The sequence below is a fragment of the Pinus tabuliformis genome, chromosome 5_2 (genome assembly GCF_031772625.1).
Source record: "Pinus tabuliformis cultivar Carrire ecotype Pingquan chromosome 5_2, CPIR1, whole genome shotgun sequence".
NCBI classification, from domain to species: domain Eukaryota; kingdom Viridiplantae; phylum Streptophyta; class Pinopsida; order Pinales; family Pinaceae; genus Pinus; species Pinus tabuliformis.
In genome coordinates, this window is record NC_142306.1 from 916,643,558 (window position 1) to 916,715,646 (window position 72,089).

The following is a 72,089-nucleotide window of genomic DNA, read 5'->3' on the forward strand; positions in this document are numbered from 1 at the left end:
AGGAAAATGATATTTGAGAAGAAGTCACTCCGCATAGTCATTCCACTAGACCCGGCTGAAGGACCGCGTTACACTGAACCCATGCGTGACGAAGGAAGTGATGATGAACTAGATTGTATCTACAAGATTACTGCATGAAATCAAGATTGGGTCAATCCAACTACGGAAGGAAGAATATTGTGGGGGCATGCAGAGTCCTGCACCGAAGATTCAAATGAGGAAGATGAGTGGTGGCATAGTCGTTGGAATGGAGTAACCACGATAAACTACAATATGATGACTAGGTCACTGAATTGCGTCAGAGCTCAAGATCAAAAACTATGATGTATGATGGGCTGACAACAATAGATGAACTCCTGACCAAATTTGAAAGCGGGTACCAGTGCACCAACGGTTTGATGCGTTGAGATGGGCATTGTGCATGACACCTGCGCGTTGGTGGGGCACACATGAAGGAACCTTTGAAGATTGGCGTGGCTGCAGGCGCATGATGCAGATAAGATTTGGGAAGCCAGAATTGTTGGCATTATGATACAAGTGTTGTCCTTGATGGCAACTCACTCAGAGGTTGGTACAGGTGATGGCAACTTAATTAGAGGACAGATCTTAGTACAGCAGGCCAAGAAAGTTCATACACGCAGGTTCATTAAGCCCAAGTCGCGTATACACGCTAGTTCACTATATACCAAGTCGCGTGTACGCAGGTTCGCTATATACCAAGTAGGGTATACACGCAGTTTCATGAACGGAAAAGAGCGTACATGTCGGAAAGCTTACTTTTGGTCTGTGATGGTTATTCCTTGGAAGTTGTGTCAATGGTTTTGGTCCGTGGTGGTTGTGCCTATGGTTTTGGTCCGTGGCGGTTATTCCTTGGATGTTGTGCCTATGGTTTTGGACCATGGTGTCTCGACGGATGCGTTGATCCCTAGTTTTGAAGTTGATGGTATTGTGTTACTATGGTTTTGGACCGTGGTATTGTAAAGGGCCTAAGGCTATATAAGGAGAAGATCATTAGGCAAATGGAAGCAAGCAAGGTGTGTCTGATGAAGCGAGAAGATCTGGTATTGCTGGTTATCTGTTCGGGACGCTTGGCAAGGGTCGGATCTGACAGCGAAGGTATAAGTAATTATTTCTAGATCTGCACACGGGTTGCCTTTGGAGAAAGTGCGTATACACGCGGTTTTGGTACAGTGAAGTAGTGTATGCATAATAAGATTTGATATTTCAGGTTGCTATTGATTCTGGTGGTTGTTGCAAAGTTCTGGGCTCTGGTTTGTGTTCTGTGTTCTTGATGACAGGGTTTCAGTGATTCAGTATTGGGTGGTTTAGAGAATTATGATGCAAGTATAAGTTGATGATTGTATTGCAGTAATGTTTGTTTTGTACTCATGGATCCAGTCTGAAAATCAATGAAACGTGATCCCTGAAGGTTGTAACCGTCTGTAGGGTTGTAGCTCCCTTCCAGAAGTAACTGGAAAATGAGAGAGGGTTGTAGCCCTCTGCAGGTTGTAGCCTGTGTACTAGTAAAGAACTGCACCAGTACATTGTAAAAGAAGTTTCTCATTAAAGAAGAAAGAGACAAATTGCAGCAGGTGGTTTTCACCCACATTGGGTTTCCACCTTATATCATGGTGTTCATGTGTGTGGCTTTTGTGTGATGATCTGTTCTGTTATACTGCACTTGTTTACTGTTAATATGGTTAATAATGTTCTGATGCATTTACTGAAGATAAGCTAACTGAATCATAAGATCTCTGGATATACACTATTTGTTTTAGACACAGTAGCGTGTACACGCGTGTTCACTTAACTGAAGTAGCGTATATGTTTCTGAGTATGAAATTGGAAAGGTTTTACTAATCTGATAATACTGATTCACCCCCCCCCCCCTCTCAGTATTATTTCCAACAATTGGTATCAGAGCAGGTCCTTTAGAGCAAGCTTGATCGCTTGAAGGAAAAGATCCATCAGAATGGCTAATCTAGAAAGAGAGGCACACATCAGGCCACCAGTCTTTGGCGGGAACAATTTTACTCACCGGAAGATAAGAACCATTGCATATCTACAATCACTTGGAGCAGAATTTTGGGGAATCGTAGAAGGAGGATACAAATTCCCAACAGCAACTCCTACAGATCCAGCAGAGAAAAAGCAATATGAGCTCAATGCCAAAGCTGTTACTGTCCTATTGAGTAGTTTGAGACAATCAGAATTTATGAAGATCATGCATTTCAAATCAACTAAGGAAATATGGGACAAAATCGTTACAAGCTACGAAGGAGATGATCAGGTAAAAAGAGCAAAGCTTCAAACTCTCAGAATCCGGTATGAAACTCTTAAGATGCATAATAATGAAAGCATAGCTAATTATTTCCTGCGTATGGATGAGATTGTGAATTGTATGAGGGATCTGGGTGAAGAATTTGAGGAAGTTGTCTTAGTTGAAAAGGTTTTGAGATCTCTGTCTGCTAAATTTGATTCTAAAGTATCTGCCATAGAAGAAAAGGAGAATGTGCAGAAAATCACCATGTCACAGCTTCACGGGATCTTAACTGCTTTTGAAATGTGACAAGAGGTACCACCAGAAGTCGCATTCGAAGTGTCAGAGGAAGAAGATGAGGTAAATTTTGTCAAGAATCTTGAATGGGGAACTGGACGGTTCAAAGGTAAGCTACCTTTCAAATGTTTTCTATGTGGTAGAGTTGGTCACTATGCTGCTAGATGCCCTCATAACAAAGGAAAGATATCTGAAGAAGATGGTAGAAGCTATTATGCCCATATTAAAAGTTCATTCAATGATAGTGAAGATATTAGAAGTCTCATGGCACATGAAAAGAAGAATTCTTCATCCAATAATAGCGAAGATATTAAAAGTCTCATGGCACATGAAAAGAAGAATGCAGAAACTGAAGAAGTTGCCAAATTAAAAGAACAATTGGAGACAGAAACCAGGGTAAGGGAGCAATTGCAGGATATAGTAAAGGATTAGAGCACAACTATTCAGAGACTTGAATCAAAGATCCTCTCTCTAAAAGAAGATCTTAAAAAATCAAGAGAACAGAACAGAGAAGATCTTGAATATCAAGAACATGAAGTGATCAAACTAAAGCAACAAGTGGAAGAAGGAAGAAGAGCTGAAGAAGACCTAAGGAATCAGTATCTGAAAAAGGAAGAACAACATCAAGTTGAGGTAAATATCTTGAAAGGTAAAATAGAAGAAAAGGATAATCTTTTACGATTTCAAGATAGTACTAAAGTATTGGATGATATTCTTAATAGTCAAAGGTCTCCTGCTATCAAGACTTGTCTTGGTTTTCATGAATATGTTGAAGGTGAATCTAGTTCACAAGGTGAGGCAAGAAACTCTAATGAGAAATCTGAAATGCTCAACAAGGAACAACCAAGGAAAGAAATTCCTCAAGGAAGATCCTTTACTCCTAACTATGGACGTGATAGACGATCATTTTCTCCACTGAATAATGTTGAATGTTATGTATGTCATAATCTTGGACATGTTGCAGCCAGATGTAGAAGTAGAATGGTTCAAGACCATTACAAAAGATCATCGCATCCCAGGTATTTCAGAGGATATTGCTTTGCCTGCAATGCATATGGACACAAAGCAATTGATTGCGATAGAAGGAACATGAAATATGTAAGATGTTATACATGCAACAAATATGGACATATAGCAAGGGAATGCAGAAGCAGATTTCAAAATTCAAAACAAGAGGACCATACATCATCACAGTTCCAGGAATTGAAGAAGACAGAGACAGAAAAGTGTGGCATAACTCAGTCAGCTGACATAACAGACACAGGGGAATCTGAAAGTGATGAAATTCAGTATTCCATCTTGCATACGCTGATATAATGAAGACAAGTCGCGTATATACGCGAGTTACAGGCTGCAAAGTCACGTATATATAGAAAGGGCAGCAGAACAGACCCAGGAAATGGTTCAGTCATGGTTGACTCAGGCTCAGGGGGAGCATAAAGGGCAGCAGAACAGACTCAGGAAATGGTTCAGTCATGGTTGGCTCACACTCAGGGGGAGCATATTCTTCAAATAATTCATTGTTGGCATTATGGTTAGAAGTTGATGATGAAACTAAATGATACATCTTATTGTTTGATCAAAGGAATGGTTTTGCAGGCTTATGATAAATAGTTATTGCTGGTCTTAGAACCTGCATCTGCTCAGGGGGAGCATGGATGGATTGATACAATTTGGCATATACAAAGGGGGAGCCAAATCAGAAACTTCAGCATGTACTCAGGGGGAGTATGGACAGCAGTATGGACAGCAGAAGGTATACCAAAGAAGAGAATATCTTGGTCTGCCCTTTGCCCTTGATGTCAAAGGGGGAGAGTGACTTGGTGTGGTGGTTCCCATCAAGTCCAAAGGGGGAGATTGTTGGCATTATGATACAAGTGTTGTCCTTGATGGCAACTCACTCAGAGGTTGGTACAGGTGATGGCAACTTAATCAGAGGACAGATCTTAGTACAACAGGCCAAGAAAGTTCATACACGCAGGTTCATTAAGCCCAAGTCGCGTATACACGCTAGTTCACTATATACCAAGTCGCGTGTACGCAGGTTCGCTATATACCAAGTAGGGTATACACGCAGTTTCATGAACGGAAAAGAGCGTACATGTTGGAAATCTTACTTTTGGTCCGTGACGGTTATTCCTTGGAAGTTGTGCCTATGGTTTTGGTCTGTGGCGATTGTGCCTATGGTTTTGGTCCGTGGCGGTTATTCCTTGGAAGTTGTGCCTATGGTTTTGGACCATGGTGTCTCGACGGACACGTTGATCCCTAGTTTTGAAGTTGATGGTATTGTGTTACTATGGTTTTGGACCGTGGTATTGTAAAGGGCCTAAGGCTATATAAGGAGAAGATCATTAGGCAAATGGAAGCAAGCAAGGTGTGTCTGATGAAGTGAGAAGATCTGGTATTGCTGGTTATCTGTTCGGGACGCTTGGCAAGGGTCGGATCTGACAGCGAAGGTATAAGTAATTATTTCTAGATCTGCACGCGGGTTGCCTTTGGAGAAAGTGCGTATACACGTGGTTTTGGTACAGTGAAGTAGCGTATGCATAATAAGATTTGATATTTCAGGTTGTTGTTGATTCTGGTGGTTGTTGCAGAGTTCTGGGCTCTGGTTTGTGTTCTGTGTTCTTGATGACAGGGTTTCAGTGATTCAGTATTGGGTGGTTTAGAGAATTATGATGCAAGTATAAGTTGATGATTGTATTGCAGTAATGTTTGTTTTGTACTCATGGATCCAGTCTGAAAATTGATGAAACGTGATCCCTGAAGGTTGTAACCGTCTGTAGGGTCAGCACCTACGTACTAGCAAATGGATCGGCTAGTACAAGAGCTGAGGGGGTTGTAGCTCCCTTCCAGAAGTAGCTGGAAAACGAGAGAGGGTTGTAGCCCTCTGCAGGTTGTAGCCTGCGTACTGGTAAAGGACTGCACCAGTACATTGTAAAAGAAGTTTCTCATTAAAGAAGAAAGAGACAAATTGCAGCAGGTGGTTTTCACCCACATTGGGTTTCCACCTTATATCATGGTGTTCATGTGTGTGGCTTTTGTGTGATGATCTGTTTTGTTATACTGCACTTGTTTACTGTTAATATGGTTAATAATGTTCTGATGCATTTACTGAAGATAAGCTAACTGAATCATAAGATCTCTGGATATACGCTAGTTTCTTTAGACACAGTAGCGACATATATGTTTCTGAGTATGAAATTGGAAAGGTTTTACTGATCTGATAATACTGATTCACCCCCCCCCCCTCTCAGTATTATTTCCAAAAATTACGAATAACTAAAAAATACGATGGATGTGATGACCCTCGCATGCACCTCACTAGATGGGTCCAAGCCTATGGAGAAGAGCCTCAACCAGAGTGGGTATACTTGTTTTATCATACCCTCGATGTCATTCCAAGGAAATGGTACACTGAAATAGAGCTCCAACATGGTACAGGCAAATGGGATATCTTGTGCGAAGGATTTTTATTAATGTTATTATTCAAGGACAAATGGATGGACACTATTGATGATGCAATGCAAGTAGTAAAGGCTGCCATTTTCAAAGTACCATTGGAACTAGAAGAAATAGTGCAACCAGACTGGTTGCACTAGTTGAGCCGGGCCCTTGAATGTTACAACATATAGATTGAAGATGATGAGGATGATCCCAGAAACATAAATATTCCAGAAACAGGGGGGAGTCACGAGGTGCGCAGACCAGTGATCGAGGACCCCGACATCATCGCACCATTGAAAACAAAACACGTGAACATTGGCATAGAGGAGGAACTGAAGTATGCAACACTTGGGGACTATTGGGATAATGCAATGGTGGAAAAGGTTGTCAAGTTACTTCGTGAATATCAGGATTTATTCCCAACAAAAATCACGGATCTAAAAGGAATCCTCGATGACCTGGGGATGATGAAGATAACTCTAAAACTAGATGTGAAGCCAACCAAGTAGCGGCCCTATCGGTTGAATCCAAAATATAAAGCAAAGGTCCACGAAGAATTGGATAAAATTCTTGTAGCAGTGATAATTGAACCAGTAGAGGAATCTGACTGGGTAAGTCCTATGGTTGTACAGGAGAAAAAGCAGAAGAGAGAAATTCACATCTATGTGGATCTCAGGAAGCTCATCGATGCATGTGTTAATGATCCATTTCCAATGCCATTTACAGACAAAATCCTAGAAAATGTTGGGGGACAAGAAGCCTACTCCTTTACAGATGGTTTCTTGAGGTACCACCAGATCAAGATTGCGCCGGAGGATAGGAGTAAAACAATGTTTGCTACTGAATGGGGTTGTTTTTAGTATACGGTAATGCCTTTTGGACTAAATAACACAACGACAATATTCTCACGCATTGTGGTAGCTACATTCAAGGAATTTATACACAAGTTCTTAAAGGTATATCTTGATGATTGGACCGTATTTGGGCTGGTTAAGAAACATACCGTGACCTTACGGTTAATGTTGGATACTTGCCGACGACACCAGATTGTGCTAACTATAAAGAAGTGTACTTTCCTCGTCCCCTTCAGGAACTTGCTCGGCCATGTGGTCTGCAAGGAAGGCTTGATGGTAGACCTAGAAAAGATTGTTGTCATACTCAATCTGCAAGCACCGCGAAGTGTAAAGAAGCTGCGTGCCACATTAGGACACACTGGTTACTATCGAAATTTCATCAAGAGCTATGCACAGATCACGACACCAATGGAATAGTTGTTGAAAACGGACGCTACTTATTTCTGGAATGATGAATGTAACAAAAGTATAGAAACGCTCAAGGAAAATATGGCATCAACTCCTATATTGGTCTTTCCAAAATGGGACATCGAATTTCACATGCATGTTGACGTGTCGTGTATCACGATTAGCTTGGTACTCACTCAAGAAGGAGCGGAGGGAATTGATCACCCAATCGTGTTTGCAAGTAGACAATTGTCAAAAGCTGAGAAGAACCACTCCACTACTGAGCGCGAGGGATTGGCGATGGTATACGCGCTCCAGAAATACTGCAACTATCTACTCAGAGGACACTTTAAGATGTATACTAACCACTCTACGCTAAAATACCTAGTGAATAAGCTTGTGTTGGGGGGCTGCATTTGTTGGTGGTTGCTATTATTTCAAGAATATGACTTCGAAGTCGTCGTAAAGCCGAGATGTCTAAACGCAGGCCCAAACCACCTGTCCCGAATTGAGAACAGTGAAGAGCCCACAAATTTAGAGGAAGGACTACCAGATGCACAGTTGCATGCAGTGCGCGTCATGGATGACGATTTTGAGGATATATTCCACTTCTTAACCACAGGAACCACGCTGTAGGGATATTCTATTCAACAAAAGAAAGAATTGGTGATACACATAGCAGACTTTACTGTTATTGCAGGCCACCTCTACAAAATGGGCAATGATGAAATACTACGCAGATATGTACCTGAATTCGAGCGCGGACAGATCCTTGCTGAAGCACATGGGGGGGTCGCTGGAGGACATTATGCGGGCCATGCCACATCACAGAAGATTTTTCATGCCAGACTATGGTGGCCAACTCTACACCAAGACTCGAAAGCATACTGTTAGGCCTACGACGTATGTCAATAAACAAGGAAACCATCGCAGAGGGATGAAAAGCCACTCAAGCCAGAGATGGCGCTGCAACCATTTGAGAAATGGGTAATCACTTTTGTGGGGCCTATCACACCTCCAGGAAAGACGGGGGTGTGCTATATCATTACGGCAACAGAATACTTGACTCGATGGATGGAAGCGTAGCCGGTTAAAGACTACACGACTACTACAGCTACGAAATTCTTGTTCGAGAATGTGTTAACGCGATTTGGATGTCAAAAAATTCTAATGAGCGACCGTAGAATGCATTTCCTAAATGAGACTATCAGCTTGCTCACTTAGGAATTTCCGATATACCATTAACAGAGTACATTGTACCATTTGCAAGCAAATGGGACCATTGAAGCATTTAACAAAATTTTGGAGACAACATTGACCAAGGTATGTAATGCGCAGCGAAACAATTGGGATTTTCACATATCTGCTGTGCTATGGGCGTATTGAACAACATGCAAGAAGTCTATAGGCCAGACACCTTTCTGATTAGTCTATGGCAAGGAAGCCATCATGCCCATAGAATACATTGTACCTAGTTTACGAATAGCAGTGGCAACAGGCATGGCAGACTACGGAGCTTTGGAAGAAAGGATCGCGCAACTGGAGGAACTTGAGGAGGAGTGATTTATGGCAGGATTCCATCAGCACGTACAGAAGTAGCAATAAAAAGCTTGGCATGATCGCCATATCAAGATGCACATGTTTAAAGAAAATGATCTAGTATTACTATATGACATCAGGTTTGAAAAATTCCCTGGAAAACTCCGAATGCATTGGTTGGGACCTTATGTAGTCAAAGAAGACATAGATGGAGGTGCGGTCCAGCTTGCCAAGTTGAATGGTGAGCCTTTCCCAGGCAGAGTCAATGGTAGTCACCTAAAGCTCTACATAGGTGGGCAACCGCCTGACTAACCGACCGTAGGATAGTCTCACCGCTCCAGGCAGTTGAAAGAGAGTGCAGGACATTAAAGTAGTCTATGGGGAAGTTGCGCAACAATCAACGGACACTTAGAATTGGTATAAGGTTGTGGTTGCGCAGAAGGGGCTACATTGGTGCGTGTACAACCAGAAAGGTGACTGTTGCTGACACTATTCATGACAAGATATCTAAGTTATGGCAAAAGGGAGTAGGCGGTGGGAAATTAAGAGATAGGGTACGAGCCATATCTGGAACGATCTACCGCAGGCTTAATGTTACAACACCATGAAAGGAGGGAACCAGTGAATTTGAATTTGAAAACACTTATAAATCACAAGGGGGCATCCACTGAATGAGTTGCGCTTCTGAGAAAAGTAAGCTATTGTGCCTTCTTGCCGCTATGGAACTAGTCAGTATCTACGCTCAAGGAGTAAGCCCGAGGGTTGTGGTATGGCCAATGGAGATGCAAGACTTTTTGAATAGTATGGTGTTGACGGCTGTGGGAACCATGCAAAGCTCAGCATCGATGGTAGGGGATGTGCCATAAACTTTTAGACATAAAGCAGAATTGGTCTGGATGCCACTGCCTAACCCATGGGCTAGTTGGCGAACCATAAAAGCTCAGGGAAAGGCTGTAAAGATGGAGAAAAATGGTGGAATTGTGGTTAACAAGTCGTCTCTGATGCACCTTAAATATTGGGATATCACGGACAATAGCAATGGTCTTGCAAAATTGCAACATAAGCTACAACAGACAGTGCATACAAAAGATATGAAATTTGCAATTGGTTGCGTTGGCACGAAGAGGTCCCGTATGCAGCACCCGAGCTTGAGCTAAAATCCTATGAGGGGGTGCTCTGTGTTAACTGAGCAGAGTAGAATGAGCATCATCGGTTGTGTGAATTAGTGGAGGCAATGGAGCAGGAGTGAGAAGAAGAGTTGTAGGAGTCAAAGAGGGAGGAGCAGAACGAATTGCATCACTCATAGGGATGGTGGACCAAGAAGTTGAGGCAGCGCGCGCTGCTGCACCAACGAGTGACTCAGGAAGAGTCATGATGATTGTGTTGGGGGCCTGTTTGGTAGCGGAGGCCACGTGTAATGGTTTTTGGGCTTAAAGCCTATAAGTTAGGATAATAATATTGTAAATCTCCAAAATGCGTGGAGCGCGAAATGTAATAGGTCGAGTCAAAGGGTTGTCTGCCCAAAAATAATATAGAATAATAGGAAGTAAGTCAATCTTCCCATGGTCTGCGGACCATGGGAATGTATAAATAGAGCAAGGCTCTAAGGGTAGAAGTCAGTTTTTTTGGCTAGAGAATAGTGTTATGGGTTTTTGAAAGTAATTGTGCTCTGAGTGTGTACGTCTGGGTCGTGAAGTGTTAGTAGTAGGATAGAAGATCTGGAGATGTGTGCGCGAAGGCTGGATAGAGTCTGTAGCTATGTGCATAGGATAGGAAGTGAATTGTACTAATTAGAGACTATTAATAAAGATAAGTTGGTTCTAAAATACTTTGTGGACTCTAAAAAAAACTCATAAATAATAACTATTAAGGAAGTGCCTTGTTTCAGATCCATGCAGAAGCAGAGTGGCGCGAGGCTATAGAATGGTTCATGATCCCTCCAGACCTCATCAAGACATCCCAAGGGTATGGAAACCTGGTTCCAGCACCGTCCCCTGCTACCTCAGGTAAGACCTCAGTCCGCGCTCCGTGGGCCATTGCTGAAAGGGCCAGTAGCTGCGGGATTTGTTTGGCTGATAACTCTTCTAAACCTAGGTCAGGGCCCAATAAGCCAATAGAACCCAGTAACAAGGAAGGTTGTGTACAGTCGAGATGTGGTGTTCAGAGAGGTGAAATATGTTATTAAACATGAAGTCCAACCAAAGGAACCTAAGAAGATAGAGTTTGATCTAAAGGAGGAAGAATCAAACTCTACAGCAGAGGAGGAATTAGAAGATGAATCGCCACAACCGAGTGTGAGAAGATTAGTTCGAGAAAGAAGGCAGCCAGAAAGGCATAGTCCATCTACTTTTTGTTAAAAAATTTCTTTATCTATTACTGATGATGATTCCACAATGGTGAAGGAAGTAGTAGATTCAGAGGATGGAAAACTTTGGAAAGAGGCCATGGTTGATGAAATGGCATCTTTGCACAAGAATGAGGCTTGGGATCTCGTGGAGTTTTTGGCTAGAAGGAAACCCATTGGCAGAAAATGGGTGTTCAAGAAGAAGAGAAATGCAGAAGGAAAGGTGGAGAAATACAAAGCTTGGTTGGTAGCAAAAGGTTATTCCCAGGTGCCAGGATTGATTTTGGTGATATTTTTTCTCTTGTTGCCAAGGTAACTTCTATTAGATTACTTTTATCTGTTGTTGCTGCTTTTTATTTTGAGGTAGAACAGATGGATGTGAAGACAATATTTCTTCATGGGGATCTGGAAGAGGAAATCTACATGAAGCAACCTGAATGCTTTGCAATGAAGGGTAAGAAAGAACTGGTATGGAAGTTAAAGAAGTCTTTGTATGGGTTAAAAAAATCACCAAGGATGTGGTATCATAAATTTGATACATTTATACATGGACTTGGCTTCACCAGAAGCAAAGAAGATCACTGTGTGTATTTTAAATTAATTGGTGATCATGCTATTTATTTGGTCTTGTATGTGGATGATATGTTGCTGGTTGGAAATGACAAAGAAATTATCCAGGATTTGAAGACCCGATTGTCCTCCAAATTCAATGTGAAATATCTTGGTGCTGCAAACTATATTTTGGGCATGGAAATTAAAAGAGATCGGGCAAAGATGGAGCTCTTGTTAAACCAAAGGAAGTATGTCGAGACAATATTGCAGAGGTTTAATATGCAAGATAGTAAACCAGTGAAGGTTCCTATTCTTGTAGGTGTAAAGTTATCTGCTAAACAGTGTCCCAAGACATAAGAAGAGGAAGAGGACATGTCTCGTGCTCCATATGCAAGTGTAGTCAGTAGCCTGATGTATGTGATGGTCTATACTAGATCAGACATTGCACATACAGTGGGAGTATTGAGTAGGTTTATGTCAAAATTGGGGAAGGAGCACTGGACAACAGTGAAGAGGGTTTTCAGGTATTTACATGGAACTAGTGATTATGGTTTGTGCTACCAAGGAAGAGCAGGATTGGATAGATTTTTAGATATTCATGGCTTTGTTGATGCAGACTAGGCTAGAGATCTAGATCAGAGAATATCTACAAGTGGGTATGTGTTTAACCTATTTGGAGGTGCAGTCAGTTGGATGAGTAAGAAGTAATCTGTAGTGGCACTATCAACTACAGAGGTAGAATACATGGCAGCCACTCATGCAAGCAAGGAAGCAGTTTGGTTGCAGAGATTGTGTTCAAATATGAGGTTAGTAAAGGGAGCTATAAGGATAGACTATGATAGCCAAAATGAAATTTTCCTGGCAAAGAACCTTGCATATCATTCAAAGACAAAGCACATTGATGTTCAGTATCACTTTGTGAGGGATATGATAGAAGACAAAAAGGTGTTGCTGGTAAAGGTGGACACTTTGAAGAATACTGCAGATCCATTGACATAATATGAGAGCTTTGAGAAGTTCTCTTGGTGTAGAGAAACAATGGGCATTGCAGGGTTGGATAAATGACTACGCTCTCTTGTGATGCCCTATGGAAAGAAAACAACAAGTGTTAGAATGTTGGGTTGTGTTATATTCTTTCCACGACTAGCCCACGTAGTTAACTGGGGGGTTAGGAGGGGGGTGGAGCCCCCCCTTCGTTGTGCTGATTACATAATAGGGGGAGTCATAGGGGGTTTGATGGCTGCAGGTAACCCCACTCTATGGGGTCCGGGGCAGCACCCCAAAAAATTTTGGTTTTGGAACCTATGTTAGGTTGGGCGGACCCACCTATGGTTTTGTGCATGATTTTTCGCACATGATATTGGACGTGATGGTTTTTGGTCCATGGTTTTGGATGCAATGGTTTTTCGGTCCATGGTATTGGATGCTTCAACATGTATAAATATGTATTATAACATTGAAAGGAACTCAATGAAAATTCAAGTTGGTAGTCCTGGTTTTTGAATCTAGGGGAAAATCTCTGTGTATGTGTTTTATCTGTTATTATCTCGCATTATTTATTTTCTGTGTTTTAGAATTCGTATTAGGGAAATTGCTTTAGATTTTTCTCTTTTCTCTTTGATAGAAATAAATTTGATTGCTCTATCCCCATTAGCTAAGATTTTCATTGTTAAACTGAATGGAAAGAATGCTTATCATAATAGTTTCATTCCTAGGAATTTCATAATACATCACGTGGTGAACTTGAAAGGAAAATTCCTAAGCAAGATCAACTTATAATTAACATCAATTTACCTAATGGAGAATTGTCACCTAATAAAAAACATTTATTGGTTCTAGGCTAGAGACGTGTTCTGGCGTCGTAAAACAAAGCAGTTGTCGCTAACTTTTCTGCAATACATTCTGAGTGTGATACCTCATTCCACATATGTGAGTATATCGTAGCTCACCCACGTACCTTCAGGTATATAGGGCGGTGTTACAATACGTAAAGTATATGGGAATTCTCTCACTTTGCGGTTTTGCATTAGGCAGTGCTTATACGGATTGGGCCTCCATGTACTTTCGGGTATATATGGGAGGACAAAACTAGGTTGTTATCCATCCTTAGGTAACCGAGTCAGCCACCTTGTACACTGTGATACACCAAACAAAGAATTCGAGGAGATTGCCTGCCCGTACTTCTTGGTTCGCTAGGAGGTACTCTGCAGTTCACAGTTGCTTGGTAAACCTTTGGCCTAGCTTACCCCTTTTTGTTTATTTCCTTTTTGTAATAAAATTAATCAGCAATTGTGGAGGAACACCAACCCTTACCCCATTGTTCATGGAGAACAGCAAGAAAACCACCTTTACCACCCAAAACTACATATATTATGTCAAAGCAGTCTCGCTTAACTGAGTCAAGTACATCAAGAACTCCTGGTTCTTCATTTGAATTACCATAATCATCTATTTCGGTAACTACTGAGACACTAGTTACTCCAACTTTTTATGGTACATCCATTACTAAAGAAGAAGTTTCACAATTACCTCAGGAAACTATAACTGATACTAATGAAACAATAACCGAAGTTGTTCAACAACAAGTTGATCCTCAACTTGAAGTTCCTCAACAAGAAATTACTGCTGAACTTGAATCAGTTCAACTAGAAGTTAATCCAGAACCTATCATTGTTCAAATAGAAGTTACTTCTGAACCTGAAGTTGTTCAGGAACCTCTCCCTGAAACTGTTGTTCTTTTACCAAAACATCTGGACTTCGAATTTGAATATTCGGATGTTGTTACTTTACTGGAAGAAGATCAACCAGTTAACCCTCGGACATTACTGACTACTGAAGCTTACACTTTACCAACACCATAAGTCTATTACGGACCTGACAGTGAAGTTCTTCCACCTAGTTTAATTGTTGTTGAGGAAGAATTTCAAGAAGATACTACTCCTGGAACCCCATTCCATTTCGGAACCAAGCTTTATCTTTATCCTTATACTCCTCATTTTACTACTCCTTTTGATCTTTCTTATTTTCAAGTACCCGTTGATTCTTTAGGACATCTATTGGGTCAGTTCACTATGGTTGAACAACCATCAACATTCCAGACTATATCATCTAATGCAACTACAGCAGAATCTTCTGTCCCAACCTCTTCGATGTTTTCTACTACTCCTGAGTCACACCTGTATGGTGAAATTTTCATCCCAGTTGGTTACCAATATTTATCTAGAACCCACTCAGGTGTTGCTTCTACACCACAGTCATCACCCATGTCCTCAACCAAAATTTTACCCGGTTCTTCACTTATGGGAACTCAATAGTTTGATCCTCCATAACAATATCAAACTGGGCAATCTAGTCAAAAACGACCTATGTATCCATTACATACTGGATTTCCACTAGATGGAGAGAAATATGCTTATTCAGCTCATCCTCCATATCCTGGAGGACCATCATATGGTAGTATCCCATCATATTCAGGTCAGTCTAGAATGTCAGTCTGTCAATGGCAACCAACAATGCCAGTTCAAACAAAACTTGTGTATACAACACAACCAATGCAAACTGTGTTAGCTATTCCTACTACACCTGTTGTTACCACTGTACTGCAATCACAAGTTCAAACAATTGTATCTCAACCTATAAAAGCTGGTCCTTCTACCTCGCAACCACAAGTTTCAAGTCAAGAGGCCCAAGTTTCTCATGTTGTTATACAACAACCGCTTGTGTCTGGGGTCCAACAACCTCAGGTTAGTGTACCTTTATTTGGAGTGACTCAGGCTTACATTGGTATATTTTATTCACAACCTCATCAACCTTACATTGCTGGCCAACAACAACAGTTAAATCAACAATAGTTGTACCAACAACAACAAGAGTTGATTCTAGGACCGTGGTAGCCCCAATATCAACTGCCTCAATTCCAATAATTCCAACCCCAATTTGGACCTACCCAACAAGCTAAACCTAGGTTTGGACAATATCAAGCTTACCAAGGTCCTGGTCAACAAGCCTTTGCTGGTTATGGACAACCGCAAATTCAACCTAGTTGTCAACAACCACCTTATACTGGATTTTCTCAACAACCACCTTATCAAGGTCACCAGTTACAGATGCCCTATGCTGGTATGCAAAGACCTATTGCTCAGGTAATTCCATCATATCCTGGGTATGATAAACCTAACTTGAATTGACAGTTTCCATTTGTAGCAACTCTTGAATTACCAGATTTGAACTGGCTCACTAATGATCCTATTTTATATGCACCTTGGTGGCTGGTGAATCTGCATAAGCTACCTTATGACATTCCAAAATTCAATGGAAATCCTAGAGAAGACCCATAAAATCATGTCATGACTTTTCATTTGTGGTGTTCATCAAACTCCTTAAATGATGACTCAGTTAGACTCTGTCTTTTCCAAAGAATGCTTACTGATCTGACTGCAAAGTGGTACATTGAGTTACCACGAGCTTATTTCGACAACTTTATGACACTAGCCACCATATTTTTGACCCACTTCCAGTTACCTATCAGATACGAGACTGGAACAAAACTCCTAACCAACTTCAAACCGACTACTTCTACTCATATATCAAATCATATTCATGAGTGGCAGCGTCATCATCGAATGGTTAAGATCTATGTTCTTGATCATCTTTTGGCTGAGTGGTTTATAAAATCCTTGCTACCATCAATCACCGAGGGTGTGGAAAAAGGTGGTGTTGTCAAAGAAGAGCAAGTAATTACTCGTGCCCGATATTTGGATTTGATTTATAAACAATCCAACATGCTCGATGACAAGATTCTAAATGCACCTGGACCAGCTTTCACTATTCCTCCTCCTCCATAATCGAGTAAGGACTTTCATGCCGACAACGGTGTGATTGGTTCTTTGAGCATGCAAATGGAAGGTAGACCATCTGTTCAAACACTTTTCATTTCCAATCAAACTTCAAATGCATCAGAAAACACTCTTACTTCCGAAGTCAATGCCATGTCATCTGACAAAGGCAAGAATAAAAAGCAACCAGGAGGCAAGAAGAAGGGGAAAAACAAGAAGAAGCAAGATAATCCCCCTCAAGAGAAATCATCTGATTCCTCTACTTCAGCAAGGAAACCTCGTTATCCATGTCTAATTTGTAATGACGAGCATTTTACAAGATATTGTCCACACCGCTTGAAAGTCTCTAAGATTTTAAAGACTTCTAACACATCTGTAGTTTTGACTGATCTGTTTCCAAACCCAAAGACACATTTGGTTGCAACAGACCATGCTTCCACATCCCAAGTACTTATGCTATCCATTGCAAAACCTAAAAACAAAGTTTTGGTGTCGACACGAAATAACGATTATGGAAATGCACTGTCATCATCGAATAATCAAGCCATTGATAAACCTAATCCTTCGACTTCGACTTCAGAGGAAAATATTCCACCACTTATTGCACTAGAATTGACAATAAAACCACCAAAGGGAGTTGTGCATAAATTGGCATTTAACCCTCAAGCTTGAGCAGCTCAGAATTATAACATAGTAGAAGACCTTGCTCAATCACCTTCTGTTATGTCGACGCTCGAGGTGTTACAAAATTCTCCCTCCCAGAAGCAGGTTTCACTTCCAGGAATTGGTGGAATAGGCCCTATGGATTCCAATCTTGTGGTTTTTAACTATGTGGGATATACACCATAGTTACCGGCACAATTAGCTTTCCTAATTCAAGTAAAGGCTCTCCATAAAAATGTTCACGGAACTATTATTAACGAGGGGGCATCTACTTGAATTATGTCAATGAGCTGTTGGAAAAAACTTGATTCACCGTCGTTGTCACGATCACCAACAACGTTAAAACCTTTTGACGGATGAACATATATGCCTTGTGGGATTTTGAGTAACCTACAAATTGAACTAGGGTGAAAAACATTTACTGTTGAAGTTGAGGTAGTTGATGAAACCCTCGACTGCAACATTTTACTAGGAAGGCCATGGGTATATGCTATGGCTGTTGTGGTGTCCATGTACTTTCGTACGATTGCATTTCCTCATAAATGTGGAATCACGGTTATCGATCAACTAGCCTTCTTTGCATCTAGTTCTCAGGATACTGGAAGCATTCCATTGGTACACAGACCCTCTCTGTCACTTCAAAGTGTTGGTGCAGGTCTCTTTAAAGATCCTTCCCTAATGGGTACTTTTACCTTACTGTCACCATCTGATTTGGTGGAAGTGGCAAGCGTAGAGACTTGCAACATGATTTCCTCCACCTCATCTGATTTAAGGAGGATTACCAACAATTCTGAAGTCGATAGTAATACTGAAGTTATGCCTCTAAGGCCCATTTAGGTTGCATAGCAATCAATTTTTCTACCTTGTGTGGCAAACCCAAATCCACTTTCATCAATTGTATGGGTAGACCGTTTATTAGAATAGGGTACTCCTTCAAATCCTTTTTCACGTATATTTTCTACGGATGAAGGAATCATCCAATAAATGATGATAGGAGAAGAACCTTGGGAAGGTTATCCTCATTGTTCCCATCTTCTAGATGACATTAAAGATAATTCAAATGAACTTAACCACCCTTCAGTTGTTGATTTTCTTTCGAATTCTATTTTCATAGACACAGTAGATTACGAGCGAAACCTATCAAATATTGAAGAAACGATTTCTATTAATATTTCAACCAAACCTAATGTTGTAGAAAACATTCATGTTGGAAAATCTTGTTCTCCATTAGAACTTGATAATTACCGTACTCTCTTTCATGAATTTTGAGATATATTTGCATGGTCATATGATGAGATGCGAGGTATAGACTCTAGTATTGTTGAACATGAAATCAAAATGTATCTTGATGTCAAATTAGTACGACAACTGCTTCGACCTGTTCATGCAAACAAAGTCGATGCCATTAAAGCAGAAGTTGAAAATCTTTTGCGTGTTGGCTTCATTCACTGTGTACCTCTCACTGACTGGGTTTCCAACATTGTTCCTGTCATGAAAAAACAAGGGACAATTCAAGTGTGCATCAATTATAGGGATGTAAATCAGGCATGTCCAAAAGACAATTATCCTACTCCTTTTATCGACCAGATAATTGATGAATGTGCCGGATGCAAAATCTTCTCATTTATGGATGGTTTTTCTGGTTACAACCAAATCAATATCCACCCATAGGACCAATTTAAAACAACTTTTATTTGTCCATGGGGCACATTCGCGTATAGAAAACTTCCTTTCGGTTTGAAGAATGCAAGGGCCACATTTCAGAGGGAAATGAACTATGCCTTCCATGACATCAAGCACATTTTTCAACCTTAACTTGACGACTTTCCTGCTCATTCACGAAAGCGGACTGATCACCCACAACATTTGAGAGCAATATTTTATGGTGTTGACACTACAAGATACGACTCAATCTGCACAAATGTGTGTTTTGCGTTGGTTTCGGTTGGTTGCTTAGATTCGTAGTGTCTAGATATGGAATTTAACTCGATCCATTAAAGGTTCAATCAATTCTTGATTTGCCTCCACCTTCAAATCTTTTATAGTTATAGAGTCTCTAAGGGAAGGCTAACTTTCTGAGGAGGTTCATTCCCAATTATGTTGAAATGGCTAAAGGTTTTACACGTCTTTTGAAAAATGGGATACCCTTCCATTGGGATGAGGTTGCGCAAGCTTCCTTTGATGCTCTTAAAGATACCTTGATTAGAATGTCATTAATGTATTCTCTAAATTATCAAAGCAACTATTACTTGTATCTCACCGCTGCAAATACAACCATTGGCATGGTTTTAGTCCAAGAAGAAGATGGGATTGAACATCCAATATATTATTTGAGCTGCAATCTCAATTATACAGAAAGTAAGTATTCTTATGTCGAAAAGTTAGCTTTGGAAGATGTGCAAGCTATTCAGACATTTCGCCACTACATCCTACTCTGGACGACCACTGTCATTTTGGATTGCAACCCTATGACATATATTTTGTCATGTCAATTGTTGGGGGGGCAAAAAATCAAAATGGATAGTCATTTTGCAGGAGTTTGATCTAGAATTCATCAAGTCCAAATCAAAGAAATCTCTAGTTTTTGTCGAGCTACTTTGTTACCTTCCCTTAACCTCCATTGATTCAACATCTGAACCATCAATTTTGGATGAGTCTTTGTTCCCGATTTTTTCATCTGACCCATGGTATGGAGATATACTGATCTATCTCTAGACTCAAACTTTCCATCCTGATACCTCTCGCTCACAACAACGACGTATCCAATACCAAGCCAAAGATTATATGATCATTGGCGACACTCTTTACCGCCATGGTATCGATACAGTTTTATGGAGGTCCCTCACACATGAGGAAGCTGAGAAAAAATTGAATGATTTCCATTCAGGTGCTTGTGGTGGACACTTATCTAGTTATGCTACCGCGTAGAGAATTCTCCATGCCAGTTACTTCTAGCCTAGTATATTCAAAGATTGCATAGTTTTCATAATAAGATGTCATGCATGCCAGATCTATGACCATAAAGTTATATTGCCACCTTCACCATTGCATCCAGTCGTTGTTGTTGGACCATTTGGAAAATGGGGCATTGACTTCATGACATGTAACCCAACCTCATCCGAGGGGCATGGGTATATTATAGTCGTCATTAACTATTTTAGCAAATGGGCCAAGGCAATGCAAACTTTAAACAACAGTGGTGAAACGGATGCTCTTTTCTTTTTCAAACATGTGGTTGACTGGTTTGGTGTACCACAATCCATAGTTACAGATCATGGGTCACATTTCTACAATCACATGATGGTTGTGTTTACTGCTAAGTTAGCACTATCACATGATAGTTCTACCCCTTATTATCCGCAAGAAAATGGAAAAGTTGAGGCCATCAACAAAGTCCTGAAGCAAATGTTGCAAAGAATGATAGGGGTTCATAAATGAAACTGGCATTTAATCTTGTACTCTACCTTGTGGGCATATTAAACCTTGGTGAGAAATGCAACTGGATTCACACCCTTTCAGTTGGTGTATAGTTTGGAAGCAATCTTACCTGTACAATGTGAAATTTCATCTCTCAAAATCACGATTGACATGTTACCCAACACTTCTGAAGAAGAAGCGTGTTTCTGGGAACTTATCCATCTAGATTAAACCCATCGTGATGCCGCATTGGCTAAAGAAGCACATAAAAAATGAATCAAGGCACACTATGATAGAAATTTCAAGCCTTGTATCTTCTTAGAAGGAGACATGGTCTTGCTTTACGATCAGGAAGCTGATAAACTTGGAGCATGGAAATTTGAACCGATGTGGATGGGCCCTTATATTGTCAAGTGTGTTTTGGTAAAAGGTCTACAAGTTAGTAGATTATGATGGGATTCAATTGTCACAGCCCTGAAACAGGTTGTACCTCAAACATTACTATGCTTAATTGAGCATAGTAAAACTCACTGTATATATGCTTTCATTGCATGTGTGTGTGTCAATGTGTGTCTTTTAGAGTTTTTTGTCTGGTTAGTAATCCGCTTTGGATTTGTTGCAGATGTCAGAATCTTCAAAACCATTTGTTGGTTATGCCAATGGTGCTAGTCATAGTATGCAAAACCTATCCTCTGCAACATGGGCTATTTTCGCTCCATGTGGCGAGTTAGTGAGTTTTCAAGGGATTTGTATTGGTCAATCGACGAACAATATTGCTAAGCATAGCGCGTTGATCAAACTTATCTCTGATGCCATTTCACTTGGCATTCATCGAATAATTGTTAGGTTGGACTCACAACTCATTGTACTACAACTTACAAGTGTGTATACTATTCGAAAGCCAACAATTCTTCATATGTTCCTTAGAGTTCGTATTTTGGAAAGGCATTTTGAATACATTCAATATTGACATATTTCCAGAAACTTTAACACATTAATTGATTCTCTAGCAAATTATGTGTTAAATAGAAATTTGAGACACATGTAAAAGTAACATTTTCAATTCACATTATTAGTTGAATAGGATTGCACATAACCATAGAAAAATTTGAAAGTAAAATAGATAGATGTTTTAAATGTTTTTACAAAATTTGTGTCCAAGACAAGTTTGGTCATCTGACCCAAAAACTCAAAATGCATGCAAATTTCCTAAGTAGACCTAGTGATGCTCATGATAACAGGTCACAACTTGTGCTATCATGCACAAAAGCCTCATCCAATAGCTAGGAACACCAATAGTGTGGCGTTGCAGCCTCATAGGTAACTCCTCGATCCAAACATCTGGAATACCAAGGGTTAATCCCTCTATGTGATCATGCAACTCTGCCAAGGTCTCGGCCAAATCCAAGTCCTCAAGGACCACTCTCCCAATGTTTCAACATGCTAGCCCACTTGCACCCTGTTGGTGTCCCATAGGTCGAATAGTACCCACATCTGCATGCATGAGAATGAATTTAGTTTAGTCTTGGAAACATTAAAAACACAAAAACATGTAGAAACTTGAAAAATCAAAAACACTTTGGTCAAACAATTTACCTATTGCACCCCATTGTGCTCCAACTAGTAGAATCAAGTTTGTATCTCCATAGGAATCCATCACTAAGTATGGATGCTCCTCGATGACAAGGTGTTGTCGATCGAGCCAACTAAAGAATGCAGTGGAAAAAATGATTGTTGACTGACCCGCATGTCGAGCCATCAATTCGACCCACCTCTGCATACGTGGATCTCTAGGACCAGCTACACCCAGTGATACAAGTTGTGGTTGTATCAATGGGATTCTCTCTAAGGTAAAAGCGATTAATATTGAACCACAGGAAAAAAAATTCGTCTTACCACTTTTTACCTTGCTCAGTTGTTCTTTCAATGAAGAAATCACGGTCTCACAATAGTTGAATACTTTTGTCTCTAGACACTCAAGTGCATACTGCATATATGATCTATTCGCCAGGTGAAGTGTCACACTACCAGCCAACTTTGTGATTGTGAAGAGGATCGTTCTCAAAGGCTTGCATACATCAATGGCAGGTTTCTCACTTCCAGCAATAGGTTGAAATTAGTGGCCTTCGACCGAAAGACTTTGTATGATGTTAGACATGAAAACATCTATTCACACCATGCAGACTGTACTGCAGTACCTTGAGGATCATTATCATTATCGGTGATTTATCTCATGCCTATTAACAGCTTACATCATTCGCTGGTAATCAGATGGTGTCTTCCCATGTTCAACTTTAGATCACATATTCACATGGTTAGACTCGTACTTGAGAAAACTATTGAATGAGATAGAAGACCCCAAATCTAGTTTCATCCATCCAGGCTGCAATTTCAAGAGTACTAAATCATATGTACAATGGCTTTACATTGATGGTCATTCTGATCATGGGCCTATATCTATAGAAGACCGTCTATGTACATGTAATGAAAGTTTATATGTTGAGCATGGGTATGCCTTCCCTCAGCAATTCATGTAAAAATAAAAAATCATGATATATGTATTGTAATTGATGCAGGTCACCTTCCACTTTGAACCCTTCTTGTCACATCGTAAAGCATTTCATTCGACATTAGCATTTTTTGACTTCATGCTTTAGGGGGCAGCTATTATAGACCCATTTGGGAACATCACTCCCATCATCCAGATCAGCGTTTTAGGGCTCATCAAACCCTAATTCCAGTTGCTACATGCCCTAAACATGTCACCATTTTGAATGCCTCCTTCCCAAAAAGTTTCATGACTTGAAGACATCGTGAAATGACCTCTAAAGGGACCAACACTGTAGGCCCATGTAAGGGTGCACTGCAGAGCAGTTGAGTCCATGTTAGAGTGCTCTGTAGAGCACTTAGGCCCTCTTTCACCTGTGTTGGGCGAGATTGAGTGAAATTCACATAGGGTTTGGGGAATATTCTTATCTCTTGGAGTCATCTAGAAGTTTCCCTCACTTATCAACTCCTATGAGCTTGAAAATGGATGAGGAATGAGTTAAGATGCATCCTATCCTCTCATCCCTTCCTCCATGGAACTAATTCTAAGTATGGAAAGCCATTAAATACCCCCATTTATGACATAACCTCCTTCATCCTCCTATAAATTGAACACTCATCTAAGTGATCAGGGGCTGGACTATGTTGAATTGTAAGGAGATAATGTTGATTGAGAATTGACTTTGAGACAAGTATTGTTATGCTACAAGTTTGTCAAGTTTTTGATGTGATGTGGATGGGATCCAAGCTAGAGGAGTGAGTTCGAATTAAACTTGATGGTTGTAATTCCTTCTTCTATTTTAATAAAGTATTTGAACCTTTTTCCCATATTTTTTCTTGTTATATGATGCTCATATGTGTGAATGTATCTCATTCCATTTACTTGTATGCAATAGATCTTTTTCTTTGATTCGTTCTTTGTCTTCTGTTGATTTTTACAGGTACTTCTCAAGCGTGTTAAGTATGGGAAGCAGCAACAGGATCGATACAAAGGAGACAAGAGGAAAGCAGAACTAAAAGTAGGTCTTCTCATCTTCTTTGTCTTATCTATTGCTTATAGGAAAAGGATAAAGTGCTTTAAACTATTGTTCTTGGCTACTTATCCAGGGAATTAGTATTTATCCATACATACCAAATTCTCCAAAACAATATTGATAACGACATTTTGGGTAACTTAGATAATAAAAAAGGTACTACAATGTATGTGTTTAATATTCATTTAGGTGCACTTTCATGGGTATCCAAGAAGCATCCAATTGTGATGATATCATCATCATAATCTAAGTATGTAACAATAAAAACAATGGCTTTTCAAGTAGTTTGGTTATATAGAGTGTTGGTTGATCTTGCACAAGAATATGGAGGACCAACTCTAGTTTATTGTGATAAACATTTGACCATATATCTATCCAAGGATTGTGGTTTTCACAAAAAATTCAAGCATATAGATACTATATATCATTTTATTCGACATAATGTAAAACTAAAGTGATGTATATTATAAGTTTGTAAGAGAAAAGACCAATTCACTTATATATTCACAAAGTCATTGGAAATATATTGGCATAATCCAACGTGTCATATATGGATATGAATTTAACAATTATTATTTAAGGGGAGCGTTGGAATAATGTAATTACTCCTAGTAGCCTATTTAGTTGAGTTATTTGTTGTTTGTGCATCCTAAGGTTGATATAGTCAAATATTTTTTAGATTTAGATGTTGAATCTAGATAATTCTTGGTTCTTATATCTAAATAGTTCTTAGCATCTAGCCTTTTTTAGAGAGATATTGTTTAATGTATTTAATATCATTTCATGAAGTAATTAAAGGTGAATGGAAGAGAACGAGGGCTTAATAGTTCAAAATTACTTTATAGTATCAATAATTGGAGTGTTCATCTGTATATTCTTTGATGTTGTAAAAAAAAAGTTTTGTGAGCATTTTCCCTACCTCCTTTAATCAATCTTGAAGTATCATTTTCATGCCTTATGTGTCATCTAATGACTAAAAAACCTTTTTGATAAGTTATGGTCCAAATAATTGACATGCTATTTAAAGAAAGAGTAAACTAAATTACAAGTATTATACCACAATTTTTAAACAAAAGGGAATTTAGATCTCAATATAAATCTTGGTCACCTCTCTCTTCTCTTTATTCTATAATATTTTATTTGGGACATTTTGTCATTGTGAAAGGGAAAGATTATGTAGGGTAAAATATAGTGAACCCCCACTAAAAAAGGACCTATTTTCTATGATAATGCCAATAATAAGAGAGAAAAACAACATATCATGATTATCATCATTTGTCTTATTATTTTTATGTATATATGATAATATTAATATCTACAAACTTGATCTATCCACTTGTAACACACAAACAAAGAATTGGTTTCCTTCTTGACATTTCTTGTAAGGTAACATAATATGTGGCTTTGATTGGGGATTTGGTTGTTGTGATTTGAGATTGATTTGATTGATTTGATGTCATCATAAAATATTTGAATTACAAAATGTACAATTATTTTTCATAGGTGGGAAAACCTGTAATAAACCAGTTGTTAAACCAGCAGTAAGGACAACCATCTATAGCTATTATCCATGAATGGAGGCTGACTCATCATTGCTATTCAAGGAAAACCACACTACCTGGAATAACCCGCTGGTGGTCCATAAGGGGGCAGACTTTCACTCCTGCCAGATGTCTCTGGGTCTTGGGTTGTTAAACTGTTTCCTTACATCCAAGGAATATGAGATCTTAGCCAAGCAGAAGAAGTTTTAGGGCATACTCCAGGCTCACAAAATGTACAATCATATATCCTCTCTATTTTTATTAATGATATTAATGATTCATTTAAAATTTATGAATTTACTAAAAATAACCAATCATACATTTTCACTCTACTTGCAAGACATATAGAAGCTATAGATTCATATATACATATTATTTCAAATAAACTTCTTAATCTCCATGGAATATATAAATTAACTATCTACAGAAAAAGAAAAAGACTTTAATTTGTTGTTGCAACAAATCACTAGGTATTATTTTCAACATTTATTTCCCCATTTCAAATATAAGATAGTTTGTTAAAAAATATTTATTTACTTTAATAATATTTTTTTCATATTTTAAATTAAATTAATCACCAAAAAATTAATAAACACTAAATTAATATCTTAACATTCTTTATTTTAACAATTATTCATTTCAAAATAAATTCACAATAAAAAATTAAAAGATTAAATTCATTATTTTAATTTATAATTTATTAATCCAAATTATTTTCGTATGGCCGAGATTTTGTAATGCATTTTCCTCTTAAACATTTTGACTCAGTTAATTTACATAAAAAACAACCTAGATCCATATTAACTTCATATCAACCAAGTGTTGAGAGGGATAAAAATTCTTGAGATTAAAACTTCTTTTAAAGTGAAAAGAGAATTGATCACTCTCAGTACTTGGTAGATTTAGAGTTAAGATTGATTTAGGTTGGATTAATTATTTAATTATAATTAATTATAAATATAATTAATCTCACTTCATAGTTAAGCTTATTCATTTCTAAACTTGCCATCCTAGATTTATCAAAGCTCTATTTTTATAACAATTAATACACATAAATTAAGAGAATATATTACAAATATTATATTAAAGTAATTGTCAAGAAATCCATTAGAATGGAGAAAAAACTATTGTTTTATAAGCTTCTAGTGGATCAACTCCATAAAATTGGAGCTTAGATTTATAAAAACATTTGAATCACCTTGAATGAAACCCCAACAATACAACAATTCGAACTATGGTTTCAAACGACTCAAATATTGCTCTTAGCCAAGGGAAGGACAACCCTTGGGAGGATGTTTGATATCTTTTATCGTCTCATACATCTTGCTAATGCATACAATCAAAGATCTTAGGCCTGATTAGCTACTCAAGACCCTACCCACTATGCATTCACCCATTTAATAATAGAAACAAAACATACAAAAGGACATAGGGCCACCTAACAAATCCATACGAATTTCTAGCGCGAACATATTCATAAAATTTGTTTATGTTGACAAGTTACATAGACTCAACACCATAATTTTCTACAACTAATAATATATGTAAATATAGCATCAAACCAACATGGATCTAGGCTAGTTTAATTTCCCCTTTAAATAGGCTATATTGCACATGAATACCACGGGTCATTCTTTTATTATTATTCAATTTTGATAGGGTTATTTTTATTTTATTTTCACTGAGTTAAAATGTTTACATTATGTTATGTTAAGTTACACATCTCTACCATATTTTAATTTTAGTTTATTTTGAGAAAGTCAAAATGTTATATTACATTACATTACATTTACACATCTCTAGTATATTGGGTTGGAGAGCACCTCTCATCACAATAAAAATGAGTAATTTTATTAAAAAATAAAAAATAATATATTATATTTTAAAATAAAATATTATATTTGAAATATTATATTGAAAATTTACAGTCCTATTGTTGTCATGTTAAGTTACACATCTTTACCATATTTTAATTTTAGTTTATCTTGACAAAGTCAAAATGTTACATTACATTACATTTACACATATCTAGTATATTGGGTTGGAGAGCACCTCTCATCACAATAAAAATGAGTAATTTTATTAAAAAATAAAAAATAATATATTATATTGAAAATTTATAGTCTTGTTGTTGCTCAAAATGTACAGGCATGGTGTGATAATGACTCATGTCGGAGGTTGTCACTCTAATCCATGACCTATCTATTCTAGTACTCTCCCAACAACAATCTATGGGGATAGTCCCTATGGAATATGAGAATGTAAGGTGTGTATGTGACCAAAAAACCCGGGAGATGCAAATAAATGGCCTAGCCACTTGGGTGATTTAATTTTTTTTTAGAGATTAGATTAGATTAGCATGTAAGAACAATGCCTCGTGGAGTCAATTACTTGCTTTATATCAATTATATACCAAATTGACCAGATGAATAATTGTTGATTGAGGATGCTTTGCTAACCTATATGTTATAAAAGTCCTACAACCTAGGGAAGAAGGAAAGTATTGGTTTATTTCAGTTAAATCCCTAACTAAGTGTATTCCTTATTACTTAATTATTTGAGGCAAGTTTCTGAAGTAAGTTGTAGAGAGAAGTCAAGGTGAAACATGCAATGACTTGGTTAACGAAACCTCTCCTTGAAATATAACTACTTGGTGCCTCCGGTGCTGTAGAGACTATGGCTAGGATGACTGCAAGGTCACTATTATAACCACTAGAGAGGGCTTATCCTTTGTAAGCTACAAAATGAACAGTGGCCCTAATTTTTCTATCAACCAAACTTAGGCATAGAGGTAAATTTATTAGTGCAAGACTATGCCTAGTATGCAAGATGATGAGTTCTCTTTAATGTGAGATTACTTAACGTTACTTAAGTACTTAGTTATAAATGATATTTAGCTATGACAAAAGAGTACTTAACAATAAATGAATAATAATCTCAACCACAAGAGAATGTGCTCAAATTCAACAGTGACCAAAAGATATATTCAATGTAACCAAGATATAATTTCTCAATCACTAAATAAAAGACTTGATTAATTCTCTTTATAACAATTCACCAATATGTCAAAGATAGAATTAGACATCTTATCACAAATAGATATTCAGTTTAACCATGAACAATAAATCGAATGAAAATAATGGAAATAAGAGAGATTAGAGCAGTTACCCACGATATCACTTAGAACAATTAGCCAAGGTTCCTGTTAATTAGTTTAGGATACATATATGGTACAATACAAGAATGAAAAGGATGCCAATGAACAATTACTTAATAGGAAGGCGGTTCATATGATTTATATTCTTTAAACCCAATTAGATGTCAAAGTCAAAATTATATATCTTATCATAAATAGATATTCAGTTTAACCATGAACAATAAATCCAATGACAATAATGGCAATAAGAGAGATTAGAGCACTTATCCATGATATCACTTAGAAACATTGGCCAAGATTCTTATTAATTAGTTTAGGACAATTATATGGAAAAATACAAGAATTAAAAGGATTTCAATGAACAATTTCTCAATAGGAAGACAATTCAAATGATTTATGTTCTTTAAAAACAATTAGAAACTCTCGATTTTATGACACAAATGATCACAATGCCAATTTCATGTAGAACAATTAGATCTCCAATGTTGATGTGCAAGAACAAGAAATCTGAATATGCCCAAGTCCAATGACTGATTCAAAAAATATTAACCATTCATGAAGATATTAGAACTTAAGATTTGTTTGTCAAGTGCTTTTATGAGTGAGTTTTTTAGTGAAAATTTTAGATTAATACACTCAAAAGAAAAACAATATGTTAGATCACTTATTAGGAAGGATTGTAACAACCAATAGTCAATTTTTCTTAACAATCAAGTGTTACCAATGCTAACAATATTTTCCACAATATAACATTAACTAATTTTTAGGAACCCTTATGAAATTTATGCTTAGATGAAATTAGAGGAACAAAATTTATGACAATAGTAAGCTAGTTATCTCAAATCAAACCAAATACTTTCTTCTTGAATAGATGGGAGTACTTAAACTGCAAAAAATGATAACTACCTATGAGTGTAAGAGAATTGCATAGGAACAAACTTTGTGACAAGAATAAGGTAGTTATGTCAAATCAATCTAAATACTTGCTTCTTGAATAGATGAGAGAATTGAAAATGAAAAAAATGAGAAATGCCTATGAGTGTAAGAGAAAATTGCATGCAAAATGCAAATGAGACAACCAAGGAAGAACTAGAAAGCAAACCCAATTAAACTACTTTTTCCAACATAAGGCTATAAACATTGATGTAAGGGAAATCAAGAGATGAATGCTCAATGAGTTTAGGATATTTTTAGATTTCATTGTTATGTATGATCAAACCGTGTTATTCTTCTCTAAACAATGTATTAAAATTTATAAAAATAAGCTAAACAATGATTACCCAACTAATGCAAGTGACTTACCAATGTGATATGTGATTTATTAGTTAGATTTATGCCTCTTAGATGAGTTTTATACCACTATAATCAAAATGATTAGAGGTTGCTAGTAAAATAGAGATGAAAAGAGGATTTGAGAAGGAAAAGCAATAGGGCTTTAAGCCTTTAAAATGACTAGCTTTATTGCCTAAAACTCCTCCAATAAATTGGACATATGCAATCACAAGTATTAGCTCCAAAAACCTACATCAAAAAAGTATTAGTGACAAAAAATCAATGATAATCCAAATGATGACTGAAAATGAGGTAAAGAGGGTTAGAAGAGGGCAACGATGATGTGTAGAGGCCAACGCTAGGCCTAGGATGGCTTCTGACACCTAAGGCATGCCTCTTAGAGGCTCCCGCTAAGGGAAGGAGGGTTGCCAAGGAGGGAAAAGAGACCTTAAGTCCTACAGTACAGGGAAAAAAACTCACAGAAGGGAGCAGGAGGTTCATGCAAAGGGTTAAGGCCTTGGGAAGGCCTACGACCAGAGGCTAGCATCCCTCAAGGGTTGATGATAGGGGTATATAGGGAAATGACAAGTGTTTGGAGACCAATATAGGCTAGTGACTCACAAAAGGAGGAGGAAAATGTCATGATAAGGACATATGACTAATACGCTAAGCCTAGGAGGACTAAAAAAAATGAACCCCTGAAAAATCAAAATTTTGACCCTGATCTTAAAAAATTGCTACAAATTCTCCTTTAAGGGCTAGCACCTTCTACTTTTGCTTGAGTTTTGAGCTTGGAAGGAATTCAAAGGCTAGATATTTCCTTCCTAGGTCTATATCCACCTCAAAACCCAAATGATTTCATTCAAAAAGGCTAGACATCTCACATGGGTGAGAGAAACCCTTCAAGCCCTAGCCTTAGGGCAAGGTTTTTCCACAAAATTATAATCTTCTCTGATGACTTGAGAGTTCACCTGCACAAATGAGGGAAAATTTTCCCAAAAACCCCAAAACCCCAACTACTGCAAAAGAAGGTTAGAAATAATTTACAAAATTATTCTACAAATTAAACATGAAATATTTAAAAATATATAATGTTTGTAAATTACATTTTTTGAGAAATAAATTCTGAATAATGGCAATGGATAAATGTATTTTTAAAAAAATTACAATGTTGGCCACAAACCCTTCTGCAAAGTTAAAATACCATATAAAAATTCCTAGAGAACAAACATAGTTGACTCTTTTCCATAGTCTATGAACTTGGAGCCTAAGGGCTAGTGTACTTGCAAATCTTTATATTTTTTCTCAAATCTAATCGTTAGATCATATGGTGAATCAGATCACCTAAGATTAAAAAATAATTTTTACCAATAAAATGTCTTATCACCGACAAATGAAATCACAATACATATAACAATGTAGCACAATATAGGATTATTACATAACTAGTACCACAGACCAATGGAACAAGAACACCATGAACTGAACCCCAAAGTATTTCTATTATGATATTGAAATGTTCCCAGAAAGGCAGTGCTCAATACCAACATTGCAAATTTTAAACATCCAAAGATCACCCAAGATCAGAATATTTTGAGAAGTAAAATGACTTCTATTTATAGGGAAATCCCTCCAAGTGAAAACTAACATCTAGTTGGCTTGATCTCCATCAAGATAATATCAACCATTAAAAATAAGTTGATGATTTTAATCTCCACCATTGAATTTTTAATTTTGAGGAAAATTCAATTTTTTCTTAAAACCCACTTTTAATTAATTCAAAAATAAATATTTTGGATTAATTTCCTCAAAAATTTGACTGACTTAACCACCAAGGTCCAAGGGCTTAATGTTTCTTAAAATATCCATTTTTCCCTTGGTGGGGGACCTTCAAAAATTAATTTTTCTTTCACCCACGAATTTTTTTATTATTTTCCATTTGGAGAGAAACTAATTTCTCTATAGTTATTTTTTACTCTAAATTAATTATTTTTCTCGCTTAGGATTTAATTTTATTTTTTCCAGAAAAATTAATTAATTGACACTAGAGAGGATCACTAATTTTTCCACCCTCAGCCATGGTGTCTAAGTATGAGGGACCATCCACTAAAATATTTTTTACATTAGATATTATACTTAATTCAACCCTCAAAGAGGGAATACACCTTTACATATAGACTCTCATTACATTACCCAATTTTGTGACTCAATATGATCCCGCGTAGACCAAGTGATTTGTAATAAAATAATTTATTCAAATAACTGAAATTATTTCCAAACCACTTTTACAAAGAATCGATATAACACTAGGACTCACCTAAGAACTTTTTAATGAATTCTACCCTAGATTTGGAGTTTAAACTGGAGGAAAAAATCTTCTGATCATCCCTATTTAGAAACACAAATAATTCGATGAGGTTAAAAACCTCCTAGGATGCAATTTGTCACAAAAAACAAAGGCTTACCTAGGTGTTGTTACATAAATAAATGGTCATTATAACATCATTTACATCACAAATTCAAGACCTTGGGTTTACAATGATAAAACTAAGTTGGATGATGGCTTTGAACTTTGATAAAATATTTTCATATCTTTGCATTCTTCTTCCTTGAAATGTTGACAAAAATGTGGTCAACAACTGGTTGTACTTGGGGACACGCTGCTTTATCAAAGGAATGTGAGAATCCAAAATCATGTATCCAAGAAAATAGAAGTCCATCTAATACATATCCATTCAAAATCCAAATCATCACATATATATATAGAACATATGTTAAAAATAGAAAAAATATACTTAACAAATCCAAACATAAAAGCCTAAAATTAAAGTGCATGAAAAGAAAACTATATAATGATAGAAAATAAAATCATAAATAAGAGAATAGGGTTATAGATAATATAAAAATATGTCCTATGACATAAAATGTATTCAACATATGTATATTGAGTATCTGACGACTTTTAGGCATGTTTGTGCGTTGCTTTTCAAATTTACCATGTTGAATTTTGAAGATCCTAGGATTTTTAGTTATCCGAATATCAATTTGTTCCTGGCCATCAGATGCATCAAACTTCTTCCTTCTTCTCTTCTATTTTTTATGTTTGCTTTAGAAAGGTTGTGACATTGATGATGTTACCAATGCAGACTTTATATCGTGATCTTGAAACTGCTTGGATGAAAAATCTGAGGCATGCTCAATTTTATTCTGAATATATTTTGTCAAAGGTGACACATAAGTCTGGAAAGTACTGTGTTTGACCTCAATAGCCTAATTTTTCTTAGTCTCTTTTTCAACTATGCCACTTCTAGTTAACATGTTTCCAATGGGTGAATTGAACTCCTCACAATGAGATGGAAATTTCTTTAACAGATGTTGAATGCCCCGAAGTCGGGTCAACAACAAGGGGGATACCCACCCGGTCCGGAACCTGGTTGGCGGCTCCTTGCTCGTTTGGAGTAGCGGGTCTAACTGGGGGTAATGGGACCAGTTTCCCAATGTGAAGGGTGTGCGTGTGTGTGTAGAGTTTGATGGTATTAATCTAAAGGTTTCTCTAAGCTAGTCTTAATTTTAACTGCTAAACTAACTCTATGCTAATGTAATCTAATGAAGAGAAACAGTACATCTAGTCTACGCTAACCCGGGGATGTTTTCTTTTATTATGCAATCTAGAAAGATTTCAAACAACAGCTGGTAATAAAGATCATTCCACTGTTATCAGAATATAAATCAATAAAGATAAACCATTCTACATAAGAAGTTAGGCAGAGTAGTTGTGAACAACATATCGCATAAACAGTTTTCTATATGTCAAGCATAAATAAATGACCCCACCGTACAGAAGTGCCAAATGGTAATACAGACATTCATACAGTAACATATAAAGAACTCAGTTGCATATCACTTTAGGAATACTAGCAGAATTTAGTCAAGAGATAAAAGTACCATTTATGACTGATTTCACTAATAAACTTCAAGCAATAATGATTTATTTCTACTTGTTCTAATATCTGCTAAGAGTACAGAAGTGCAACATCAGTAACAGACATTAAAATGCAAACATAAATAAATCTCGATCCATCCATTCATCAAAAACCTCCTCTGAGGGTGCAGAAGTGCATTTTCTGAGGATAAGTTTTTTGACAGATTTCCGGACCCTTCTCTAAATGCCATGAGAAGGGTTAAATACTACTAACTAATCAATCTTATTTACACGAAATTAGGGAATCGGCTTCAAATGACCGCCCTTTACTAAAAGCAAATTTATTTCTAAAACTTTAAATCTAATTTCTGACCGTTTCTGTATATTCTCTTTAGTGCTGTCAACAACGCAACGTTTTCCTAGGAACAGTCGGCTGGCCGCCTTCTTCTTTCGCTCGGGAGATAAAAGTGGAAATAACAAGAGCTGGCACTTCCTTCTGACAGACCAGAAGATATTTTCGAAAAGCTTTCTCTAGCTGGGTGTATTCGCCGCGTGTATACTTAGCACAACCCAGGTTCTTCTCGAACTGATTTTGCTGTTGCTATTCCGGTTTCCGGTCGTGCGAATGACTAAGTGAGTTAGGAGTCGTGCTGTATGGGCAACTCCCTGTGTCGATAATTTCTTCCGTTCTTTGTTCCAGGCTTTTCTGGAGCTTCTTCCTTCTCATGCGCTTCTTTCTCTGCTTTACCAAGTCTGAGCTTCAGGATCTTTTGTGAACACGCTGCTTTTGTGTGCTTTTGACTCTGAGTCCTGGATAGTCTAATTTCATCAATGCCGGTAGGCTTAGAATCTGGAATCCGTGGTCCTGCTGCATGCGGCATCCATTTGTGGAGGCATCTTCTCTCTGCTGTCTGATTGGCGCTTTCCCTTTTCCTTTAGATATTTCCTGCATATAGATTTATATTAGTTGCGTGTCTTGCAGTCTACGCAAAGAAGAAGGGAAATAAAAATATTGACATGAAAGCATTAAACTCTAATGAATGCATAATCCTGACATTCATCATGACTTGACTCTTCGAAAAATGCGATGCAAACATTCCTAGATACTCAAGCATGCGGTCATTAATTTCCTTTAAGGCGCGCGCTTTAAACTTGGGCCTATCGGGTATGTCGGAGAATGCGTGCGATGAGTCTTTTCATATCGCTGATCGCAGATCGCAGTTCGCTGATATCGCTGATCGCAGATCGCAGTCATCGCAGTCATCGCAGATCGTAGATCGCAGATTTTATTCAATGGTTTATACTGCCTAGTGCGACGTTTGCGATGTGCGATGTCGCATATCAGCGATCGACATTTTTGAAGGTCTTCTTTTTAGAGGGCGCTTGGGATGCATGCGATGTGATGAGTTTCACATCGCTCTTTCGCAGTTTTGTTTTTCCGCTTGGGTAATGTTGCAGCCTTCCCTTGCGATGCGATTTAAGCCTTAGGGAGAAAATACAAAAAATTAGAAAAATATTTTTGGGATTTTTCTTTCAGGGTCCCCCCCTTTGCTTGATGTTATTGCTAATATCGAGCAAAGAGGGGGGGGTTGTTGGTGACCACAACAATGGCGATTCACTGTGAAGAACCAGTTATCTCTGCTTGTTCTATTGCATTTTCACTTCCAAAACAGAAAAATTTTCTTATGTCTAAATTTTGTTATGGACAGATAGAGTATCACCCCTTATCCCGTCAATAATGTTTCGTCGCAACTTTTATTTCATTCTGATTGTTTGCTCCCTCTGGGTTATTTCTTGTATTCACACCTAGACATTACTCAGTGCTTTTCAAAGACAAAATAAGGTCTTCTCTGCGTACTGGCTTTGTAAAATATGCTCATTTGTCGTAGGTAGAGCCTCTGCTGCCCGCAAGCGTCCATAGCCTCGATAGGGTTACCATGTTATCCAGCAATGATCCTTTTTCCTGTTTAAGATTATTTACAACATACCAGAGAAAAATCCTTTCGACACTTTTTCTTTTTAATTTTTTATTCTCTAAAGAACAGCGTCTTGGTTTAGTGGCCAAATTATGACACAGTCATTCACTTGATTTACACTTTTGCTGAACAAGCTACCTCGTGATGGGACCCCTTGTCTTTTGATTGCAACAATCTTGAGTCGTTGCCCTGTTTTGGTAGACAGTAATGGCAAAGTCAGCAAGTTATAATATCTGTGATCATGATAAGCCGACTCGTGATGAGACCTCTCATTCTTTGAGATATAGTGTTTTCTTGGATTGTTTCTCTAGATGCTCCGATTTATTTAACAGGGAGGAAGTCATTGTTTTTCCTTAAGAAAGCTTTGGACGACAATAATAGAGTTTAAGAACAGCAATTTTTGCAGAGAATAATTATTTTGCTATTGATGACACTTTTCATTGTGTTGGCATAAAACAATTTTTTCCAGGAGTTACTTTCATCCCAGATTTCTTTGTGAAGTTGAAACTAACATCATATTCAGGCTAAAGTTAACTCTATCTGTCAATAATAAAAGTCAGATTTTTCCGAAAAGTTTTACTATTTATACAAGTGAAATCAAAATCTGATAGAGAAATGGTATGTTTCTTCATGAATATAATTTATGATCATTCACAACCAACCTTATTTATAAAAAAAATAAAAATGAAATAAAACTAAAATTACCCTACAAAAATAGAAGGATGACCTTCTATGGAAAATACATTTTGAGGATTTGTCCATTCACAGGCAGAGAATCTCTCCTGCCTGTCAAGTCCTGCAACACAAAAGTCGACGGGCCTATGACCTCCACGATCTGAAAAGGACCAAGCCATAGCTTCTGGGATTTCGTATGTTTGCCCTTTTCTTCGTGAGCCTTATCCCACTTCAGAACTAAGTCTCCCATCTAAAAGTTTTTTCTGGTCATTATGTGCGAATCAAAAGAGGATTTTATCAGCGCTTGGTGGTGAGCATGGGTTTTCTTGGCCTGTTCTCGTTGTTCTTCTAGCTTGATTATTTCCATTTGTCTTAGCTGTAAGGGAGAAGTAGGTACTTCATCAATGTATTGTACTAAGGACAAGGAGGGAATGACTAAGTGAGTAGGAAGAACTGCTTCTCTCCCGTAAACTAAATTAAAGGGAGAAGTGCCGATAGAGGCTTTCTTTGTGATTCTGTCTGCCCATAGGGCGTTTACCAGTGCTATATGCCAATTCTTTTGGTTTTGGTCGACTGTCTTTTTGATAATCCTGATTAGGTTCTTGTTCGTTGATTCAACCAGCCCATTACCTTGCGGATAGTAGTTGGCAGAATACTTCAGTTTGAACCCTCTTTTGAGCGCGAACTCAGTCATGGTATTTCTAGAAAAATATGAAGCATTATCAAATATTAAGGCCATTGGCAATCCAAACCTAGTAATGATAAACTGATCTATGAATTCAATAATGTTTTCAGAATTAGCTGTCTTGAGAGGAACTGCCTCTACCCATTTAGTAAAATAGTCAGTTGTCGTGAGGATATACCTATGCTGTTTAGAGGAGTGAGGAATGATCTCACCTATTATGTCCAGGCCCCATTGGCTGAACGGTTGTTCGATGTTAACCGGCTGCAGTGGCATGGATGACTTCTTTTGTTTTCCTGCAGCAGTTTGGCAGACTTGGCATTTCCTTACGTGATGGTACGAGTCTTTGAACAGCGTGGGCCAGTAGTATCCTGCACGTAAGATTTTGTGTGTGATGGCTTCTCCAGCATAGTGTCCACCTGCTGGTCCATCGTGGAGTTCCTGCAAAACCTTTTCGGCTTCAGTTTTCTCAAGACATCTAAGGAGCACAGAATCATAATTTTTTTTAAACAGGACATCATTTACGAGCTGGTATTGTTTAGCTTTTAACCTCAGGGCTCTCTTCTTGATGTGATCTAGGTGAAATGGAGCATGCCCGTTTTTCAGGAAATAAATGGTGTCAGCATATAATGATTGTGCGTCGTTTAGGCTTACCTCATACGCGTGTACCTCTTCAGCTGATTTTTCGGGGATTTGAGATGCTCCAGCTAACATCTTGCAGAAGCGTTGGCCTCTTACGATGTGTGCCGGCTTGATCTCCAGGTCGTATTCTTGCAAGGCGGTGATCCAATTCGCTCTCTTCTCGCCCACATCTTTCTGTATTAGGAGGTTTCTCACTGCTGGGAATGGTACTATGACCTTGGTATGGGCTTTTAGCAAGAAAGGTCTGAAATATTTAACTGCTTTGAAAACGGCGTATGCCTGTTTCTCTACGTCAGAATATTTCAGCTCAGCACCTTGTAAGTTTGAGCTAAAGAATGCGATCGGAGCTTCTACCTTTTCTTGATTCGCTTGAGTCAAGATCGCAGCATAAGAATTCTTTGAGGCAAACGTGTATAAGACAAAGGGTTCTGAAAAATTTGGGGTTGCTAGAGATGGAGCATTGATAATGGCTTGTTTGATTAAGTTAAATGCTTCGTGCTCGTCTAGACCCCATTTAAAGTTTGAATTCTTTTTTATCATTTTTTGTAAAGGAGAAATAATACGTGAAAAATCTGGGACAAATCTTTTCACAAAATTGATCTGTCCTAGGAAAGATTGCATGGTCTTTTTGTTATGAGGCATGGATATCTTGGAAATTTCTTTGATTCTGTCAGGTTCAATGTGAATGCCAGATTTTGACACTATGAATCCTAGTAATTTTCCTTCACTCAACGTGAAAAAAGATTTCTTCGGGTTAAGCGAGATCCCGTACCTTAAACATCTTTGAAAGATTTGCTTCAAATCTTTGAGGTGATCGTTTCGGTTCTTGGAGTATACAGTTATATCATCCAGGTAGATTACTACCGATTTATTGACTAAACCTTTAAACGCAATGTCCATGGCTCTTTGAAAAGTGGCGCCGGCGTTGATCAAACCGAACGGCATTTTCCGATATGCGTAGGTACCCCATTTAGTTCGGAAGGTGGTTTTTAGCTGATCATCTGGGTGTACCAACACTTGATTATATCCTGAAAATCCGTCCAGGAAAGACATTAATTCTGAGCCTGCGACTGCCTGTATTATTTGCTCCATAGGTGGGAGGGGAAAATTGTCTTTCTGACAGGCTTTGTTGAGATTCCGGAAGTCGATGCAGATTCTAATATCTCCGTTTTTCTTCCTAACAGGTACCATGTTGGATACCCATTTGGAATGCCTGACCGGGAAGATTATTCTGGCTCTCAACAATTTATTCAGCTCATTTTTTATCTGATTTTCCAAGTTGGGGTGGATTTTTCTGAGCTTTTGCTCGACAGGTTTCTCGTTTTCAATCATAGGGATAGTATGTTGAATGATAGAAGTGTTGTAAGTCTTCAGCTCATCGTAATTCCAGGCAAAGACGTTTTTGTACTATCGTAGAAGACGGATATATGCTGATTTTTCTTCAGGAGCTAGGCCTTGGCCTAGATTAACGTTTTGCGGCTTCTCATCGGTTCCTAGGTTCACTGATTCGTAGTTCAGATTTGAACTATAGAGTTTGGCGTTAGCTGACCTTTTGAACCGACTTTTCAAGTTGTATAAATCTTCTAATTTGACCACCGATTTGGGTATAGCATTATCAGTGCTATTATGTTGTATCTGGTGATCATGACAGTCTTCGTCGATTATCTGGTTTGAGTAGGATCCTTCGGAGGTGAGGAAGCTTACGATGTCTGGGTCGTCGTTGAATACTCTCCAGTTGGTGATGTTGTCAGGGATAGATGGTTTAAAAATCAATTCTATTGAAAACCTATCTGGACTAAAGTCTTCGGAGGGGATGAGTCTGGAGGCTACGTTATCTAACAGGTCTGCGTTTGCATTGTGAAGTCTCGGGATTGACGAAATATTGAATGCTGTAAAATGTGTAGTGAGATCTTGTACTAAAGATTGATAGTGCTTTAAATGATTAGACAGGCAGTGTATGGTGTTACGTACCTGTTTAACGACGATCTCAGAATCTCCAAAAACTTGAAGATATTTGACGTTGTAGCCGATTTCTTTGTATAGGCCTTGCACCAAGGCCTCGTATTCCGCTGTGTTATTCGTGCAATCGAACTCCAGTCTACATGTGAGCATGGTCTTATTTCCGTCTGGGCTTATCAAAACACATCCTGCTCCTGATCCCTCATTGGATTTAGAGCCATCAAAATATAATTTCCAAAATAAAGAAGTATTTACAGGTTTATCTAAGAAACTAACACATTTTGAATCATCAGTCTGGGAAAAGTTTTCAACTTGGGACAAAACTGAATTTTCTAAATATGGTGATATGTGAGCATTGAAATTCCCGAGGAAAGAGTCTACCGAGTAGTTGCCTATGATGTTGTTGCTGTATGTTATGGCTTCGTTCTCTCCTTCCAAATCCGTCACTATGTATTTTTGGTGCAATTCCCGTTCAACCTTTATTTGATTTGGTTTCCCGTTGAAGGGTAACCACATGTGCGACCAGTCGGTCGAGAAGTATCCGTGGAGTTTCTCGGACCAGTCCCTGCTGAGAATCAGACCATAAAATTCAGGGATTTCAGCCACTAGAATGTCGATAACCTGACATACCTTGGGGTTAGACGACAGTCTTATGGTCACTTGATTAAGTTCGCCTATCACTTCGACTTGCGATCGATCAAGTTGAACTGTGCGCACTGCGGATTTCTGCGGTTGAACGTTAAGTTTGGCACATATTGACTTGGGTAGAATATTGGTGGAAGCACCAGAATCAACCAAGAAGTTGTGCACGTTTCTATTAAATATTTCATGTGTGAGGAGGAAAGGAGGAGTATGGGATCTAGATCTCTCTCCAATCAGAGCGATGTCATTCGGATCGATTTTATTGATCGTATTGATTGGAGGTCTTCCTATATTATGGGAAGCTACAGCTGTAGGTAAAGGTGTAGTAGGTACGGCATGTAACTCTTTCATCATGATTTTCTGTTGGTGTTTCAATTTGCTCAACTCGTACAGAGTGATATTAGCTCTAGTCTTTCTCATGTCATCGATGATGTTATACTCCATTTCATCCGACACTATTAGTGTCTTTGATGGAGGTGATTGTTCTGATTGGACTGGGCTAAATGAGGTCATTTTAGTAATTGTTTTCTTTGGCGCGACCTTTTCTTTTGCTGCAGGGCTTGCGCCCTTCTGTTTTAGGGTATTCTGGGGAGGATCAAGCTGATTTCTGCTTCGTGTGCTAACCGGAAGTGATTCTTGATCTTCCTCTTGTGGGAGGATGAAATCCCACATTCCTTGCAGTTCCACCACTTCTTCATCGTCGGTCTGCGTTTCGATGGTGCTCTCCTCTTCTTCTTCTTCAGATTCCACATTTGAGACCACGTTGGGTGGCTTCGTCTCCATGGGAGGGTTTCTTTTGAAGTTCCTAAAAGGCTTTCTTGGGGACGATTATGCTACCTGTTTTCTTATGTCAATCATCTCATTTGACATGGCCTTTAATACCTTTTGTATTCCTTCCATGTCGAAAGGATCTTTCGTTTGCTTCTTCTTGGTGTCTTCTTTGAAAGAAATTTTCTTAGATTTACGCTCTTCGATTGTAGATCTCTTTTCTAGGGCTACTACGCGTCTTTCAACTGCTAATGCCTCAGCCAAATTCTCGACCAAGGTTGTCTTGCTCGCCCTATCTACGAATATGGCCAAGTTTGAAGGTAAGGCCGTGATGTACCACTCACATCTTACTTCCTCGCTGGGTTGAGAAGCAGCGTGGATTTTGTTGAGGATTTTGTTGAATCGTAAGTTAAAATCTTTAATGGGTTCCCTATCCTCAGCTTTAAGATTGGATAAATCGTTGATCAGTGTCGTTGTTGATCTATCATCGCCGAATTTGGTGAGAAATTGATTTTGAAAAATGTCCCAGCTGGTGATAGATCCGGAGGGCAGCGAAAAGTACCATGACCCGGCTGTTCCTTGCATTGTATAGGGGAAAAGTCGGACCACGGCATCTTCGTTGGTAACTCCGTTGAGATTAACAGAAAGCATGAAATTATTGATATGTTATTCAGCTAGCATTCATGTTTCTGGATTGAACTTTGGTAGCCATTTCTCGAGATGGGCAGGTATTGGACTTAGGGGTGGAGGCATTAAAACCGCCCCAGGGTTGTTCCATGGAGATTGGGCCATCGCTGAGTTGCTAGTCAACAAAAGTGTAGGAGATGGTCTTTGATGTTGAGAAGGTGGAGATGTTATGATCTTCGACGATTGCAGAGGAAGGGTTGTGGAAGACGGATGAGTGAATTGAGGTGGAGATGTGGGTGGTTGACTTCGCGGAGAGGGAGTTGAAATGGACGAAGTGGATGAAAGAGTCTCTTTGTCAGACTCTGGGAGTGCTTTCCTTGCTCTTTTCCTAGTGGGGAGATGGATTTCAGTTGGCTGGATACCAAACTTTTCACTCTTCGATCGGGTCAGGGGATGAGCAGGATTGTACTGCGAAGTTAGGTTGCTTTTAGATTTATCAGACTTCTGGGTAAAAATAGAGAATCCCTGGAGTTTACGGATCAAAGTTTGAACTTCAGGGGGATCGATAATAAGTTGGTCTGATGTATCAGTATGTATAGCAGCGGTGGATGTCCGAGCGACTTCTAGTTCCGAGATTAGTCGTACTGGGGAAGTCGGGGAAGTTGGTGAGGGTGATTTGCTCTCAGAATGGTATTTGGATTTTGAATTATGTGCCATTCATAGCTCGGCCCTCCTTCTAGCGCCAGAAATGTTGAGGGCCCTGAAGTCGGGTCAACAACAAGGGGGATACCCACCCGGTCCGGAACCTGGTTGGCGGCTCCTTGCCCGTTTGGAGTAGCGGGTCCGACTGGGGGTAATGGGACCAGTTTCCCAATGTGAAGGGTGTGCGTGTGTGTGTAGAGTTTGATGGTATTAATCTAAAGGTTTCTCTAAGCTAGTCTTAATTTTAACTGCTAAACTAAATCTATGCTAATGTAATCTAATGAAGAGAAACAGTACATCTAGTCTACGCTAACCCATGGATGTTTTCTTTTGTTATGTGATCTAGAAAGATTTCAAACAACAGCTGGTAATAAAGATCATTCAACTGTTATCAGAATATAAATCAATAAAGATAAACCATTCTGCATAAGAAGTTAGGCAGAGTAGTTGTGAACAGCATATCGCATGAACAATTTTCTATATGTCAAGCATAAATAAATGACCCCACCGTACAGAAGTGCCAAATGGTAATACAGACATTCATACAGTAACATATAAAGAACTCAGTTGCATGTCACTTTAGGAATACTAGCAGAATTTAGTCAAGAGATAAAAGTACCATTTATGACTGATTTCACTAATAAACTTCAAGCAATAATGATTTATTTCTACTTGTTCTAATATCTGCTAAGAGTACAGAAGTGCAACATCAGTAACAGACATTAAAATGCAAACATAAATAAATCTCGATCCATCCATTCATCAAAAACCTCCTCTGAGGGTGCAGAAGTGCATGTTCTGAGGATAAGTTTTTTGACAGATTTCTGGACCATTCTCTAAATGCCATGAGAAGGGTTAAATACTACTAACTAATCAATCTTATTTCCACGAAATTAGGGAATCGGCTTCAAATGACCGCCCTTTACTAAAAGAAAATTTATTTCTAAAACTTTAAATCTAATTTTTGACCGTTTCTGTATATTCTCTTTAGTGTTGTCAACAGCGCAACGTTTTCCTGGGAACAGTCGGCTGGCCGCCTTCTTCTTTCGCTCGGGAGATAAAAGTGGAAATAACAAGATCTGGCACTTCCTTCTGACAGACCAGAAGATATTTTCTAAAACCTTTCTCTAGCTGGGTGTATTTGCCGCATGTATACTTAGCACAACCCAGGTTCTTCTCGAACTGATTTTGCTGTTGCTATTCCGGTTTCTGGTCGTGCAAATGACTGAGTGAGTTAGGAGTCATGCTGTATGGGCAACTCCCTGTGTCGAGAATTTCTTTCGTTCTTTGTTCCAGGCTTTTCTGGAGCGTCTTCCTTCTCATGCGCTTCGTTCTCTGCTTTACCAAGTCTGAGCTTCAGGATCTTTTGTGAACACGCTGCTTTTGTGCGCTTTTGACTCTGAGTCCTGGATAGTCTAATTTAATCAATGCCGGTAGGCTTAGAATCTGGAATCCACGGTCCTGCTGCATGCGGCATCTTCTCTCTGCTGTCTGATTGGCGCTTTCCCTTTTCCTTTAGATATTTCCTGCATATAGATTTATATTAGTTGCGTGTCTTGCAGTCTACGCAAAGAAGAAGGGAAATGAAAAGATTGACATGAAAGCATTAAACTCTAATGAATACATAATCCTGACATTCATCATGACTTGACTCTTCGAAAAATGCGATGCAATCATTCCTAGATACTCAAGCATGCGGTCATTAATTTCCTTTAAGGCGCGCGCTTTAAACTTGGGTCTATCGGGTATGTCGGAGAATGCGTGCGATGAGTATTTTCATATCGCTGATCGCAGATCGTAGTTCGCTGATATCGCTGATCGCAGATCACAGTCATCGCAGATCGTAGTCATCGCAGTCCTCGCAGATCGTAGATCGCAGATTTTATTCAATGGTTTATACTGCCTAGTGCGACGTTTGCGATGTGCGATGTCGCATATCGACGATCGACATTTTTGAAGGTCTTCTTTTTAGAGGGCGCTTGGGATGCATGCGATGCGATGAATTTCACATCGCTCTTTCAAGTTTTGTTTTTCCGCTTGTGTAATGTTGCAGCCTTCCCTTGCGATGCGATTTAAGCCTTAGGGAGAAAATACAAAAATTTAGAAAAATATTTTTGGGATTTTTCTTTCAGGGTCCCCCCCTTTGCTTGATGTTATTGCTAATATCGAGCAAAGAGGGGGGGTTGTTGGTGACCACAACAACAGACTAGGGAAATTTTGCTTTCAATTTTATGGTTTGAGCTGGAGTTCCTGAACATGTGATCTTTCAATTACTTCCAACATATTCTGAAGAGTGATCTATTCGGTATTCATTGTAGTAATTTCTTTGGCATGCTTTGATTCCATAATTTTAATTTGTTGTATGTCATCAACCTCCATGGTTTTTATCATGTTTTGTAACATGTCCTCCATGGCACCCATTTCCTTAGCATGATCTAATTCCATAATCTTTGTTAATTTATGATGACTTTATTGAATGAAAATCATCTCTTTATCATGATTCACTTCCATGGTTTCCAACTCCTTAACATGATTTTCTTCTATGGCTAATAATTGTTTTGAAGACTGACTTCATTGTCTTGCATAGAACTTATTTCTTTCTTATGATTTTCCTTTATGGTAATGATTTCTTCAACAATTATTTTCTTCTAAAACTATGAACTTGGTGTGCTTGGATCTCATTTCCTTATAGTGATTCTCTTGTTTGAGTTTCATGGATTTCATCAACTGATCTTGACTGAATTTCATGTGTCTAAGAATTTGATTTAATTCCGTAATAAGATTCTTGTCATCAACACCCCTTTGATCAATTTTTCCTTCCTTTCCACTATAAAGTATTCTTCTTGCAATGACACAAGTGGATTCATCATGAAAAATGGTCACAAGGTCTGCAATATTGCAAAGATTGAAGTGGCGTGTGAAACCTTTCTACAATAGTTGGGCTTTCTACAGGATCACTTTCATCTTTATTTTCATTGTAATTGGCAGAAGATGAATCCATTTGATTTTCATATCTATTTTTAAATGCGTTGGAAATGGCTTGTAAAGAATCAAATGAATTATTGAGAAAATCACAGAACCAACTTTAGCATCACCTTCCAAAGAAATGACAAAAAGTTGCATCTTGATGTATTCATGTTGATCATATGCAGAGCCACCGAACCTTACCATACAATGAGAGATACTTCTTGAAGAGAAACAAGAAGTTTACAAGAAGGGATTTTTGAGCAGAAATTCTTGCAAAACATGAAAGAAGTGGAGTTTCCACATGAACATGAATCAAGCTCCAAAATCCAAAATGGAAAAACCAAAAATTTAGCTAGAGAGAGGTTCCTGTCTGAGAAAAATGAATTCTTAGAAGAATGTAATTTGCTTAATTGATCTTTGAGAGTAGGGTTAAGTAAGCTACGAAGATTTATTTTAGTACAAGATCTTGTGAATGGATGAATAAGTAGAGTCACCACCTAAACAAGAAACTAAACCAAATTCCCAGATGCTGCGGTGTGGATAGAAATGGTGAATAAGGAGATAAGAATTTTAGTGAAGGAATGAAGGATGATGATAAAGATTCATAACACCAAAGTCCAAGAAATTGGTCCCCAAAAATGACACCAAAAATGTTGTGTTGCATAATGAATGAAGATAAGATACAATGGATAGATAAGAATGAGAAGATGTTATAAAGATGTTGTGAAAAGAAAGGGTTAAAATTTTTATCCTCATCAACAGTGCCGAAAATGTTGTTTCTCAAAATTTACATGCATGGTATGAGAATGACTGAGTTCAAGTGTTATCGCTCTGATCCCTAACCTCTTTGTTCTAGATGTCTCCCAACAACAAGATATCGGGGTTAGTCCCTATAAAATATGAAAATTCAAGCCTTTTTGGTGACCAACAAACTCAGGAGCACAACTGTATGGCCTAGCCACTTGGTTGATTTAGCAAGTGTTTAGAGATTATATTATATTAGTATGTGAATCCAGTGCCTTACGGAGACAATTACTTGCTTTATATAAATTATACACCAAATGACCAGATGAATAGTGGTTGCTTGAATATTCTTTGCTAACCTATATGTTATGCAAGTCCTACAACCTAGGTAAGATGCAGAGTCTTTTTTTTTATATTTTAGTTAAATGCCTAACTAAGTGTATCCCTTAATCCTTAGCTTGTTTTAGGCTAGTCTCTAAAGTAAGGTGTAGATAGAAGTCAAGGTGAAACAAGAAATGGCTTGGTTAGCAATACCTCTCCTTCAAATCTAACTACCCGGTGCCTTCGGTGGTATAAATATTGTGGCTCTAGCGATTGCAAGGTCACTGTGTTAACCTCTAGAGAGGGTCTATCCTTCGCAAGCTAGAAAATGAAGGGTATCCATATTTTATATTAACCAAGGTTAGGCAAGCTTAGGCTTGGAGGTAAGTTTATTATTGCAAGACTATGCCTAGTATGCAAGATTATGAGTGCTCTTTAAAAATGAATAATAATATCAACCACAAGAGAAAGTGCTCAAATTTAACAATGCCCAAAAGATATATTCAATGTAACTAAGAGATTATTTCTCAAACACTAAATAAAAGACAGGATGAATGCTCTTTTTAACAATTAACCAATATGTCAAAGATATAATTAGATATCTTATCACAAATAGATATTTAGTTTAACCATGAACAATAATGGAAATAATAGAGATTAGAGCACTTATCCACAATATCACTTAGAACAATCAGCTAAGGCTCCTGTTAATTGTTTAGGACACTTATATGAGACAATACAATAATGAAAAGGATGTCAATGAACAATTGCTTAATAGGAAGACAATTCAAGTGATTTATGTTCTTTAAACATAATTAGATGTCAAATATAGAAGTAGATATATTATCACAAATATATATTCAGTTTAACCATGAACAATAAATCCAATGACAATAATGGAAATAAGAGATATTAGATAATTTATCCATGATATCACTTAAAACAATTAGCCAGGATTCCCATTAATTAATTTAGGACACTTATATGAGACGATACACGAATGAAAATGATGTCAATGAACAATTTCTCAATAGGAAGACAATTCAGTTGATTTATGTTCATTAAACATAATTAGCAACTCTTGAAGTTATGACACAAATTATCATAATCCCAATTTCATGTAGTACAATTAGATCTCAAAATATGACGTGAAAGAACAAGAAATGTGAATATGCATAATTCCAATGACCAATTCAAACAATAGTAACCATTAAAGAATATATTAGAACTTGAGATTAATTTGTTAAGTGCTTTTATGAGTGATTTATTTAGTGCAAAATTTAGATTATGAAACTAAAAAAAAAACAATATGTTAGATCTATGATTAGGAAGCAATGTAACAACCAATAGTCAATTTTTCTTAACAATCAAATTTTACCATTGCTAACAATATTTTCCACAATAGATCATTAACAAATTTTAAGGAACCCTTATGCAATTTATGCTCAAATGACATTAGAGGAATAAACTTTATGACATCATTAGGCTAGTTATGTCAAATCAATTCAAATGCTTGCTTCTTGAATATATGAAAGCACTTAAAATGCAAACAATGACAAATGCCTATGAGTGAAAGAGAAAATTCCATAGGAACAAACGTCATGACAAGAGTAAGATAGTTATGTCAAATCAATCCAAATACTTTCTTCTTGAATACATGAGATCACTTAAAATGCAAACAATGAGACATTCCTATGACTCTAAGAGAAAAATTCATGTAAAATGCAAATGACGCAGCCAAGGAAGAACTAGAAAGGAAGCCCATTTAAACCACTTTTCCCAACATAAAACTATAAACATTGATGCAAGGGAAATCAAGAGATGAATTCTCAATGAGTTTAGGATCTTTTTAGATGTCACTTTTATGTATTATCAAACCTTGTTATGCTTCTCTAAACAATGTGGAAATCATTAAAATTTATCAAATAAGCTAAACAATGATTACCCAATTTATGCAAGTGACTTATCAATGTAATATCTGATTTATTAGTTAGATTTCTACCACTTAGATGAGTTTTATACCGCTGTAAAAAAAAATATCATACACTGCTAGTAAAATTTATAGGAAAAGAGGATTTGAGGAGGAAAACCAATAGGTCTTTAAGCCGTGAAAATGATTAGCTTTCTGGCCTAAAACTCCTCCAATAAATTTTCCACTTGAAATCGCAAGTATCACCTCCAAAATTATACATCCAAAACGTACTAGTGACAAAAAATCAATGATAATCCAAATGATGACTAGAAATGAGGCAAAGAGGGATAAAAGAGGAGAGTGATGAATCCTAGATGCCAACTTTAGGCCTAGGATGGGCTTGCAACACTTAAGGGAGGACTCTTAAAGGTTATCGCTAAGGGAAGAAGGGTTGATGAGGAGGGAAAAGATTACTTGATTCATGCGATAGAGGGAGAGCAGCTCAAGTAAGGGAGGATGAGGCTCACAGAGAGGGTTAACACCCTCGAAAGACCTGCAGCAAGGGGTTAGCCCTCCTTAGGGGTTGAGGGTAGGGGTATATAGGGCCAGGACAAGGGTTTGGAGGCCAAGATATGTCAACGGCTCACCAAAGAGAAAGAAATGACCACAAAAATGATAAATGAGGGCTACTCTAGGCCTAGGCGGCCTAAAAACATTTTTGAACCCCTACCAAATCAAAATTTTGACCCATATATTCAAAAACTGGCACAAAATTGCCAGGAATTCTCCTTTGAGGGCTAGCGGCTTCCTATTTTGCTTGATCATTGAGCTTGGAAGGAAGTTACAGGCTGGATCTTCCCTTTCTAGGCCTAGATCCATCTCAAAACCTCAACGATTTCCTTTAAAAATGCTAGATGTATCACTTGGGTGAAAGAAGCCATTAAAACACTAGTCTTAGGGATATGCTGTTTCACAAAATTCCAATCTTCTTTGATGGATTGAGAATTCATCTACACAATTAACAGAAGATTTTCCCTAAAACCCCAAATATATACAAAATTGAAGAAAACCCCGAAACCCCAACTGTTACAAAACATGGGTTAGAAATAATTTACAAAAATTTTGTTAGAAATAATTTACAAACTTATTATATAAATTATATACAAAATATTTACAAATATACAATGTTTGAATTTTTTTTATTTTTTTTAGAAATAAATTATGAATATTGAGAATGGAAAAATGTATTTTTTGAAAATTATGAATATTGAGAATGGAAAAATGTAGTTTTTGAAAATTTTGAATATTGTCCACAAACCCTTCTGCAAGTTAGAATACCATATAAAAATTCCTAGACCCCAAACATAGTCAGCCCTATCCCATAGTCTATGAACTTCGAGCACAATATATGATTATCACATAACTAGCACGTACCACATATCAATGAACCAATAACACCATGAAATAATCCCCAATCTATTTCTATTATGATATTAAAATGTTCCCATCATAGCAAGGATTCAATACCAACATTACAAATTTTACATCATCCACAGATTGCCTAAGATCATAATATTTTGAAAAGCAAAATGGCTTCTATTTATAGAGAAATTCCTCCAAGTGGAAAATCATGACTAGTTGGCTTAATCCCGATCAAAATAATCTTGATCGTTGAAAATAGCATGATGATATTTTAATCTCCACCGTTGAATTTTTAATTTTGAGGAAAATTCGAATTTTTCTTAAAACCCACTTTTAATTAATCCAAAAATAAATATTTTGGATTAATTTCCTCAAAGAATTGAGTTTGACTTAACCAACAAGGTCTAAGGGCTTGACTTTTCTTAAATTATCCATTTTTCCCTTAGTGTTGTACCTCTAAAATTAAATTTCCTTTGACCCATGAATGTTTTATTATTTTCCACTTGGAGAGAAATTAATTTCTCTATAATTATTTTGGCTCTAAATTAATTATTTTCTAGCCTATAAATGATTTTTTTTTTTGAGAAAAATTAATTAATTGACACTATAGGGGACTAATAATTTTTCCACCTTCAAATATATCGGGAATAAAACTGAGATGTTGTGGGGGGGGGGCCATTGGTGGGGGTGTGAATCAGTATTTACAAATCAATAACTTTTTCCAATTTCATAATCAGATTTACATACGCTACTTCAGTGAAGGGAACTTACGTGTACATGGAACTATTCTTAAGACAACCAGCGTATATCCAGTGAACTTACGCTTCATTTAATTCATCATATGTTGATCTTTAATCCATGAATCAATACTTAATTAAACATTAAACAGTAACCATGTGCAATAATAACATAATAAACCATCACACATGAACACCAATATTTAAGGTGGAAACCCAATGCGGGAGAAACACCACCTGTTGTTGTTGTCTTTGTCTTATTTTAATATAAAGAATGATCTATTTACAATCTTGTACTGGTGTAGACGCAGGCCAGTGCGTAGGCACCCACTGCTGAAGGCTACAACCTTCTCGCATTCTCTAGCTTCTACTAGAAGGGAGATACAACCCCCTAGCTCTTGTACTAGCCGATATGTTTACTAGTACGTAGGCATCGGCTTACAGAAGGATACAACCTTCACTCATTCTCCAGCTGCTACTGGAAGGGAGCTACAACCCGTTGATCAAATCACCAACCACTACTAGTAGGAAGCTTCAACTTCCTCACTGGGGGCTCCAACCCTCAGTATCCTCCAAGGACCATGTTTCATAAATTTTCATATTAGATACTCCTAGTACACAAAAACACAATATGGAGGCCACATTTCATCAAATTTTCATACTGGACCCATCAATAACAATGAAGCTAAAACTCAATCACCACTACGATACAACCATCAAATCCACCTTCATCAACCAATCATTGAAACCCAATCATCAATCTCTGATAGAACTAAAACCCAATAATCAAACTTTGAATCAATCACAACTGAATCAATCTGAAACCTATGACACACTGAATCAAACAATCACTGAACCTCTTATACAACTGAATCAACCATTCATTCAAACCTTAATCAAAATTCAACCAATCAATTGTAACAGACAAATAATTGTAACCAATACACATACTTGAACCCAAAACACTACATCAACAACTAGAACCAACTATAACCTCAAAAATCATGTGTCAGAATGTATACGCTACTTCAATGAAGCCAACTTGTGTGTATATGCTACTTCGTTTAACAAAACCTGCCTATACCTCCAAAATTATTGAATCATAAAAACCTCTTAATCAAAATTCTACCAACCAAAAACAATCTGAATATCTACAGTCAAATTACAGATATATAAACACACAGCAACAAAGATCACCCTTCTCACTTAATAAATCAATCAATCAGACTCAATCTCCTTATGCATTCAGTTCTACTTTCAAATCTAAGAAGACATCATTGAAAGACAACAGTAAACCAGCAGCACTGATCAGATAGATCAGTCATTTTTGAATAATAGGATTTTCTTTTGTATATGCTACTTGGAAGCTTTGAACCAACGTGTATACGCACCTTCACCAAGGTGAACCAATGTATAGATCTGCAAATACTAACTTACAACTTCGATGCTATTCCATATTTTAGACATATCCAGATCATGGCATTTAAAGAATAAAACATGTGTAAGCAATCAGATCTAGCCCAACCAATATCAAATCATTCAATGATAAGTCGTTTCAGGTCTCATGATCCTAATCCAACATTGAATTCAAGGTGCACAAAATATTTCATATTAGATCATAATCATAGCCCCTGCAACATAAAATATACTTCATATAGAAGTAATCCTGAGAAACACTTTCACTTGCACACTTGGCCCTTTGATCTTCTCCGCCTTATATAGTTTTTGGCCTTTCTCAATACCTTAGACAAAAACAATGCTTAGAGCCTATGGTATTCTTGGATGGGATCAAATAGTTGTTACTCCACTCAATATTGTTGGCTAATACCATGGTATAGACCCTTGGTAATTTTCATCCTTGATTTCCTTAATTTTTTATCCCATATGCGCTTTTCCTCTTGGGAAAGTGTATGCATATGTATATGCTCTTTTTGTACAGTGAACCCACGTGTATATGCTCTTTTTGTACAATGAACCCACATCTACAACTTAACATATGTGAAAACATCATTTTTATTCAACTTCTTGATTCTAATCTGTATTCCTTTGTTCCAACATCCTGTTCTTCTATACCATTTCCCTGTTACCTGTGAATTCACCTGTTATAATTTCATTTTCCATCATACATTACTTGAACTAATTTCTCTGAACTGCCCTGCATTTTATCACATATGTAAACACAATTTCCATTCATTTTGTCACATCCTTCTTATACTTTTATCAATTAGTTCATTCATCAAATATCAAGAACAACACACGGTAACAAACTCCTTGTATCAAACCTTTGACCAGTATTCTCTTCCATCATTCTATCACCTCTAACATGTAGATTCATCTTTGTTCCATCATTTTTTCACCTCTGATATTTCCTATAGATTTATCTAGTTTCCATATACTTGTTCTGCTACAAGTGGGTTGTCATCAAGTACAAAACATGCATCATAATGTCAAAAATCTCCCCTTTTGGACTTGATGGCAACCACTTTAGTGTTTGGTCACCACAACTTGAAAATAGCACCAAGTTGTTCTAAACATCAAGCTAGTCTCCAAACACCAAGCTACTCTTCCCCTTTGACATCAACAGAAAAGGGTTGAGTGACCAATGTTAAATAAAGACTTCCATATCTGAATAGCTGAATATGAACATTTATCATGCTCCCCCTAGGCACATGTTTAATTCTCTAATTAAACTCCCCCTTTGTACATGTTGAGATGCACTATACCGTCCATCCTCCCCCTGGGCACATGCAGAGTCTACATAAATATTTTTCAAAATAATAACATGACTCTATAATTACCTTACTATCGCCAATGACTCATACATAAATCAATCACCCAGCCAAGTGGGGATACACTAAATTTGACACATCCATCCAACCAAGTGGGGATATACCAAATGACTCAACCACTCATCCAAGTGGGATTAGATATTTGACATGATCTCAAAAGTCCATACATGACTGAATATGACAATTATTACATCATAGGTCTTTACATGACCTTTACATCAAATGATATACATGACATTTATAACAAAGATCACATATCTAAACAAGACCATGATAGTCATCAACAGCTATCATATACCATATATGTTATGCCCCATAAGTATCTGTCAGCATCATCTAGACCAGAAACATGTATATGTCCAACATTAGTTCACAATTTATGACAATGTACCTTTAATACGTCAACCATTGACAAAATATGCTGCATATAGATATCTACTCATCCTCTTGATCTCATCAAGATCAACTTGATCTGTTTCCTTAGTCTTCCATGAAATAGCTAAGCATATGTCATATCTCCAAGAAGTAACACAAAACCATAAATATCATCGATGACCATACCATTATCATTGTACCAAGAACTGCACAATCTTTCCATAACAAACCTCAATATATCAACCATTTATATTCATTGGGGAACATCCCACATCTGATAAGCATCAACAATGATAATCAACATATGTGAGTATCAAACCTATCATCATAAAGTAAGAATTCATCATCATTATGTGACTAAGTAAGCCATGTCTCCAAATATCCATGTCTTAAAATAGCTATGTCTTCATGAGACTTGCAATAAAACCATTCTCATCAACAACAACGATCCTCAACCATGTGAGAGCCAAGAACTATAGGTATCCTCATCCATAACTGCACCATATGAATTTTATGCATCTGTGAAGGCATGATGACAAAAACATAAAAGAAATGACACTTACCAAATAATGAAGTTGCGTACTCAAGCTTTGCTCTTCTCCTTGTCCTTGTGAAGATCACCATGTAAGAAACATAACTATATGCATCATCAAAAGAGTCATCCAGAATCATCTATAAATCTAATATGAATAACAACTATGTGGCTCAAGCAATATTTCATCAAAGGAAACTCATGACTGCACCATATGATGTATCATTTAAACACTTCAACAAAATAAGCATCATCACCATTGATAAGAGTTGTTATGTACCAAAGACTTCTATACATAATGCCAACAATGAATTATTAGAAGCATAACATATTCTCCCCCTGAACCTATGCCAATTGTTCACTATCAGATCTTATCATTGCAAACATCAATAAGAATCATCATCAGCTGGTTATACATCAAGTCATCAAATAATTATGAGAATCAACAGAACTTCCAAACAACATCCACAGAGTGTATTCATCATTAATCAAGACAGAAAAGATAATTGATATTTCTCTAGATCATATCAGACCCTTTTTCTTTGATTTTGTCCTATTGCATCTTCATCAAACCAACATATACGCGACTATGCAACTTCTAACTCGTGTATATACGCGACTTGTATTTATGATAACTGTGTATGAGTATTAGAACACTGAAATTTCATACTTTCAGTTTCTTGTGAGTCTATTATGTCTGTAATTCCTTCTTCCATACCTTGGAGTGTGATGATGTTTGCTCCTTTTTTTATGTTGGCCAAAATTTTCTCCTGCATTCTTTTGCTATATGCCCAAACTTGTTACAAGCATAACATGTTATATGTTTCATATTCCTTCTAAGAAATCAATGGCTTTGTGACCAAACATATTGAATGAAAAACAATATCCCTTAACGTACTTGGAAGTTGATGATCTTTCTCTGTGATGGTTATTAGCTTGAACCATTCTACTTATGAATCTTGTTGCAACATGTCCAAAATTATGACATATAAAACATTTAACATTATTCATCAGAGGAAGGAGTCGATTAACACTTCCATGGTTAGGAGTAAAGGATTTTCTTTGAATACTTTCTTTCCTTGGTTGTTAATGGGGTTGACCTCTTATCTCCTTGTTGTGCATTTCAGATTTTGCATTAGAGTGTTGGAAATAATACTGAGAGTGGGGGTGAATCAGTATTAGCAAGTTAACAATATTTCATGTCCATAATCAAATTCATATACGCTACTTCTGTTAATGTAACTTGCGTGTATATGCAACTGCGTTTAGAGCAACTAGCATATACCTTGCAAACTTATAATTTAGTTAGTGGACCTTTAATCTGTGCATCAGAATCATATAAATAGTAACCAGGTGCAGTAAAAAAAACAGACAATCACACACATGAACACAAGATATAAGGTGGAAACCCAATGTGGGTGAAAACCACCTGTTGCAATCATCTCTATATTTCTTTAATAAGAAACTTCTTTTTACAAATTTTGTATTGGTGCAGTCTTATACTAGTACGCAGGCTTCTACCTATAGAAGGCTACAACCTTCTCTCGTTCTCTAGCTTTTCCTGGAAGGGAGCTACAACCCCCTTAGCTCTTGTACTCGCTGATGTGTTTACTAGTACGTATGTGCTAACCTACAGAAGGCTACAACCTTCTGTTTTCTTTCAGGGACCACATTTCATAAATTTTTAGACTGGATTCATTAATAACATCAATCAAACATTGAATATATATACATCAACCAATCTCCTTTATACCAATCAAAACTAAATCAAACAATCACTTCTCTGAATGTTGTAACGAGAACACTGTAACAGTAACCAAAACCCAACCCAGAACCCAGAACACTGCAACAGCAAACAGAAGTAGCTAAAACATATTTTATGAGGTTTACGCTAATTCAATGTGTCGAACTTGTGTGCATCCACATTCTTCCCAAGGCGAACCTGCATATGCATTGTTTTGAAATTCTGAACCAGCATGTATACACGTCTTTGTTATAATGAACCTGCATACAGATCTGTAAAAGATGATTTAACCTTTACAACTATTCAGAAATTAGTTATACCCAGATCATTAGATTTACAAATTACGACATGCGTCAATTATTCAGATAAAAGATAAAAACCACACAAAGGTACTTCTCTTCAAGCCTTAAGATCTCGACCCATTAATAGAACTTATCCTTCATCAAGCGCACAGGTTCCTCCTTGATTCAGATCCAGCTATGTACCATAACCCAATGATCAATATTCTAGATCTTTCTCTTCATTGGATATTCAATTACTTGAGTGCTTTTTCCTAATCATCTCCTCCTCCTTTTATAGTTTTAGGCCTTCCTCAATACCATGGTCCAAAACTACTTAGAATCAATACCTTGGGCCAATTACCTGGGATCAACACTTCAGACAAGATACCTTGGACCAATACCATGGGTCAAAATACCATGGACCAAATACCACAGACCAAAACCAAGTTTTCAAACATGTACGTGCCTCTTCTTGCGTGAAAGTGTGTGTATATGCATATGTGCCTTTTGGTCTGCTAACCTGTGTGTATATGCGGCTTGGTCAAGGGGAAACTGCGTATACCTATTTTTCATTCATTCTCTGAGCCTAAACTGTGATCTTTCCTCTGGGTGAGTTGTCATCAAGGACAACACCTATGTCATAGCGCCAAACCTATGTCATAATGCCAACAATCTACCCCTTTGGACTTGATGGCAACCCCAAGTCACTCTCCCCCTTTGTCATCAAGGGCAAAGGGTTATGCTCCCCCTGAGTACATGTTGAAATCTCTGATATGTTGAAGTGTGTTGATCATGCTCCCCCTGACTGTAAGCAAGGTCTACAAAACGATGTTCTACATGAATAACATGACTCTGTACATCATAAATGACCTTCCTATCACCAAAGACTCATACATGCATCAACCTCCCAACCAAGTGGGGATATACCAAGATTGACTCATCCACCCAACCAAGTGGGGATATACCAAATTTTTATCAATGATAAAACAAGAACATTAGATCATCCATCCCAGGCATAGTGGGAAAACAAACTAGGCCGTTACATGACCTTGATACTAAAAGATATACATGACATAGAGACAAAATATCTAAAACAAGATTATGATAGTCATTAGCAACATTTGTCAATCATCATCCAAACCAGCTCCCTCTGCAATTGTTCCACCTAAATAAGAAACAACTATGAAATTGTACCAAGATATTCTAAGATAATGCCAACAATGCATTATTAGAAGTATATGCTCCCCTAAACCTGTACGAGATGATCACTGTCAAACCCATATCAGACTCTTTTCATCCGGAGTCTGGACCACTAATTTTCTTCAATCCAACATATACATGATTGTATCCATAGAAACTGGCGTATGTACACGGATACATTTCATGAAACTTGCGTACAACCACTTTTCTTTGAAATGGATTTAAGTTTCAACAACAAGATGATGCATCAACTACTCGAGGTATTCAAATGTCTCCCTGGGTAGTGGTTTGGTGAATAGATCAACAACCTATTATTTGGAGGGAACATAGTCCAATTTGACCTTTTGTTGAAGCACTTGTTCCAGGAGAAAATGATATTTGATAGGTATGTGCTTGGTCTTGGAATGCATGACTGGATTCTTTGAAATACTGATTGCACTTGTATTATCACATAGAATGGAGATGGGTGGAATACATGTGATCTGAATGTCTTGCAATGTTTGCATCATCCAAAGGAGTTGTGTGCAACAAGATGCAGCAACCACATATTTTTCTTTAGCTGTAGATAAAGCAATTGAACTTTATTTCTTGTTGAACCAAGACACTAATCTGGAACCCATATAGAATGCACCATCACTAGTTCTTTTTCTGTCATCCACGCTTCCTGCCCAATCTGCATCTGTATATGCATGAAGTGTAAGATTTGTATCTCTAGGATACCATAAACCAAAGTTTTGTGTTCCTTGAAGATATTTCAAAATCCTTTTGACTGTCTGAAGGTGTGATTCTTTTGGATTTGCTTGGAATCTTCCAACTATTCCCACTGCATGCATGATATCTGGTCGGGTACCTGTTAGATAAAGCAAACTACCAATCATGGATCTGCAGGTTGGTTGATGTATTGCTGTTGATTCATCATTTGAGCTAAGGTTGCATCCTGTTAACATAGGGGTACATACTAGTTTAGAATATTCCATGCCATATCTCTTCAAGATCTACTTGAGGTACTTGGTTTGTGATAGAAAAAATACCATCTTTATTTTGTTGAACTTGTAAACCAAGAAAATATGTGAGCTCACCAAGCAAGGAAACTTCAAATTCTTTCTGCATTACCAAAGCAAAGTTTTGACTCATGGCTTCTTCATTGCTACCAAAATTGATATTATCAACATACACAACAAGTATTAGCAATTTATCATTATCAATTTTTGTATATAGATTGCTATCAGCTGATCCTTTTGAAAAACCTTGTTGATGGAGGTATTTGTCAAGACAATAATACCAGGCCCTTGGAGCTTGTTTTAGACCATAGAGAGCCTTTCTAAGTCTGCATATAAGTTTTGTATCATTTCCAAGGATGAATCCATCTAGTTGCTCAATATATACTTCTTCTTCTAAGTCTCCATTAAGAAAGGCAGATTTTACATCCATTTGGTATACTTTGAACTTTTGAAAGCTAGAAAGAGCAACGAAAATTCTTATGGCTTCAAGTCTATAAACAGGTGCAAAAGTTTCTTCAAAATATATGCCTTCTTGTTGAGCATACCCTTTACAAACAATTTTGGCTTTCTTTCTAATAACTTCTCCATTTTCATTCAGCTTGTTTTTGAATATCCATTTGGTTCCTATGACATTCTTATCATTAGGTCTAGGAACCAATGCCCAAGTATTATTCTTTTCAATCTGCTCAAGTTCTTCCTTAATGGCCTTGACCCAACATTCATCTTTGCATGCTTCATTTACATTTTTTTGTTTGATGGAGGAAAGCAATGCTAGATAGTTTGAAGCTTCTGTAATAGTTCTTCTTGTCTACACACTTGCTTCTTTCTACCCCAAAATTTGAGTCTCTAGATGATTTTTCTGAACTTATCTGGATGGATTCTTTTCTTCTACTGTTATCTATTCTTCTGGTGCCTCATTGGTTTCTTCTTCAGAATTAGTCTGATTTGATGTGGAAGGATAGTCCTCTTCTTCTTCATAATCTTCAGTTTTTACCGACTTTGGATTTTTTCCTTCTTCATCAACCACAACATCAATACTTTCAACAATTTTCCCAAGTCTTTTATTATAACACTTATATCCTTTACTTCGAGAGGAGTAACCAAGGAGAATGCCTTCATCTGCTATAGGTTCAAACTTGCCAAGTTTTTCATCAATCCTTTTGATGTAACATTTGCTTCCAAAAGTATTTTACAGTAGGAGTGTTACCATAACAAATTCCATGTGGAGTTTGAGTGTTGTTTACCTGAACGTTTGTTTTGTTGAGAATAGTGATGGCAGCAAATGCAGCTTCACCCCAAAATGTTGCAGGAGTTCCAAACTCATCTAGCATGGCATGAGCCATTTGTTGAACGGTTATGTTCATCCTTTCTACCACTCCATTTTCTGAGGAGTCCTTGCATTAGAGAATTCCATTTTTATTCCATTTTCTTCACAAAAGTCAAAAAATTCATCCGAGGTAAATTCCCCTCCTCAATCAGACCTGGGGCATTTGATTCTGCGATCTGATTCATTTTCAACAAAAGCTTTGAAGGCTTTGAACTTTTCAAATGCTTCATCTTTATGCTTTAGAAGTCCTATCCAACACATTCTCGAAAAGTTATCAATGAACATTATAAAGTATTCCTCTCCATGAGGTGACTTTTTCCTTGATGGACCACATAAATCAGTATGAACAAGTTCAATAGGCTTACTAGTTGATCCTTCCTTTTTAGGGAAATGTGCTCTGGTTTTCTTACCAAATTGACATGATTTGCATATTGTATTTTCGAGAATTTTGATATTAGGAAGGTCATGAATAGCCCGGTATCTGCATGCTTTTTTTATTTGAGAGAAACTTAGATGCCCCAATCTTCTATGCCATAGCCAGTGTTCATTGTTTTTGCTTAGGTAGCATTGTTGCTGTCCTCCCTTGATTATGTATAGGTTGTTTGGAGTTCTTATAACTTTGATCACTATTTCTTCTATATCAAGCTCACGAAAAACACATCCATTTGATTGGAATACTACCTCATTTCCTTGATCACACATTTGACTAACACTCAATAGATTATGCTTTAGACCATCAACATACATAACATTCCCAGCTTTAACCTTTTCTTTTAAGAGAACCGAGCCTTTACCTTTTATCACTGCAGGAGTGTCATTTCCAAATGAGACCTTCTTTTCCTTTTCTAAGGCATTATATGACTAAAGTTTTTCTTTATCACCTGTCATGTGTTTCGAGCATCCACTGTCGATGTACCCTTGATTTTCTTATCCTTATACATACAAGGATATACCACATATTTCTATTTGCGGCTCTTTCTTTCTCCATGTTTTGGGACCCAATGAAGTTTTCTCCTTCTGAGATGTTTCCCGAAATTTACTCCTACATTCTAAATCTTTATGACCGAATTTGTTACAGATATAGCATTCTATTTCATTTTCAAGAGCAGAAAAGTTATTGTAGGTTATTTTCATGATCCCAGCCACATTCCTTTGATTTCATCCTTCTCTAATCATGATGTTCTTGTAATAAACAAATTGAGTAGCTTTGTGTCCAAAGTTATGACATGAAGAATATTGGCCATTAAAGAAATTTCTGCGATTATCGAACCTACTGACATAGTGATTGTAGTTTCCATTCATTCTTGAAGCAAATTGAGTATTATTTAACTGAGGTTGGTTGTAGCTTATATTCATCCTTGAAGTAGATTGAACCTGATTTACTTGATGATCTACTTCATGCCTTTGTTGACGATTGTCAAACTGTTCACTTCTCCTTGCTGCATCAAGATAGCTTTTGGAGGTTGACGGATTTTGTGCTTGAGATACTTCTTCAGTATATCCAAGACCTGTCTTTATCAGAGGAGAATGCCGCACTTTGATAATTTTATCTAAAGTTTCTGATCCTTTAGCAAATCTGAGATTGATAGCTTTTGTTTTCTCAATATATTTTCTTAGAACCACAATTTCACATTCTAATTTTTCATTTTGTTTTTCCCTTTCAGCAAGTTGGAATGTCAGCGTATCTATAATCATATTCTTTTCTTATAAACAAACTTTAAGTTTAGAAATTTCTTCATAAATACCATCTTCATCTAAAGCATCCAAGAAACCATCATCTTCAAAAGCCATCAGAAGTCTATAGTAATTACCATGTTCATCTTCATCACTATTTGATAAACCATCGTTATCTTCATGCGTATAATAGCTCTTCTTATTTACAATCTGTTTTCTATTCCATTTTGTTGATTCCTTACCTTTATCAAGTTTATCTTTATGAGGACATTTGGCCACATAATGACCAACTCTTCCACAAGCAAAGAATTTGAAAGGTAGCTTACCTCTACATCTTCCAGAACCCCGTTGAAGGTTCTTGACAAAGTTTGCTTCTTCCTCTCCTTCTGAAATATGTCCTGATTCATTGAGTTCTTCTCTTCCTGAAGCTTTGAATGTGGCTTCTCTCATATCTAATGGACCCCCTTTTCTCATTTCGAAAGCAGTTATGATTCTGTGCAGCTGTGTCATAGTAATACTCTAAAGATTCTGCTTTTCTTCTATGGCAGAAACTTTTGATTCAAACTTAGAAGACAAGGATCTTAAACCCTTTTCAACTACAGTAACTTCTTTTATCTCTTGACCCAAGTTTTTCATGTGATTAACAATCTCATCTATATGTAATAAGTATTTAGCTATACTTTCATCATTGTGCATTTTGAGAGTTTCATATTGAATTATGAGATATTGTAGTTTTGCACATTTTACCTGATTGTCTCCTTCATATCTTAAAACGATCTTGTCCCATATTTCTTTGGTGATTTTGAGCTGCATAACCTTGACAAATTCTTATTATGACATACTCCCCAATAATGTATTGACAGCCTTGGCATTTGTTTCATACTACTTTTTACCTGCTGTATTTGTAGAAATAGATGATGGAAATGTGTATCCTCCTTCCACGATTTCCCAAACATCTGTTCCAAGAGATTGAAGATAGGTTGTGGTTCTTACATTTCCTAAACATATGTTCCAAGAGATTGAAGATAGGCTATGGTTTTTACCTTCCAATAGGCGAAGTTGTTCCCATCAAATATTGGTGATCTAATGGATCCCTCTCTTTTGTAGGTACTCATGAAGATAGATCTTCCTTCAAGCAATCAAGCTTCTTCTGAAGGACCTGCTCTGATACCAATTGTTGGAAATAATATTGAGAGGGGGGGTGAATCAGTATTATCAAGTTAACAATATTTCATTTCCATAATCAGATTCATATATGCTACTTCTATTAATGCAACTTGCATGTATACGCAACTGTATTTAGAGAAACTAGTGTATACCTTACAAACTTGTAATTTAGTTATTTGGTCTTTAATCTGTGCATCATAATCATATAAACAGTAACCAGGTGCAGTAAACAGAATAGAAAATCACACACATGAACACAAGATATAAGGTGGAAACCCAATGTGGGTGACAACCACCTACATTAATCGTCTCTATATTTCTTTAATAAGAAACTTATTCTTACAAATTTTGTACTGGTGCAGTCTTATACCAGTATGCAAGCTTTTACCTACAGAAGGCTACAACCTTCTCCCATTCTCCAGCTTTTCCTGGAAGGGAGCTACAACCCCCTTAGCTCTTGTACTAGTTGATGTGTTTACTAGTATGTAGGTGTTGACCTACAAAAGGCTACAACCTTCTCTTTTCTTCCAGGGACCACATTTCATAAATTTTCATACTGGACCCATCAATAAAATCAATCAAACATCAAATATATATGCATCAACCAATCTCCTTTGTACCAATCAAAACTGAATCAACCAATCACTTCTCTGAATGTTGTAACGAGAACACTGTAACAATAACTAGAACCCAACCCAAAACCCAAAACACTGGAATAGAAAACAAAAGTAGCTAAAACATATTTTATGAGGTGTACGCTACTTCAATGTGTCGAACCTGTGTGCATCCACATTCTTCCCAAGGCGAACCTGTGTATACACTGTTTTGAAATGTCGAACCAGCGTGTATACGTGCCTTTTCTATGATGAACCTGTGTATAGATCTGTAAAATATGATTCAACCTTTACAACTATTCAGACATCAGTTATACCCAGATCATTAGATTTACAGATTATGACATGTGCCTGTTATTCAGATAAAAGATCAAAACCACACAAAGATACTTCTCTTCAAGCCTTAAGATCTCGACCCATTAATAGAACTTATCCTTCATCAAGCGCTTAGGTTCCTCCTTTATTCAGGTCCAGCTATGCACCATAACCCAATGATCAGTATTCTAGATCTTGCTCTTCATTATATATTCAATTAATTGAGTGCTTTTGCCTAATGATCTCCTCCTCCTTTTATAGTCTTAGGCCTTCCTCAATACCATGGTCCAAAACCACTTAGAATCAATACCTTGGACCAATACCATGGACCAAAACCAAGTTTTCAAACATGTACACGCTTTTCCTTGTATGAAAGTGTGTGTATACGCATACGTGCCTTTTGGTCTGCTAACCCGCATGTATACACGGATTGGTCAAGCGGAAACTACACATACCTTTTTTTCCTTCATTCTATGAGCCTGAACTATGATCTGTCATCTGGGTGAGTTGTCATCAAGGACAACACTTGTGTCATAGCGCCAAACCTATGTCATAATGCCAACATAGAGTTCCTTGCTTCAGTTTGTGAGCTAGATTTACCTTTAATAATTGTATGAAAACCAAGACCAGATTTGATGGTAGGAGACCTTTGACTACTAAGAATATTATCCAAAATCTTAGTACTATTTTGAAATTGTAACACTTTATTATTTTCTTCTAATTTACCTCAACCTGATATTGTTGTTCCTTTTCAAGATACTGCTTCTTCATGATTTCTTCAACTTTTCTTCCATCTTCCACTTGTTTCCTTAATTTTAGAACCTTATTTTCTTGTTCTTCAAATCCTTGAAGTAGTTCTTCATTATTCTTATTTGAATTTTTAATATCTTATTTTAGAGAAACAACCACAGCTTCAAGGCCTTTGCAGTAATTTGTTCTTTCTATAAACTCCTTGGTTGTTGTGTCCTTCACTTCATTTCTCAATGATATCACTTCATTCTACAACCTTTGACTTTGATCTTCCTTTTCTTTGTACTACTTATTTATTTTGTTTCCTTCCTCCAACTGAGCATTTAACCTGGTAACTTCTTCTTTGTAGGCACATTCCATTTTATAAATTAGATCTTTTTGATCTTTAATTGTGTCTATGATTTTTTTAAATTCTGCCTCTATTTGATTTCTTTCTCTTTTACCCACAAGAGGAAATTCAGTTGTTTCGTTGTCACTTTAATTATCTTCAAATGAACAGAGAAATGTATCACCAGAGGACAACAAATTTGTACATGATAATTCTTTTACTTGTTCATCCTCATTCTAAGGTGATTATGAATTTTAAGAGTTTCTTCCACATAATAGCCATTCGTCTCTCCCACAATCATAGTTCCTTTGAGATGTCTTCCTGTTTTGAGGTGCTTTCTTCTTTTACTTCTTTCCCATTGTTACTATGGATCTCCTTCAAGTGATCAAGATTTTGCTAAAGGACATCCTCCGATACCAATTGTTGGAAATAATATTGCGAGGGGGGGGGGTGAATTAGTGTTTACAAATAAATAAATTTTTCCAATTTCATAATCAAATTTACATACGCTACTTTAGTGAAAGGAACTTGCGTGTACAGGAAACTGTTCTTAAGGCAACCAATGTATATCTAGTGAACTTATGATTCAGTTAATTCATCATATGTTGATCTTTAATCCGTGCATCAAGACTTTATTAAACATTAAACAGTAACCATGTGCAGAAATAAGAGAGTAAACCTTCACACATAAGCAACACATATGAACATCAAGATTTAATGTGGAAACCCAATGCGGGAGAAAAACCACCTACTGTTGTTGTCTCTATATTCTTTTAATATAAAGAATGATCTGTTTACAATATTCTACAGGGGCAGACTCATACTTTTATGCAGACACCCACTGTAGAAGGCTACAACCTTCTCTCATTCCCCAGCTTTTACTGGAAGGGAGCTACAACCCCCTAGTTCTTGTACTAGTTGATATGTCTAATAGTACGTAGGTGTCGGCCTACAGAAGGCTGCAACCTTCAATCATTCTCTAGCTGCTACTGGAAGGTAGCTCCAACACCCTGATCAAATCACCAGCCACTACTGGTAGGAAGCTTCGACTTCCTCACTGAAGGCTCTAACCCTCAGTATCCTCCAAGGACCACGTTTCATAAATTTTCATAATGGATACTCTTGGTACACAACAACAAAATATGAAGGCCATGTTTCATCAAATTTTCATACTAGACCCATCAGTAACAATAAAGCTCAAACTCAATCACCACTGCGATACAACCATCAAATCCATCTTCATCAACCAGTCACTGAAATCCAGTCATCAAAATCTGAATCAACCACAACTGAATCAATCTGAAACCTCTGACACACTGAATCAAACAATCATTGAACCTATGACACATTTGAATCAACCATTCATTCAAACCTTAATCAAAATTCAACCAATCAACTGGAATAGACAAATCATTATAACCAAAACCCAAATCTAAACCAAGAACGAAACATCAACAACCAGAACCAACTGTAACCTCAAAAATCATGTCAGAATGTATACTCTACTTTAATGAAGCCAACCTGTGTGTATACACTATTTCCGTTAAGAAAACCTGCATATACTTCCAAAATTACTGAATCATAAAAACCTCTCAATCAAAACTTTACCAACCAGTAAAAAATTGAATATCTACTCTCAAATTGCAGGTATCTAAATAGATAACAGCAAAGATCACCCTTCTCACTTAATCAATTAATCAATCAGACTCAATCTCCTTAAGCATTCAGGTCTACTTTTAGATCTAAGAAGACATCATTGACAAACAATAGTAAACCAGTAGCACTGATCAGATAGATCACTCATTTTTGAATAACAGGATTTTCTTTTGTATACGCTACTTGGAATCTTCGAACCAACATGTATACACGCCTTCACCAAGGTGAACCAGTGTAAATATCTACAAATACTAACTTATATCTTCGTTGCTATTCCCTAAAGGCTTTACCAATATGGGAGGCAAAGGGAAAGGAGGAAAAAAGTACCAAAGGAAAACTAGCAAGGATAAACACCCAAGTCATAACAGTTTCAAGATTTTAGAAGAAGAAGTTGGGAACAATGTGTTGAACCAAGCATCGAAGGATAATCCCGCAGAGAAGGAAAAATATGCTAGCATGGAGGATGTACCTGAGAACAGTAAACTAAAGGAAGATATGCAAACCATCATGGAACTTGGCAGGGACCATGAGATGACCCCAAATTTAGCTGGAACAAAGGACCATGAACTATTGGAGATTCTTGAGAGAGAGAATCTCAATCTAGAAAAGTTATTGGAGCAGGGAACCGCCAAAGGGGTTGATTCTCTACCACAAGAGGAGTTTGACATAGTACAACAGCTCTTCCTCTAGATATCTCAAGCAAAGGTTCTGGAGTCAAAAGAAACCATGACAGACAGTAAAATAGAGGGGTTAAGACGATGGAGGCAACATCAGGACACTCTTCCAAGAAGCCAGGTAGGAAAAGAGGAAGGAAAAGAGAAAATGATATGCTGACTGAGTGTGGGAAACTCATTATTAACTCAGGTAAGATGAAAGATCTTACTAGTTACTCATTTCCAAATATTTAATAATGAAGCTCACAACCTGGAACATTAGGGGTCTAGGAAGTAAAAGGAAATAAATAAATAAATATTAGCAATAAAATAAAAGAAGAAAAACAAGACATGGTGTTTATCCAGGAAACAAAATGTTCAATAGATAAAATCAGAGAGATTCATAGAAAATGGCTCATTAAGTATGAGTATCTAGAAGTTAAATCAGACAACACAGCAAGTGAGATTCTCACACTTTGTAATCCCTAGAAACTTGGAATCCTGGATGTTGAAGTATCCAAGAACTACCTTTCAATGGTGATCCAATTGTGATAAGGAAATATATATGATCACAAATGTCTATGGTCCTCAAAAACTTGAAGACAAATGCAGGCTTCTCACCTCACTGGAGGAGTTGAGAGAGAGACATCCTGTTATGCCCTGGATTCTAGGAGGGGATTTTGATATGATCAAATCTCTTATAGAAAAAAAAAGTGGGACCAGAACACTAGGCAGAGACTCCATTTCCTTCTAGAACTTCCTAAACAATAGGAGGCTAGAGGACACAGAGATAATAAATGGTAGTTTCACCTAGAATAATAAGAGGGGAGGGACTTCTCAAGTTGCCTCTAAACTAGATAGATTTATAATCTTGGAGGACCTCCTTCTCACTGGCCCTGGCTTGACTGCATCAATCCTTCCTTTTGGAGGCTCAGATCACTATCCTATCCAACTTGAAGCTTCTTTTATAGGCACTTTAAGGAACAGACCTTTGAGGTTTGAAAATGTCTGACTCACTCACCCTGAATTCATGAGTAATATTGGTAAATGGTGGGTGGAAGATTTTCCCGTTCAAGGCACTAATATGTTCCTTCTACAACAGAGATTGAAACAAATCAAACATAGGCTTAAAGAATGGAACAAAGAGGAGTTTGGAAATATTTTCAAAGCTAAAAGAGAGGTTCAACAGAAACTACAAGGAACCAATCAGATCCTTATCACATATGGCTTTACTAAGGAAAGAAAAATGCAAGCTGATACTCTTCAACAGGAATGGGAAGACAGATGCTAGCAAGAGGAGATCTTCTGGAGGAAAAAATCGAGAGTGCAATGGCTTAAAGAAGGGGACAAAAATACAAAGTTTTTTCACAAGTCAACCATGGGTCACAGGTCACATAACAGGATTTCAAAACTCAGAGACACTCAAGGGAAAGAGCTCAGCACCCACAAAGAAATGGAATGTGCTTTGGTACAACATTTCCAAAGCATAGCAGAGGAGCCTCTCGTAGAGAGATCATAATTTATCAACAACTTCATAAAGAACATTCCAAAGCTTGTAACCAGGGAAGACAATTACAATATTAACAGGCCAATGACTGAAGATGAAGTTACTAAAGTCATTAAAGAAATGCAAAGGGAAAGCTCTAGTACTGGATGGGTTCAATGTTGAGTTCTTCAAAGCATGCTAGGAAATAGTCAAACAAGATATCCTTGATTCTTCCTTCTATATTGGTGGATTTAATTGCTCTGCCTAATCCTTCCATCATGAGAATAAAGAGGAAAGGGGAGGGAGTATCTCCTTGTCGGAGGACTCGAGAAAATCCAAAACTGTTTTGAGGGCGCTTAATACTTCTTTCATAGCTTTTATTCCAAAGGAGGAAAAAGCTATGACACCAAATAGATTTAGACCCATAGCTTTATGCAATGTGGTGTACAAAATTATTTCCAAAGTAATTGCAAATAGACTCAAGCCCCTACTTCCAACGCTTGTGTCTAAGAAGCAAATCGGTTATGTGGAAGGAAGGCAAATTCTAAACAACATCATTCAAGCTCATGAGGTGATTCATTCTCTTAAGAGAAATAAGCAAGCGAGGATGATCATACAGCTTGACCTAGCGAAAGCTTATGACAAGCTCAACTGGTCATACATCAGGGAAATACTAATAGCATACAACTTCGACCACAACTAGATAAGATGGGTAATGGCCCTTGTTACTACAACTAATTTTTCAATCCTACTTAATGTCTTTCCATCCAGAACCTTTAGGCCTTCGAGAGGCCTCCGACAAGGAGATACTCCCTCCCCTTTCCTCTTTATTCTCATGATGGAAGGATTAGGCAGAGCAATTAAATCCACCAATATAGAAGGAAGAATCCAGGGTCTCAAACTCACCCCGAATGGGGATGCTTGGACTCATCAACAATTTGTGGATGACACTATGTTGTAGGGTACACCCATAATCAAGGAAGCTAAAGCATTCAAACAAATACTGAATGAATTTTCTATGGCCGCTAGTATAGAGGTAAGCCTCACCAAATAAAAAAATTTCTTTTTTAATACTAACATTTCTATTCAGAGAAACCTCTGCAGAATTCTCGGCTTTCAAAGAGATCAGTTGCCATCCAAATATTTTGGAATACCTCTCACTGATAAAACTCTGAGCAAGGAAGTTTGGGAGCTAGTGACTAATAGACCGCAAGATAAAATCAGGAAATGGACAAGCAGGTCTTTGAATTTAGCAGGACGACTAGAGCTTACAAAGGTTGTCCTGCAAACTATTCCCACCTTCATGTTTTCAGCACTTCCTGCTCCTAAAGGAGTTTTGCAACTCATCAAAAATATTCAAAGAGATTTTCTATGGGGCAAAGGAGACGAGAAAAATAAATGGGCTTTGGTAGCTTAGTATAAGCTCTATAAACCTAAGAACCATGGGGGTATGGTATTTCACGACCCTGAAACCCTTAGCAAAGTCTTAGGGACAAAAATTTGGTGTAGATGGCTAAAGGAGTCGGCAACCCCATGGGCCAAGCTCTGGAAACAGAATTATGCAAAAAATTGGCAAGAAATGGATCATATTCGGATGTCTGGGCACATCAAGGTCTCCCACATTTGGAACAGTGCTTGGGAGAATAAAGCCATAGTTCAGAAGCACAGTTTCTAGGAGATCAAAGATTGAAACCTAGCATGGTTTTGGGAGGATAACTGGCAGCAGGAACCTAACCTCTGTAGAGAATAATTAGCCAATGTTAAGAATGACACTGACAATAAAGGTTTACATATGGTAAGTGATTTCTAGGATCAAACAAGACACAAGGATAAATGGAGAACATGGAAGACCCTAGGATATAATGAAGAAACCCCTTTGATGGACCAATAAGAAGCTCTTGTAGTCATATTGGAACAAAGAAATATTTTAACATCTACATTGTCTGACCAACTAAGATGGGGAAGAAACAATGAAGGCAACTCTAACCTCAAAGAAGCCAAAAGAATTTTCATTGGGCTTCACTTTCTAAACCCTAATAAGATATGGAAGGATCTATGGCAGAACTCGCACTAGATGAAAATGAAACTGTTCATGTGGTTGGTGCATCATACAAAGATTCTGACTTGGGAAAACATTCAAAAAAGAGGTCTAGTTGGTCCCTCTAGATGTTGGTTGTGTGGTCTTCAAGAAGAAACGATGGATCACCTACTCAACCTATGCCCATTCACCTCTACCTTGTGGAATTGGGTAGCCTCAATCTTCAGGCAAACTGACAAGGGACGCTTCCAGCATTACTGGCACTTTAAAGAATTGGCAGAAATATTTCTTAGAAAATGAAATAGTCAACAAATCCTGGACTCTGATTCTAGGTTTTATTATCTGGGATGTCTGGAAAGAACACAATAACAAGATTTTCAAGAAAAGAATTGGCTCAACACAAAGCATCATAGCTCAGATTATAAGACAACTCAAAGAAACTGTAAGTACCTGTCTAAAGAAACCCCCCGAAAACCCTCCTCTAAACCAACATACACATATACTTTTGCAATTTGGTCTCCAGTTGCCGATCCCTTGCGACATAAGCAAGAGTGCAAGCTATGCAACAACGGGTAAGGAATTCTGGCAACCTCCTCCACCTGGTTTTCTGAAATTCAATGTAGATGGAGCCTCTAAAGGAAACCCTGGAGTGGTTGGTTATAGCGGTGTCATAAGAAATGAGAAGGGATACATACAAATCATCTTTAATAGTCATTTGGGGAATGCCACTAATAATATGGTGGAACTCATGGCCTTAGAGCAATGCCTAGAAATCTTGATTGAGTCAGATTTACACAATGCTATTGTAGAAGCAGACTTGAATTGATAATTAATTCGGTCAAGACAATGGAAGTTATTGCAGGTCTATCAACGTATACAATCCCACCTGAGAACCCTGAGAACACTCCAATTTGTTTACGTACACAGAATAGACAACATAATAGTGGATCGCTTGGCGAATGAACGAGTGCTTTGTTCAAGAAGTTATAGAAGATATACTTGGGCAATGACACCCTCAGGGACTTTGTGCGAGGACTGTCATAGACAGTTGACCATAGATATGGAGTATTCTTAGAACATGTAAATTCAACAGTCAGGGACTGATGAAAATAGTGGAAAATGGACCAAGCGCAAGAGGTAAACAGTGGGCTGGTTGGTAGGCAACTAACCATAGATTTCCTTGAACTCCACCATCCTATGGATTTTGGGCAGAAAACCACATGGGGTTTAAATCTTCAAACGGACCCAAAAAGCATTAGTGTGGTGATTTATGATACTCATCAGGCCCAAAAAATAAATTATTGCATGGGCAAGT